The 70,433-nt window shown below is 41.5% G+C and overlaps 5 non-coding genes and 1 pseudogene across 5 annotated transcripts; 5 read left to right on the top strand and 1 right to left on the bottom strand.

The window, feature by feature from the left end:
- The first annotated feature begins 12,422 nt into the window (after positions 1-12,422).
- Positions 12,423-14,417, top strand: LOC117148990. Its single transcript, XR_004459990.1, has one exon. It is a non-coding gene; the product is annotated as a small subunit ribosomal RNA (ribosomal RNA).
- Positions 14,418-15,103: 686 nt separating this feature from the next.
- On the top strand, positions 15,104-15,282 carry LOC117148969. The gene has a single exon (XR_004459970.1). It is a non-coding gene; the product is annotated as a 5.8S ribosomal RNA (ribosomal RNA).
- Positions 15,283-15,677: 395 nt separating this feature from the next.
- LOC117148999 lies at positions 15,678-19,639 on the top strand. The gene has a single exon (XR_004459998.1). It is a non-coding gene; the product is annotated as a large subunit ribosomal RNA (ribosomal RNA).
- Positions 19,640-43,443: 23,804 nt separating this feature from the next.
- LOC117148968 lies at positions 43,444-43,622 on the top strand. Its single transcript, XR_004459969.1, has one exon. It is a non-coding gene; the product is annotated as a 5.8S ribosomal RNA (ribosomal RNA).
- A 2,659-nt stretch (positions 43,623-46,281) lies between these two features.
- LOC117148958 lies at positions 46,282-55,442 on the top strand (annotated as a pseudogene).
- An 8,308-nt stretch (positions 55,443-63,750) lies between these two features.
- Positions 63,751-63,929, bottom strand: LOC117148972. The gene has a single exon (XR_004459973.1). It is a non-coding gene; the product is annotated as a 5.8S ribosomal RNA (ribosomal RNA).
- Positions 63,930-70,433: the final 6,504 nt, after the last annotated feature.

Here is a 70,433-nt window from a genome sequence, read left to right as displayed (position 1 = left end):
CGCTAAGGAGTGTGTAACAACTCACCTGCCGAAGCAACTAGCCCTTAAAATGGATGGCGCTTAAGTTGTATACCTATACATTACCGCTAAAGTAGATGATTTATATTACTTGTGATATAAAATTTTGAAACTTTAGTGAGTAGGAAGGTACAATGGTATGCGTAGAAGTGTTTGGCGTAAGCCTGCATGGAGCTGCCATTGGTACAGATCTTGGTGGTAGTAGCAAATAATCGAATGAGACCTTGGAGGACTGAAGTGGAGAAGGGTTTCGTGTGAACAGTGGTTGATCACGAGTTAGTCGGTCCTAAGTTCAAGGCGAAAGCCGAAAATTTTCAAAAAACAAAAATGCCTAACTATATAAACAAAGCGAATATAATACACTTGAATAATTTTGAACGAAAGGGAATACGGTTCCAATTCCGTAACCTGTTGAGTATCCGTTGTTATTAAATATGGGCCTCGTGCTCATCCTGGCAACAGGAACGACCATAAAGAAGCCGTCGAGAGATATCGGAAGAGTTTTCTTTTCTGTTTTATAGCCGTACTACCATGGAAGTCTTTCGCAGAGAGATATGGTAGATGGGCTAGAAGAGCATGACATATACTGTTGTGTCGATATTTTCTCCTCGGACCTTGAAAATTATGGTGGGGACACGCAAACTCTCAACAGCCGTACCAATATCCGCAGCTGGTCTCCAAGGTGAAGAGTCTCTAGTCGATAGAATAATGTAGGTAAGGGAAGTCGGCAAATTAGATCCGTAACTTCGGGATAAGGATTGGCTCTGAAGATTGAGATAGTCGGGCTGATTGGGAAACAATAAATGGTTTATGTGCTCGTTTGGGTAAATAGAGTTTCTAGCATTTATGTTAGTTACTTGTTCCCCGGATAGTTTAGTTACGTAGCCAATTGTGGAACTTTCTTGCTAAAATTTTTAAGAATACTATTTGGGTTAAACCAATTAGTTCTTATCAATTATAACGATTATCAATTAACATCAATTCAGAACTGGCACGGACTTGGGGAATCCGACTGTCTAATTAAAACAAAGCATTGTGATGGCCCTAGCGGGTGTTGACACAATGTGATTTCTGCCCAGTGCTCTGAATGTCAAAGTGAAGAAATTCAAGTAAGCGCGGGTCAACGGCGGGAGTAACTATGACTCTCTTAAGGTAGCCAAATGCCTCGTCATCTAATTAGTGACGCGCATGAATGGATTAACGACGGACGTGTTTTCGTTGCGCTCGTGTACAGATTGCGAATAACTAAGTTTTCCTTGTTGGAAAGTAATTAAATCGGTGATTTAGTGCTCCGCGGAAGTCGAGTGAAAATTGTCGAGTGTTAAAAACAAGCGTTTGGAAATTATTAACAATAAACTATTGGAAATTTTCCACTCCGCACGTGCTGCGAGGCGAGCTTACGAGTAAGTTTTTCGAGTAAGCTTTTTGAGCAGCTGTCAAAAAGCTTATTGGTGGCAGTCACTGCTAGGGTTTGTGTATAGGGACAGTTTAGTGCTACCAGACGCTACCGATAGGTGGAGCTCTAGAGCATCTACCTTTGTCACTGAGCAAACGAGCATACGGTTGCTGGCGTCGACGGTAGGAGGAGCCACCATCGGAGTTATGCCGATCGAGAGCGACAGCAGCGTGAGTGCCTTGAGCGGAAGTAGTGCTTCGAGGAAGTCCAAACGACGCAGGCGCAGAAGCCATCTGGCCTCTAAGAGCTCGGCGCCGACGCAGGCGAAATTGGTTGCCCTGGCATCGAATGGAGTGCCAGAACCCGTTGGTGTACTTGGAGGAGGCGTTTTCGTCGCTGGAGGACGCCCGGGCGGCTACCCCCCCCCACGCTGCTGCCACCGCTGTTGATCCTACTGCTGCCCCTGCTGCCGACCACACTGCTGCCTCCGCCGTTTCCACTGCTGCTAAAATTGTTGCCACCACTGCCACTGCCGCTACCGCTGCCGCCCGTGCTGGGCAAGCAGCCATGATGGCAGAGCTGTCGGCCACCCAGCGCATGGTGAGAAGCAGCTTCCGCAGCCTAGGAGAAGTGGACACGGAAGAGCTCTCGTATGCTATCAGCCGCTACGATGAGCTGGTGCTGGCGTTAATGCTCCGGTGTGGAGAACTGGAGACGCGGCTCGCTATGCCGCCACCGCCGCCGCCGTCGTCGAATCCGTTAAAGAATACGGCCGCCAATGCTCCCCAGATGCCACAGGTTGCACCCATCGCTGCCCCGCGGACCACCAAGGTTCGCGAGACGTGGTCAGCGGTGGTGAAGTGCGACGACCCTGCGCTATCGGGGAAAGCTATAGCGGAAAAGGTGCGAACGATGGTTGCACCCTCCCTCGGAGTCAGAGTACATGAGGTACGTGAGCTCCGTCGAGGTGGTGGTGCGATCATTCGTACTCCTTCAGTTGGAGAGCTGCAGAAGGTGGTAGCATCAAAGAGGTTCGCTGAAGTTGGGCTAAATGTGGCACGGAATGCGGCCGAGAAGCCGAAGGTCGTCGTCTATGACGTCGACACAGCTATCGGCCCTGAGGAATTCATGCAGGAGCTGCATGGAAATAACTTCGACAGCGATATGACTATGTCCCAATTTAAGAAGTCCGTGCACCTGGTGACCAAGGCGTGGTCGGTAACCGACGGCGCCACAGTAAATGTAACGCTAGAGGTAGACGACCGCGCGATGGCGAAGCTTGATGTAGGTCGTGTCTACATCAAGTGGTTCTCATTCCGATGCCGAGCACAGGTCCGCACATACGCCTGCCACAGATGCGTGGGTTTCGACCACAAGGTCAGCGAATGCCGGCAGAAGGACAATGTCTGCCGCCAGTGCGGGCAACAAGGCCACACCGCGGCAAAGTGCCAAAACCCGGTGGACTGCCGGAACTGCCGTCACAGAGGGCAACCCTCGGGGCATTACATGCTCTCGAACGTGTGCCCGATATACGGGGCGTTGCTGGCGAGGGTGCAAGCTAGACATTAATGTTTAGCTTCATCCAAGCGAACTGTGGCCGAGGCAGAGCTGCGACCATCGAGCTCGGAGTCCGACTCAGGAGATCGGAGTCTATGTTCGCGCTGGTGCAGGAGCCGTATCTCGGCGGGGACGGAATGGATGTGCTGCCTGAAGGAATGAGAATTTTCACCGATCGGCGAGGGAAGGCAGCCATCCTAGTAGATCAACAGGAAGCCATCTGTATGCCAGTGGAGACCCTCACCACGGATTATGGCGTATGTCTGGTCGTTAAAGGGAGCTTTGGCTCAATCTTCCTTTGCGCCGCATACTGCCAGTTCGATGCACCTCTGGAACCGTACCTCCGGTACATGGATGCGGTCCTGCTGCAGGCCAGCAGAACCCCCGCAATCCTGGGCCTCGACGCGAATGCAGTGTCCCCCATGTGGCTTAGCAAACTCTCTCGTCATGCCGAGGGGCAAGCTAACTACAGACGGGGTGAGCTGCTGTCAGAGTGGATGCTGGAGGCAAGAGTCGCCGCCCTAAACCAGTCAACAGAGGTGTACACGTTCGACAATCACAGAGCTACTAGCGATATCGACGTGACAATCGTCAATGAGGCAGCATCTATGTGGGCCACATATGAGTGGAGAGTGGACGAGTGGGAATTGAGTGACCACAACATCATTACTGTTGTGGCCGAACCAACTACCGCGCGCGCAGTTGAGAGCATAGCTCCTGTGCCGTCCTGGAACTTCTCCAATGCACGTTGGCGATTGTTCAAGGAGGAAATGGTGAGTAGAGCAGCCGAACTTCCGGAAAACTTCTCAGAGTCGCCGTTGGACCAGCAAGTTTCGACCCTGCGCAGTATAGTACATAATGTATGTGATATTGCGCTGGGAAGAAAGTCAATTCGATCGCCCAACAGGAGAGCACGTTGGTGGACTGCCGACCTCTGCGCTGCAAGGCGCGAAGTCCGGAGACTTCGTCGCCTACTCCAAGATGGAAGGCGTCGTGATGACGGTGCCGCTATAGAGCGTGTAGTGGTCGAGCTGAGGCGGGCCTCAGCAAACTACAAGAAGCTCATTGGGAGGGCGAAAATGGATGACTGGAAACGCTTCGTGGGAGATCATGCCGACGACCCATGGGGGCGCGTCTACAAGATTTGCCGAGGCCGCAGAAAGTGCACGGAGATTGGGTGCCTCCGCGTGAATGGCGAGCTCATCACTGATTGGGGTGACTGTGCACGAGTGCTCCTCCGCAATTTCTTCCCAGTTGCGGAGTCCGAAGCACCGACTGCCATCGCGGAGGAAGTCCCACCGGCCCTCGAAGAATTCGAGGTTGATGCATGTGTTGCCCGGTTGAAGAGCAGGCGCTCTCCCGGCTTGGACGGCATCAATGGCACTATCTGCAAGGCAGTCTGGCGCGCCATACCCGAGCACCTAGCATCGTTGTTTTCCCGATGCATCCGATTAGGATACTTTCCCGCTGAGTGGAAGTGCCCACGAGTTGTCTCGCTGCTCAAAGGGCCAGATAAGGACAAGTGTGAGCCCTCCTCATATAGAGGAATATGCTTGCTGCCAGTCTTTGGTAAGGTGCTCGAGGCCATCATGGTGAATCGTGTGAGAGAAGTTCTTCCGGAAGGCTGCAGATGGCAGTTTGGATTTCGCCAAGGACGATGTGTGGAGGATGCTTGGAGACACGTGAAGAGCAGTGTTTGTGCCAGCCCGGCGCAATACGTGCTCGGCACATTCGTGGACTTCAAAGGAGCATTCGACAACGTCGAATGGAGTGCTGCACTCCGCCGACTAGCAGACTTGGGATGCCGGGAGATGGGCTTGTGGCAGAGCTTTTTCTCCGGCCGAAGAGCAGTGATCCGAAGCAGTTCCGGTACTGTGGAAGTACCGGTAACTAGAGGCTGCCCGCAGGGGTCAATCAGTGGCCCATTTATCTGGGACATTCTGATGGATGTACTGCTTCAGCGTCTCCAGCCGTATTGCCAGCTGAGTGCATACGCTGATGACTTGCTGCTTCTCGTCGAGGGAAATTCCCGAGCTATGCTAGAGGAAAAAGGAGCACAGCTGATGTCCATCGTAGAAGCGTGGGGAGCGGAAGTTGGCGTTGCCGTCTCGACCAGCAAGACGGTAATAATGCTGCTAAAAGGTGCCTTGAGACGTGCGCCTACGGTGAGGTTTGCTGGAGCGAACCTTCCGTATGTGCGTAGCTGTCGGTACCTTGGCATCACGGTCAGTGAAGGAATGAAATTCCTCACGCACATAGCTTCGCTTCGCCAGCGGATGACCGGAGTCGTTGGAGCATTGGCGCGTGTGCTTCGAGCCGACTGGGGCTTCAGTCCTCGAGCCAGGCGGACCATATATGACGGACTCATGGCACCTTGTGTGCTGTTTGGTGCCCCGGTATGGTATGACACCGCCGAGCAAGTAGCCGCCCGGAGACGACTAGCCTCCTGCCAGAGGCTAATCCTGCTTGGATGCCTTTCGGTATGCCGAACAGTGTCCACAGTGGCACTGCAGGTACTTGGTGGAGCTCCCCCGCTTGACTTGGCTGCTAAGTTTTTAGCGGTCAAATACAAGCTGAAGCGTGGATACCCGCTGGAGGAGAACGACTGGCTATATGACGAGGACACTACGTGTCTAAGCTGGAAGCAGAGGAAGACTCGCCTAGAAGAGTGCTTACTGCAGAGTTGGCAGAACAGATGGGATGATGACAGCGAACCAGGACGGGTGACGCATAAATTCATCCCATATGTCACTCTCGCCTATCGGGATCCAAGATTTGGATTCTCGATGAGGACGTCTTACCTGCTGACAGGTCACGGGTCGTTTAACGCATTTTTGCAAGGGAGAGCCCTCAGCGATACCACTGCTTGCGCTTGTGGAGATCCATATGAGGACTGGATGCACATATTGTGCGCTTGCCCCCTATATGCAGATTTGCGGAACCTCGATGGACTTGGAGTGCAGCGCCTTGGCGAAAACTGGACCTTCGATAGAATCCTGGAAGATCAACAGAGGACTCAACGGCTGGCAGTGTTTGCGGACGAAGTGTTCCGTAGGAGGAGGGGTGTTTAGCCCAACAACTTCGCCGTGTGGTTAGCGGGCGAGAATACTTCCACAGTCCGCTATTGCTTGTCGTAAGAGGCGACTAATATAGCCATAGGTCCCTCTAACCCTGCTTGTCGGAGCAAAAGGAGGAGGCCCACCGAGCCTCTCTTTCGGTACCACGGGTTGTGCAGCTATCCAAGACTGCACATTGAGGTAGGCCCCCTGGTGGGAGTATCGTGGTGGCTGTGGTTGGTACCCATATCGCGGGTAGAGCCTTCGTGTTCGACGTTTGAGTTACGGTGCTAGTTGCGCAAAACTCGGGTGCTGTGACCCAGAGATCAGTAGAGATTTTAGGTAGATCTCGCTCCTCAGCAAGGGGGAGTGCTTGCCCGGCAAGCAAGTACTCGAATTGCTACCGGGGTGGTCGCTATGTACATAGCTATAGCTTCTAGTCCGGGACGCTTGTCTGGCGTATCCAGACACATACACCATGTTGATACATGCACCACTTGTGGGTGTTCAGGGTGTCGTGGTTGTAATCCCTTCAGTGTGGAACACGCCACGTAAAACAAGTTCGGAGAGATCTGAAAAGTCGTCGTTGTCCCTATCTACTATCTAGCGAAACCACAGCCAAGGGAACGGGCTTGGAATAATTAGCGGGGAAAGAAGACCCTTTTGAGCTTGACTCTAATCTGGCAGTGTAAGGAGACATAAGAGGTGTAGAATAAGTGGGAGATATTAGACCTCGGTTTGGTATCGTCAATGAAATACCACTACTCTTATTGTTTCCTTACTTACTTGATTAAATGGAACGTGTATCATTTCCTAGCCATTATACGGATATATTTATTATATCTTATGGTATTGGGTTTTGATGCAAGCTTCTTGATCAAAGTATCACGAGTTTGTTATATAATCGCAAACAAATTCTTTAATAAAACGATGCATTTATGTATTTTTGATTTGAAAATTTGGTATAACTCCAATTACTCAGGTATGATCCAATTCAAGGACATTGCCAGGTAGGGAGTTTGACTGGGGCGGTACATCTCTCAAATAATAACGGAGGTGTCCCAAGGCCAGCTCAGTGCGGACAGAAACCACACATAGAGCAAAAGGGCAAATGCTGACTTGATCTCGGTGTTCAGTACACACAGGGACAGCAAAAGCTCGGCCTATCGATCCTTTTGGTTTAAAGAGTTTTTAACAAGAGGTGTCAGAAAAGTTACCATAGGGATAACTGGCTTGTGGCGGCCAAGCGTTCATAGCGACGTCGCTTTTTGATCCTTCGATGTCGGCTCTTCCTATCATTGTGAAGCAAAATTCACCAAGCGTTGGATTGTTCACCCATGCAAGGGAACGTGAGCTGGGTTTAGACCGTCGTGAGACAGGTTAGTTTTACCCTACTAATGACAAAACGTTGTTGCGACAGCATTCCTGCGTAGTACGAGAGGAACCGCAGGTACGGACCAATGGCACAATACTTGTTCGAGCGAACAGTGGTATGACGCTACGTCCGTTGGATTATGCCTGAACGCCTCTAAGGTCGTATCCGTGCTGGACTGCAATGATAAATAAGGGGCAATTTGCATTGTATGGCTTCTAAACCATTTAAAGTTTATAATTTATTTTATAAACGACAATGGATGTGATGCCAATGTAATTTGTAACATAGTAAATTAGGAGGATCTTCGATCACCTGATGCCGCGCTAGTTACATATAAAAGCATTATTTAATACAATGACAAAGCCTAGAATCAATTGTAAACGACTTTTGTAACAGGCAAGGTGTTGTAAGTGGTTGAGCAGCTGCCATACTGCGATCCACTGAAGCTTATCCTTTGCTTGATGATTCGATAAATAAATGATTTTTCCTGTAGCCAAACAAACACCTCGTCATCAATTTAGTGACGCATATGATATTGTCCCTATCATATAATTTTTGATATAAAGACTTTAAAGAATTATATCAAGTTGCCAAATACCTCGTCATCAATTTAGTGACGCATATGATATTGTCCCTATCGTATAATTTTTGATATAAAGACTTTAAAGAATTCTATCACGTTGCCAAATACCTCGTCATCAATTTAGTGACGCATATGATATTGTCCCTATCATATAATTAATATAAAGACTTTAATGAATTGTGTCAAGTTGCCAAACACCTCGTCATCAATTTAGTGACGCATATGATATTGTCCCTATCATATAATTTTTGATATAAAGACTTTAAAGAATTATATCAAGTTGCCAAATACCTCGTCATCAATTTAGTGACGCATATGATATTGTCCCTATCATATAATTAATATAAAGACTTTAATGAATTGTGTCAAGTTGCCAAACACCTCGTCATCAATTTAGTGACGCATATGATATTGTCCCTATCATATAATTTTTGATATAAAAACTTTAAAGAATTGTATCAAGTTGCCAAATACCTCGTCATCAATTTAGTGACGCATATGATATTGTCCCTATCATATAATTAATATAAAGACTTTAATGAATTGTGTCAAGTTGCCAAACACCTCGTCATCAATTTAGTGACGCATATGATATTGTCCCTATCATATAATTTTTGATATAAAGACTTTAAAGAATTATATCAAGTTGCCAAATACCTCGTCATCAATTTAGTGACGCATATGATATTGTCTCTATCATATAATTAATATAAAGACTTTAATGAATTGTGTCAAGTTGCCAAACACCTCGTCATCAATTTAGTGACGCATATGATATTGTCCCTATCATATAATTTTTGATATAAAAACTTTAAAGAATTGTATCAAGTTGCCAAATACCTCGTCATCAATTTAGTGACGCATATGATATTGTCCCTATCATATAATTAATATAAAGACTTTAATGAATTGTGTCAAGTTGCCAAACACCTCGTCATCAATTTAGTGACGCATATGATATTGTCCCTATCATATAATTTTTGATATAAAAACTTTAAAGAATTGTATCAAGTTGCCAAATACCTCGTCATCAATTTAGTGACGCATATGATATTGTCCCTATCATATAATTAATATAAAGACTTTAATGAATTGTGTCAAGTTGCCAAACACCTCGTCATCAATTTAGTGACGCATATGATATTGTCCCTATCATATAATATTTGATATAAAGACTTTAAAGAATTATATCAAGTTGCCAAATACCTCGTCATCAATTTAGTGACGCATATGATATTGTCTCTATCATATAATTAATATAAAGACTTTAATGAATTGTGTCAAGTTGCCAAACACCTCGTCATCAATTTAGTGACGCATATGATATTGTCCCTATCATATAATTTTTGATATAAAGACTTTAAAGAATTCTATCAAGTTGCCAAATACCTCGTCATCAATTTAGTGACGCATATGATATTGTCTCTATCATATAATTAATATAAAGACTTTAATGATTTGTGTCACGTTGCCAAACACCTCGTCATCAATTTAGTGACGCATATGATATTGTCCCTATCATATAATTAATATAAAGACTTTTTAAAGAATTGTATCAAGTTGCCAAACACCTCGTCATCAACTACTATATTATGGTTGCGCCGACCTCTCATATTGTATTCTCTTATGTCTTCATAGGATTTTGGCAATTATACGAGTAAATTAAATAATATACATATGAAAATGATTAATTATTATATGTATAAGGGAAAAAATGCTGAAATATTCCCATATTATCTTAGTATTATAGAGGAAAGACCGTTGCCGACCTCTGATATTGTTCAAAACTTATGTATTTATATGATTTTGGCAATTATATGAGTAAATTAAATAATATACATATAAAATGATTAAATATTATATGTATAAATGTATAAAGGAAAAAATGATGAAATATTCCCACATTATCTTAGTATTATAGAGGAAAGACCGTTGCTGACCTCTGATATTGTTCAAAACTTATGTATTTATATGATTTTGGCAATAATATGAGTAAATTAAATAATATACATATGAAAATGATTAATTATTATATGTATAAATGTATAAGGGAAAAAATGCTGAAAATATTCCCATATTATCTTAGTATTATAGAGGAAAGACCGTTGCTGACCTCTGATATTGTTCAAAACTTATGTATTTATATGATTTTGGCAATTATATGAGTAAATTAAATAATATACATATGAAAATTATTAATTATTATATGTATAGGGGAAAAAATGCTGAAATATTCCCACATTCTCTTAGTATTATAGAGAAAAGCCATTATAGTGAGAGGGTATAGTAGTGTAAACGACCGGAATTACGACAGAGGGTTCAAAAACTACTATAGGTAGGCAGTGGTTGCCGACCTCTCATATTGTTCAAAACTTATGTATTCATATGATTTTGGCAATTATATGAGTAAATTAAATAATATACATATGAAAATTATTAATTATTATATGTATAGGGGAAAAAATGCTGAAATATTCCCACATTCTCTTAGTATTATAGAGAAAAGCCATTATAGTGAGAGGGTATAGTAGTGTAAACGACCGGAATTACGACAGAGGGTTCAAAAACTACTATAGGTAGGCAGTGGTTGCCGACCTCTCATATTGTTCAAAACTTATGTATTCATATGATTTTGGCAATTATATGAGTAAATTAAATAATATACATATGAAAATTATTAATTATTATATGTATAAGGGAAAAAATGCTGAAAATATCCCACATTCTCTTAGTATAATAGAGAAAAGCCATTATAGTGAGAGGGTATAGTAGTGTAAACGACCGGAATTACGACAGAGGGTTCAAAAACTACTATAGGTAGGCAGTGGTTGCCGACCTCTCATATTGTTCAAAACTTATGTATTCATATGATTTTGGCAATAATATGAGTAAATTAAATAATATACATATGAAAATGATTAATTATTATATGTATAAGGGAAAAAATTCTGAAAATATCCCACATTCTCTTAGTATTATAGAGAAAAGCCATTATAGTGAGAGGGTATAGTAGTGTAAACGACCGGAATTACGACAGAGGGTTCAAAAACTACTATAGGTAGGCAGTGGTTGCCGACCTCTCATATTGTTCAAAACTTATGTATTCATATGATTTTGGCAATAATATGAGTAAATTAAATAATATACATATGAAAATGATTAATTATTATATGTATAAGGGAAAAAATGCTGAAAATATCCCACATTCTCTTAGTATTATAGAGAAAAGCCATTATAGTGAGAGGGTATAGTAGTGTAAACGACCGGAATTACGACAGAGGGTTCAAAAACTACTATAGGTAGGCAGTGGTTGCCGACCTCTCATATTGTTCAAAACTTATGTATTCATATGATTTTGGCAATAATATGAGTAAATTAAATAATATACATATGAAAATGATTAATTATTATATGTATAAGGGAAAAAATAATCATATTATATATGAATAATGGAAAAAAAATGAAATGTTCCTATAATCTCTTAATATATAAGAGAATAGCCCGTATGTTGGGTGGCAAACGGAATTGAAAATACCCGCTTTGAGGACAGCGGGTTCAAAAACTACTATAGGTAGGCAGTGGTTGCCGACCTCCCGCATTATTCGAAATATTTATTTCGGATTATGTTTATATTGGTTACATACAATAAAGTATATTATTATCCGTACAAATTTGTTTCTCAGTTCTATAGAACACGGGACTTGGCTCCGCGGATAATAGGAATATACGCTTTATAGATAATATCGTTGAAACAAAAGTCAAGTTTCTATTATATATAGAATAACAAATCGTTTCCATATATTATCGTTAATTTTTGGAGGCAGGCAAATATTAATTTATTACCTGCCGTATAGTTGGATTATTATATCGTTACGGTATAATACAAATATGGATTCTTATGAAAGAAATATAAAATTATATATTAAATGTGGAAATATTATCATATGCGCTTGGTTTTATGTTATATATTACCAGAGATATATATGAAAAGAGATAAATTTTAAATTTATCTTCAAAATGCAAATGATTTAACTTAATATTTATATTGGTTAAACAAAAATTGTACATGTGTGGATACAATAATTATGTATGTTGGAAATAAAATGATATTTTATAATGAAATATGTATGTATAAAAAGATAAAATTATAGAAATATATATATTACAATAATTAGATGAAATTCTTGTTATATTGGTAAAACAAGTATAAATTAAAAATGAAAATATGGATTACGAATGCTATATAAAAATGGCCGTAATCGAATGGATTTTTTTACTTATATATTTAAAATTTTACCCAAAGGCGAAATATTGAATTTTATTCAATATAATAAAAATCATGGAATTATATAAAGTGAAAAATCTATATATCTATATATCTATTATATTGCTTATTTCGATTCAAAATATATGAATGGAATATGAAGGAAAAACATTATTCTGGTTGATCCTGCCAGTAGTTATATGCTTGTCTCAAAGATTAAGCCATGCATGTCTAAGTACACACGAATTAAAAGTGAAACCGCAAAAGGCTCATTATATCAGTTATGGTTCCTTAGATCGTTAACAGTTACTTGGATAACTGTGGTAATTCTAGAGCTAATACATGCAATTAAAACATGAACCTTATGGGACATGTGCTTTTATTAGGCTAAAACCAAGCGATCGCAAGATCGTTATATTGGTTGAACTCTAGATAACATGCAGATCGTATGGTCTTGTACCGACGACAGATCTTTCAAATGTCTGCCCTATCAACTTTTGATGGTAGTATCTAGGACTACCATGGTTGCAACGGGTAACGGGGAATCAGGGTTCGATTCCGGAGAGGGAGCCTGAGAAACGGCTACCACATCTAAGGAAGGCAGCAGGCGCGTAAATTACCCACTCCCAGCTCGGGGAGGTAGTGACGAAAAATAACAATACAGGACTCATATCCGAGGCCCTGTAATTGGAATGAGTACACTTTAAATCCTTTAACAAGGACCAATTGGAGGGCAAGTCTGGTGCCAGCAGCCGCGGTAATTCCAGCTCCAATAGCGTATATTAAAGTTGTTGCGGTTAAAACGTTCGTAGTTGAACTTGTGCTTCATACGGGTAGTACAACTTACAATTGTGGTTAGTACTATACCTTTATGTATGTAAGCGTATTACCGGTGGAGTTCTTATATGTGATTAAATACTTGTATTTTTTCATATGTTCCTCCTATTTAAAAACCTGCACTAGTGCTCTTAAACGAGTGTTATTGTGGGCCGGTACTATTACTTTGAACAAATTAGAGTGCTTAAAGCAGGCTTCAAATGCCTGAATATTCTGTGCATGGGATAATGAAATAAGACCTCTGTTCTGCTTTCATTGGTTTTCAGATCAAGAGGTAATGATTAATAGAAGCAGTTTGGGGGCATTAGTATTACGACGCGAGAGGTGAAATTCTTGGACCGTCGTAAGACTAACTTAAGCGAAAGCATTTGCCAAAGATGTTTTCATTAATCAAGAACGAAAGTTAGAGGTTCGAAGGCGATCAGATACCGCCCTAGTTCTAACCATAAACGATGCCAGCTAGCAATTGGGTGTAGCTACTTTTATGGCTCTCTCAGTCGCTTCCCGGGAAACCAAAGCTTTTGGGCTCCGGGGGAAGTATGGTTGCAAAGCTGAAACTTAAAGGAATTGACGGAAGGGCACCACCAGGAGTGGAGCCTGCGGCTTAATTTGACTCAACACGGGAAAACTTACCAGGTCCGAACATAAGTGTGTAAGACAGATTGATAGCTCTTTCTCGAATCTATGGGTGGTGGTGCATGGCCGTTCTTAGTTCGTGGAGTGATTTGTCTGGTTAATTCCGATAACGAACGAGACTCAAATATATTAAATAGATATCTTCAGGATTATGGTGCTGAAGCTTATGTAGCCTTCATTCATGGTGGCAGTAAAATGTTTATTGTGTTTGAATGTGTTTATGTAAGTGGAGCCGTACCTGTTGGTTTGTCCCATTATAAGGACACTAGCTTCTTAAATGGACAAATTGCGTCTAGCAATAATGAGATTGAGCAATAACAGGTCTGTGATGCCCTTAGATGTCCTGGGCTGCACGCGCGCTACAATGAAAGTATCAACGTGTATTTCCTAGACCGAGAGGTCCGGGTAAACCGCTGAACCACTTTCATGCTTGGGATTGTGAACTGAAACTGTTCACATGAACTTGGAATTCCCAGTAAGTGTGAGTCATTAACTCGCATTGATTACGTCCCTGCCCTTTGTACACACCGCCCGTCGCTACTACCGATTGAATTATTTAGTGAGGTCTCCGGACGTGATCACTGTGACGCCTTGCGTGTTACGGTTGTTTCGCAAAAGTTGACCGAACTTGATTATTTAGAGGAAGTAAAAGTCGTAACAAGGTTTCCGTAGGTGAACCTGCGGAAGGATCATTATTGTATAATATCCTTATCGTTAATAAACATTTGTTATAATACAAATAAATACAATTTACCAAAATAAAAATATTACAAAATGATTCCACGGAATCAAAAGTTAAAGTCAAAATAAAATGAAGATGGCTTTTATTTTATATGTGGGGCTTGGCAACCTCATAAAAAGACTTTAACATTATTAATGTTGTTGTGCGTATTTGTGGCAGTACCTACTACAACAATGGCGTTTCCTATAAAAACAAATTCTCGAAAATGGAAATCGAAGAAACTGAACAAAATTTGAAAGTAGAAGTCGAATTAAAATTAAAATAATTTTGAATGTGGTATTCAAAATAAGTGTGTGTGTATATGGACCATAATATACACGCGTTGCGAATATGTATTGTTCATCTATGTTATGAGCATACGTTGGCTAATGCAACAACCTAAAATATACAATGTTTGTACCTGTCATCCATCAGGTTAATGTTTTATATAAATTTTGCAGTATGTGTCACCCAAAATAGCAAACCATAACCAGATTTTTATGATACATAATGCTTATATGAAACTAAGACATATCGCAACATTTATTTTTAGGTATAAAAATAAATTTATTGAAGGAATTGATATATGCCAGTAAAATGGTGTATTTTTAATTTCTTTCAATAAAAACAATATTGATATTATATAAAAATGAATTATAAAACTCTAAGCGGTGGATCACTCGGCTCATGGGTCGATGAAGAACGCAGCAAACTGTGCGTCATCGTGTGAACTGCAGGACACATGAACATCGACATTTTGAACGCATATCGCAGTCCATGCTGTTATGTACTTTAATTAATTTTATAGTGCTGCTTGGACTACATATGGTTGAGGGTTGTAAGACTATGCTAATTAAGTTGTTTATAAATTTTTTATAAGCATATGGTATATTATTGGATTAAATAATGATTTTATTCATAATATTAAAAAAGAAATGAAAAACATTATCTCACATTTGAATGTGAAAAACGAAGAGAAATATTTTCTTTTTCAATCAAATAATACTGAGAAATGTCTAGCATAAAAAATTGAAATATTTTTCATCTAGAATTGTCTCTTATTAATGATTCGGAAAAAGAAAAATCTTGGTTTTGTTATTATTCTTCGTTGGTTCGTTAAATGGATAAAAAATAACTTTGCTTACAAGAACTATTGGAACTATTTATAACGAATTTAATTGATTGTTTTATCATTTATATATAAAGAATTTATGGCAAAAAATAGTTATATATACAACCTCAACTCATATGGGACTACCCCCTGAATTTAAGCATATTAATTAGGGGAGGAAAAGAAACTAACAAGGATTTTCTTAGTAGCGGCGAGCGAAAAGAAAACAGTTCAGCACTAAGTCACTTTGTCTATATGGCAAATGTGAGATGCAGTGTATGGAGCGTCAATATTCTAGTATGAGAAATTAATGATTTAAGTCCTTCTTAAATGAGGCCATTTACCCATAGAGGGTGCCAGGCCCGTATAACGTTAATGATTACTAGATGATGTTTCCAAAGAGTCGTGTTGCTTGATAGTGCAGCACTAAGTGGGTGGTAAACTCCATCTAAAACTAAATATAACCATGAGACCGATAGTAAACAAGTACCGTGAGGGAAAGTTGAAAAGAACTCTGAATAGAGAGTTAAACAGTACGTGAAACTGCTTAGAGGTTAAGCCCGATGAACCTGAATATCCGTTATGGAAAATTCATCATTAAAATTGTAATATTTAAATAATATTATTAAGAATAATGTGCATTTTTTCCATATAAGGACATTGTAATCTATTAGCATATCCCAAATTTATCATAAAATATAACTTATAGTTTATTCCAATTAAATTGCTTGCATTTTAACACAGAATAAATGTTATTAATTTGATAAAGTGCTGATAGATTTATATTATTACAGAGCGTTAATTTTTCGGAATTATATAATGGCATAATTATCATTGATTTTTGTGTTTATTATATGCTCTTGTATGATTAACAATGCGAAAGATTCAGGATACCTTCGGGACCCGTCTTGAAACACGGACCAAGGAGTCTAACATATGTGCAAGTTATTGGGATGTAAACCTAATAGCGTAATTAACTTGACTAATAATGGGATTAGTTTTTTAGCTATTTATAGCTAATTAACACAATCCCGGGGCGTTCTATATAGTTATGTATAATGTATATTTATATTATTTATGCCTCTAACTGGAACGTACCTTGAGCATATATGCTGTGACCCGAAAGATGGTGAACTATACTTGATCAGGTTGAAGTCAGGGGAAACCCTGATGGAAGACCGAAACAGTTCTGACGTGCAAATCGATTGTCAGAATTGAGTATAGGGGCGAAAGACCAATCGAACCATCTAGTAGCTGGTTCCTTCCGAAGTTTCCCTCAGGATAGCTGGTGCATTTTAATATTATATAAAATAATCTTATCTGGTAAAGCGAATGATTAGAGGCCTTAGGGTCGAAACGATCTTAACCTATTCTCAAACTTTAAATGGGTAAGAACCTTAACTTTCTTGATATGAAGTTCAAGGTTATGATATAATGTGCCCAGTGGGCCACTTTTGGTAAGCAGAACTGGCGCTGTGGGATGAACCAAACGTAATGTTACGGTGCCCAAATTAACAACTCATGCAGATACCATGAAAGGCGTTGGTTGCTTAAAACAGCAGGACGGTGATCATGGAAGTCGAAATCCGCTAAGGAGTGTGTAACAACTCACCTGCCGAAGCAACTAGCCCTTAAAATGGATGGCGCTTAAGTTGTATACCTATACATTACCGCTAAAGTAGATGATTTATATTACTTGTGATATAAATTTTGAAACTTTAGTGAGTAGGAAGGTACAATGGTATGCGTAGAAGTGTTTGGCGTAAGCCTGCATGGAGCTGCCATTGGTACAGATCTTGGTGGTAGTAGCAAATAATCGAATGAGACCTTGGAGGACTGAAGTGGAGAAGGGTTTCGTGTGAACAGTGGTTGATCACGAGTTAGTCGGTCCTAAGTTCAAGGCGAAAGCCGAAAATTTTCAAGTAAAACAAAAATGCCTAACTATATAAACAAAGCGAATATAATACACTTGAATAATTTTGAACGAAAGGGAATACGGTTCCAATTCCGTAACCTGTTGAGTATCCGTTTGTTATTAAATATGGGCCTCGTGCTCATCCTGGCAACAGGAACGACCATAAAGAAGCCGTCGAGAGATATCGGAAGAGTTTTCTTTTCTGTTTTATAGCCGTACTACCATGGAAGTCTTTCGCAGAGAGATATGGTAGATGGGCTAGAAGAGCATGACATATACTGTTGTGTCGATATTTTCTCCTCGGACCTTGAAAATTTATGGTGGGGACACGCAAACTTCTCAACAGGCCGTACCAATATCCGCAGCTGGTCTCCAAGGTGAAGAGTCTCTAGTCGATAGAATAATGTAGGTAAGGGAAGTCGGCAAATTAGATCCGTAACTTCGGGATAAGGATTGGCTCTGAAGATTGAGATAGTCGGGCTTGATTGGGAAACAATAACATGGTTTATGTGCTCGTTCTGGGTAAATAGAGTTTCTAGCATTTATGTTAGTTACTTGTTCCCCGGATAGTTTAGTTACGTAGCCAATTGTGGAACTTTCTTGCTAAAATTTTTAAGAATACTATTTGGGTTAAACCAATTAGTTCTTATCAATTATAACGATTATCAATTAACAATCAATTCAGAACTGGCACGGACTTGGGGAATCCGACTGTCTAATTAAAACAAAGCATTGTGATGGCCCTAGCGGGTGTTGACACAATGTGATTTCTGCCCAGTGCTCTGAATGTCAAAGTGAAGAAATTCAAGTAAGCGCGGGTCAACGGCGGGAGTAACTATGACTCTCTTAAGGTAGCCAAATGCCTCGTCATCTAATTAGTGACGCGCATGAATGGATTAACGAGATTCCTACTGTCCCTATCTACTATCTAGCGAAACCACAGCCAAGGGAACGGGCTTGGAATAATTAGCGGGGAAAGAAGACCCTTTTGAGCTTGACTCTAATCTGGCAGTGTAAGGAGACATAAGAGGTGTAGAATAAGTGGGAGATATTAGACCTCGGTTTGGTATCGTCAATGAAATACCACTACTCTTATTGTTTCCTTACTTACTTGATTAAATGGAACGTGTATCATTTCCTAGCCATTATACGGATATATTTATTATATCTTATGGTATTGGGTTTTGATGCAAGCTTCTTGATCAAAGTATCACGAGTTTGTTATATAATCGCAAACAAATTCTTTAATAAAACGATGCATTTATGTATTTTTGATTTGAAAATTTGGTATAACTCCAATTACTCAGGTATGATCCAATTCAAGGACATTGCCAGGTAGGGAGTTTGACTGGGGCGGTACATCTCTCAAATAATAACGGAGGTGTCCCAAGGCCAGCTCAGTGCGGACAGAAACCACACATAGAGCAAAAGGGCAAATGCTGACTTGATCTCGGTGTTCAGTACACACAGGGACAGCAAAAGCTCGGCCTATCGATCCTTTTGGTTTAAAGAGTTTTTAACAAGAGGTGTCAGAAAAGTTACCATAGGGATAACTGGCTTGTGGCGGCCAAGCGTTCATAGCGACGTCGCTTTTTGATCCTTCGATGTCGGCTCTTCCTATCATTGTGAAGCAAAATTCACCAAGCGTTGGATTGTTCACCCATGCAAGGGAACGTGAGCTGGGTTTAGACCGTCGTGAGACAGGTTAGTTTTACCCTACTAATGACAAAACGTTGTTGCGACAGCATTCCTGCGTAGTACGAGAGGAACCGCAGGTACGGACCAATGGCACAATACTTGTTCGAGCGAACAGTGGTATGACGCTACGTCCGTTGGATTATGCCTGAACGCCTCTAAGGTCGTATCCGTGCTGGACTGCAATGATAAATAAGGGGCAATTTGCATTGTATGGCTTCTAAACCATTTAAAGTTTATAATTTATTTTATAAACGACAATGGATGTGATGCCAATGTAATTTGTAACATAGTAAATTAGGAGGATCTTCGATCACCTGATGCCGCGCTAGTTACATATAAAAGCATTATTTAATACAATGACAAAGCCTAGAATCAATTGTAAACGACTTTTGTAACAGGCAAGGTGTTGTAAGTGGTTGAGCAGCTGCCATACTGCGATCCACTGAAGCTTATCCTTTGCTTGATGATTCGATAAATAAATGATTTTTCCTGTAGCCAAACAAACACCTCGTCATCAATTTAGTGACGCATATGATATTGTCCCTATCATATAATTTTTGATATAAAGACTTTAAAGAATTATATCAAGTTGCCAAATACCTCGTCATCAATTTAGTGACGCATATGATATTGTCCCTATCGTATAATTTTTGATATAAAGACTTTAAAGAATTCTATCACGTTGCCAAATACCTCGTCATCAATTTAGTGACGCATATGATATTGTCCCTATCATATAATTTTTGATATAAAGACTTTAAAGAATTATATCAAGTTGCCAAATACCTCGTCATCAATTTAGTGACGCATATGATATTGTCTCTATCATATAATTAATATAAAGACTTTAATGAATTGTGTCAAGTTGCCAAACACCTCGTCATCAATTTAGTGACGCATATGATATTGTCCCTATCATATAATTTTTGATATAAAAACTTTAAAGAATTGTATCAAGTTGCCAAATACCTCGTCATCAATTTAGTGACGCATATGATATTGTCCCTATCATATAATTAATATAAAGACTTTAATGAATTGTGTCAAGTTGCCAAACACCTCGTCATCAATTTAGTGACGCATATGATATTGTCCCTATCATATAATTTTTGATATAAAAACTTTAAAGAATTGTATCAAGTTGCCAAATACCTCGTCATCAATTTAGTGACGCATATGATATTGTCCCTATCATATAATTAATATAAAGACTTTAATGAATTGTGTCAAGTTGCCAAACACCTCGTCATCAATTTAGTGACGCATATGATATTGTCCCTATCATATAATTTTTGATATAAAAACTTTAAAGAATTGTATCAAGTTGCCAAATACCTCGTCATCAATTTAGTGACGCATATGATATTGTCTCTATCATATAATTAATATAAAGACTTTAATGAATTGTGTCAAGTTGCCAAACACCTCGTCATCAATTTAGTGACGCATATGATATTGTCTCTATCATATAATTAATATAAAGACTTTAATGAATTGTGTCAAGTTGCCAAACACCTCGTCATCAATTTAGTGACGCATATGATATTGTCCCTATCATATAATTTTTGATATAAAGACTTTAAAGAATTCTATCAAGTTGCCAAATACCTCGTCATCAATTTAGTGACGCATATGATATTGTCCTATCATATAATTAATATAAAGACTTTAATGATTTGTGTCACGTTGCCAAACACCTCGTCATCAATTTAGTGACGCATATGATATTGTCCCTATCATATAATTTTTGATATAAAAACTTTAAAGAATTGTATCAAGTTGCCAAATACCTCGTCATCAATTTAGTGACGCATATGATATTGTCCCTATCATATAATTAATATAAAGACTTTAATGAATTGTGTCAAGTTGCCAAACACCTCGTCATCAATTTAGTGACGCATATGATATTGTCCCTATCATATAATTTTTGATATAAAGACTTTAAAGAATTATATCAAGTTGCCAAATACCTCGTCATCAATTTAGTGACGCATATGATATTGTCCCTATCATATAATTAATATAAAGACTTTAATGAATTGTGTCAAGTTGCCAAACACCTCGTCATCAATTTAGTGACGCATATGATATTGTCCCTATCATATAATTTTTGATATAAAGACTTTAAAGAATTTATCAAGTTGCCAAATACCTCGTCATCAATTTAGTGACGCATATGATATTGTCCTATCATATAATTAATATAAAGACTTTAATGAATTGTGTCAAGTTGCCAAACACCTCGTCATCAATTTAGTGACGCATATGATATTGTCCCTATCATATAATTTTTGATATAAAAACTTTAAAGAATTGTATCAAGTTGCCAAATACCTCGTCATCAATTTAGTGACGCATATGATATTGTCCCTATCATATAATTAATATAAAGACTTTAATGAATTGTGTCAAGTTGCCAAACACCTCGTCATCAATTTAGTGACGCATATGATATTGTCCCTATCATATAATTTTTGATATAAAGACTTTAAAGAATTGTATCAAGTTGCCAAATACCTCGTCATCAATTTAGTGACGCATATGATATTGTCCCTATCATATAATTAATATAAAGACTTTAATGAATTGTGTCAAGTTGCCAAACACCTCGTCATCAATTTAGTGACGCATATGATATTGTCCCTATCATATAATTTTATATAAAGACTTTAAAGAATTTTCAAGTTGCCAAAACCTCGTCATCAATTTAGTGACGTATATGATATTGTCCTATCATATAATTTTGATATAAAGACTTTAAAGAATTGTATCAAGTTGCCAAACACCTCGTATCAATTTAGTGACGCATATGTATTGTCCCTATCATATAATTTTGATATAAAGACTTTAAAGAATTGTATCAAGTTGCCAAACACCTCGTCATCCATTTAGTGACGCATATGATATTGTCCTATCATATAATTTTTGATATAAAGACTTTAAAGAATTGTATCAAGTTGCCAAATACCTCGTCATCAATTTAGTGACGCATATGATATTGTCCCTATCATATAATTAATATAAAGACTTTAATGAATTGTGTCAAGTTGCCAAACACCTCGTCATCAATTTAGTGACGCATATGATATTGTCCCTATCATATAATTTTGATATAAAGACTTTAAAGAATTCTATCAAGTTGCCAAATACCTCGTCATCAATTTAGTGACGCATATGATATTGTCCCTATCATATAATTAATATAAAGACTTTAATGAATTGTGTCAAGTTGCCAAACACCTCGTCATCAATTTAGTGACGCATATGATAGGGACAACCCTATCATATAATTAATATAAAGACTTTAATGAATTCTATCAAGTTGCCAAATACCTCGTCATCAATTTAGTGACGCATATGATATTGTCCCTATCATATAATTAATATAAAGACTTTAATGAATTGTGTCACGTTCCCAAACACCTTGTCATCAATTTAGTGACGCATATGATATTGTCCCTATCATTAATTAATATAAAGACTTTAATGAATTGTGTCACGTTGCCAAACACCTCGTCATCAATTTAGTGACGCATATGATATTGTCCCTATCATATAATTTTTGATATAAAGACTTTAAAGAATTCTATCAAGTTGCCAAATACCTCGTCATCAATTTAGTGACGCATATGATATTGTCCCTATCATATAATTAATATAAAGACTTTAATGAATTGTGTCAAGTTGCCAATCACCTCGTCATCAATTTAGTGACGCATATGATATTGTCCCTATCATATAATTTTGATATAAAGACTTTAAAGAATTGTGTCAAGTTGCCAAACACCTCGTCATCAATTTAGTGACGCATATGATATTGTTCCTATCATATAATTTTTGATATAAAGACTTTAAAGAATTGTATCAAGTTGCCAAACACCTCGTTATCAATTTAGTGACGCATATGCTATTGTCCCTATCATATAATTTTTGATATAAAGACTTTAAAGAATTGTATCAAGTTTCCAAACACCTTGTCATCAATTTAGTGACGCATATGATGTTGTCCCTATCATATAATTAATATAAAGACTTTAATGAATTCTATCAAGTTGCCAAATACCTCGTCATCAATTTAGTGACGCATATGATATTGTCCCTATCATATAATTAATATAAAGACTTTAATGAATTGTGTCACGTTCCCAATCACCTTGTCATCAATTTAGTGACGCATATGATATTGTCCCTATCATATAATTAATATAAAGACTTTAATGAATTGTGTCACGTTGCCAAACACCTCGTCATCAATTTAGTGACGCATATGATATTGTCCCTATCATATAATTTTTGATATAAAGACTTTAAAGAATTCTATCAAGTTGCCAAATACCTCGTCATCAATTTAGTGACGCATATGCTATTGTCCCTATCATATAGTTTTTGATATAAAGACTTTAAAGAATTGTATCAAGTTGCCAAACACCTCGTCATCAATTTAGTGACGCATATGATATTGTCACTATCATATAATTTTGATATAAAGACTTTAAAGAATTGTATCAAGTTGCCAAATACCTCGTCATCAATTTAGTGACGCATATGATATTGTCCCTATCATATAATTAATATAAAGACTTTAATGAATTGCGTCAAGTTGCCAAACACCTCGTCATCAATTTAGTGACGCATATGATATTGTCCCTATCATATAATTTTTGATATAAAGACTTTAAAGAATTCTATCAAGTTGCCAAATTCCTCGTCATCAATTTAGTGACGCATATGATATTGTCCCTATCATATAATTAATATAAAGACTTTAATGAATTGTGTCAAGTTGCCAAACACCTCGTCATCAATTTAATGACGCATATGATATTGTCCCTATCATATAATTAATATAAAGACTTTAATGAATTGTGTCACGTTCCCAAACACCTTGTCATCAATTTAGTGACGCATATGATATTGTCCCTATCATATAATTAATATAAAGACTTTAATGAATTGTGTCACGTTGCCAAACACCTCGTCATCAATTTAGTGACGCATATGATATTGTCCCTATCATATAATTTTTGATATAAAGACTTTAAAGAATTCTATCAAGTTGCCAAATACCTCGTATCAATTTAGTGACGCATATGATATTGTCCCTATCATATAATTAATATAAAGACTTTAATGAATTGTGTCAAGTTGCCAATCTCCTCGTCATCAATTTAGTGACGCATATGATATTGTCCCTATCATATAATTTTTGATATAAAGACTTTAAAGAATTGTGTCAAGTTGCCAAACACCTCGTCATCAATTTAGTGACGCATATGATATTGTTCCTATCATATAATTTTTGATATAAAGACTTTAAAGAATTGTATCAAGTTGCCAAACACCTCGTTATCAATTTAGTGACGCATATGCTATTGTCCCTATCATATAATTTTTGATATAAAGACTTTAAAGAATTGTATCAAGTTGCCAAACACCTTGTCATCAATTTAGTGACGCATATGATATTGTCCCTATCATATAATTAATATAAAGACTTTAATGAATTCTATCAAGTTGCCAAATACCTCGTCATCAATTTAGTGACGCATAGGATATTGTCCCTATCATATAATTAATATAAAGACTTTAATGAATTGTGTCACGTTCCCAAACACCTTGTCATCAATTTAGTGACGCATATGATATTGTCCCTATCATATAATTAATATAAACACTTTAATGAATTGTGTCACGTTGCCAAACACCTCGTCATCAATTTAGTGACGCATATGATATTGTCCCTATCATATAATTTTTGATATAAAGACTTTAAAGAATTCTATCAAGTTGCCAAATAACTCGTCATCAATTTAGTGACGCATATGCTATTGTCCCTATCATATAGTTTTTGATATAAAGACTTTAAAGAATTGTATCAAGTTGCCAAACACCTCGTCATCAATTTAGTGACGCATATGATATTGTCACTATCATATAATTTTTGATATAAAGACTTTAAAGAATTCTATCAAGTTGCCAAATACCTCGTCATCAATTTAGTGACGCATATGCTATTGTCCCTATCATATAGTTTTTGATATAAAGACTTTAAAGAATTGTATCAAGTTGCCAAACACCTCGTCATCAATTTAGTGACGCATATGATATTGTCACTATCATATAATTTTTGATATAAAGACTTTAAAGAATTGTATCAAGTTGCCAAATACCTCGTCATCAATTTAGTGACGCATATGATATTGTCCCTATCATATAATTAATATAAAGACTTTAATGAATTGCGTCAAGTTGCTAAACACCTCGTCATCAATTTAGTGACGCATATGATATTGTCCCTATCATATAATTTTTGATATAAAGACTTTAAAGAATTCTATCAAGTTGCCAAATTCCTCGTCATCAATTTAGTGACGCATATGATATTGTCCCTATCATATAATTAATATAAAGACTTTAATGAATTGTGTCAAGTTATATTGATATTGTCCGTATCATATAATTTTTAATTTAAAAACTTTAAAGAATTGTATCAAGTTGCCAAATACCTCGTCATCAATTTAGTGACGCATATGATATTGTCCCTATCATATAATTTTTGATATAAAGACTTTAAAGAATTGTATCAAGTTGCCAAATACCTCGTCATCAATTTAGTTTTTTTTTTTTTTTTTTTGTGTATCTGTTTTATTTATTTAAAATCTGTCCTAATGGACAATAATTAAATTTTATATGGGGGAACATTGACATACGGGGAGTACTTAGAATGTACTTGGGTAGGGGTTACAAATTTACATTAATGTTGCGTGAGGTCAAGCGGGTGCGTTCTCTGCAGACGTCTTGTGGATTGGCTGTTGTCTAGCAGATTGATGGCCAGGTGGTTGGGGTGATTCTCCAGTCTTCTGGCGTATCTCTCACTGAGTAGGTAGATCTCATCTTCCACCCACGGAATTCCGAGCTCCTCGTGGATGGCAGTATTCTCGTGATAGGGATGGGCGTTGGAGACTATTCTCAAGCATCGGTTCTGGAATTGCTGGATCTTTCTTCTGTGTGAAGCACTTGTAGTGCCCCACAGCTGGATTCCATAAGTCCATATTGGCTTGAGAATAGTCTTGTAGACAAGCAGCTTCGTTTTGTCCCTCAGCTTGGAACTTTTCCCAACAAGCCAGTGGAGTTGCTTAAGGCGTATGTTGGCCTGGGTACGCTTCCTATCAATGTGAGGGCCCCATGTCAGCCTTCTATCCAGTGTAAGCCCTAGGTATTTGGAGGTGCTGGTAGTGGGGATCGTGTCGCCGTCAAGAGTGACCGGAGGGCATTCTCCTCTGCGCAGGGAAAATGTTGTATGGGAGGATTTTTCGGCGTTGACCGCAATATTCCATCGTTTTAGCCATGGATTCAGAGCATCCAGTTGCCTCTGGATGATGGCTGAAGCTCTATCTGGATTAGTAGCGGTGGCGAGGAACGCGGTGTCGTCGGCATAGGTGGCTATTGTGAGGTGACGGGAGGGTATTATAGGAAGGTCTGCTGTGAAGAGGGTGTAGAGGATGGGACCAAGGACGCTGCCTTGAGGTACTCCGGCTCTTATGGGCCTTGGCGTGCTGGATGAGGATCCGCAACGCACTTGGAATTCTCTTCCTTCGGTGTAAGATTTGAGTAGAGCGTAGTGGGAACTGGGAAGGTGGGACTTGAGTTTGTGGAGGAGACCGGAATGCCACACTCTGTCAAACGCCTGCTTGACATCGAGGAAGACGGCCGAACAGTATCTTTTCTTCTCGAATGCATCGAGGATTCTTGATACGAGCCGGTGGCATTGTTCGGGTGTTCCATGAGATCGCCTTAATCCAAACTGGTGATCCGGGATCAAACCAGCCTCGTCCAGTACTGGCAACACTCTGCGCAGAAATACTCTTTCGAGTATTTTGGAGAGTATTGCCAGCAAACTAATCGGTCTATATGAGGCAAGATGGGCTCCAGGTTTTCCGGGTTTAAGGATGAGGATGACTTCTGCACGTTTCCATGATCTCGGGAAGTACCCTAGTGAGAAGCAGCTGTTGAAGATGTTAGCCAACATCTGGGAGCAAGGAGGAGGCATAATTTTGAGGAAAGTGGCGTCGATACGATCCAGTCCGGGGGATTTGCTGGCCTTTAGGGAGGCGATCTCCTGCGCAACCTCTTCAGGGGTGACGGGCTCTATCGGCAAGCTGGGTGGAGATGGACTCTCAAGGCACCTGGTGGTGGCAGCACGCTCTTAACCAGTGCATCTGTTGAATGGGGTGAATGCGTTCTGGAGGTGATCTGCGAATGCTTCTGCTCTTTCGTCATCGGAACGGCACCAAGAGCCATGTGGCGCGTGACATGCCACAGATTGTGTTGCGGGTCACCAGGTTCCAGCTCTTCAAGGAATCGATTGAATGAGTCCTGCCGTAGTGTGCAAAGCTTGACCTTAAGCTCCTTGCTGGCTCTGTTAAGTGCCGCTTTATCCCTTGGCTTGCGCGAGGAGAACCAAATACGTCTGAGGCGCCTCTTCTCCGCCACGAATGCCGCAATCTCTGGAGACCAAAGGTGGAGATCTCGCTCAGGTGTTCTCGGGGTAGTTGGAGGAGGAGGGTTGGCGAACTTAGCCTCATTGTGCATCTCCTCAGTGTGTGTATTAATCACCGCATCAATTACTCTTGGGGAGGAAAGAGGAGGATCCAGGTCCAGGGAGGATAGCATCCAGAAGGTAAATTTGGAGGAGTCGGTATGCTTCCCGGTGAGTCTTCTGGGCAGGTCTTTTTTTAGGACGGGGATATTGAGGAGCATTCTTATTGCACTGTGGTCGGATAGCAGCTTGTTGTATGTGGTGCATGAGAGTCTGGCTTGTCCTATGCCTTTGGAGATGGCAAAATCCAAGAGGTCGGGAGACAAGGCAGGGTTAGTAGGCCAACCTTCTGCAATTCAGTCTTCTGCTCTGCACGAACTTGTGGAGCGTTCTGCCTTTGGGGTTGATGGAGCGGGACCCCCACCAAGAGTGTTTGGCGTTAAAGTCACCGGCTGCTATGAAGCGAGGACCAAAGGACTCGAAAAGCTCTTGTAAGCGAGTCTCGGTGACTGAGTGTCTGGGGGGGAAGTAGACCGCTCCAATGGTGATGCCCCCTGAAGGCTGGAGATTCGAGCCAGGGCACACTGGGCCCATTCCTCCTGGAACGCAGGTAGCTCCGTGTACTGGATACCACTCCTGATGAGCATGGCTGCTCCTCCGCGCGCTCTGCCAGATGGATGGTTGGCGAGTAAGACATCATAGCCGCTGATGTTGTAGTGGGATCGTGGACAAAAATGGGTTTCGGATACAAGGAGTATGTCAATCGCTTCCGTTTTTATAAGGTGTTCTACCTCGGCTCTGCTCCTCTGCAGGCCGTTAGCATTCCAAATGACTATGTTCAGGCTTATTTCCATGATTTGGCATTGAGGATGGAAGCAATAAGCTGCGTCATTTGGGTGAACATTTTTTCCATCATACTTTCAACCATTCCTTGAAAACGGGCAAAGATTTGTTCCAAGTTATTGGATTGCGGAGCTTCAGGTGGGGTTTGGCGGTTTTGGTTGGGATCGGATTGCTGTGGTGCATGAGTAGCCTTGAGCGCGTCTTTATAGCTCATTTTGGAGATGTTTGGGATCTGGATGGTGCTGGGCTTGCTGGTGGGTGTGGCCGGTCTGGGTTTAGGGGCTTGCTGTGCCTTGGCCTTCTTGTAGGCAGGGCATCCTCTGTATGAAGCGGGGTGGTCAGCTTGGCAGTGAAGGCAGCATGCCTTCTCATCCTCCTTCTTAGTGCAAGTCCTGGAGTCGTGTTGGCCACCACATTTCACGCATCGGTGCTCGAGGAAGCAGTAGCGCTGGGTATGTCCAAACCCTTGGCATCTAAAGCACTGAGGCACGTCGTTGAATTTACGGGGAGGCTCGATGGTGACGACCGACCTGCACAGTCTCCTGATTTGGTAGACCTCCTTGTTGTTACTGGCGGGTTCAATGTTGGCGAAAAATATCCCGAGTGGCTCCTTGGTTTTCCTACCAATAGGATTATGCAGGTCTCTGACCTTATGCCCTAGTCTTTCAAGTTCCCCTTGAATCTCGTCACGATCGGCGGTGTGGTGTAATCCCTTGATTACGACTCTGTAGGCCCTCTCATCTTTGGGCTGGAACGTGCGATGCCTTTTGTTCTGGGAAACCAGGTGCCTACGAAGCTCGGAGTAAGACTCCTTGTCAGGCATCATTAAACGCACGTTGTTGCGTTCCGATTTGTATGTGAAGTCTTTGCTGGGACCCACGAGAGTCGTAATCATCTTGATCAGAGCAGAAATGTTGGTCACGTCCGGGATGAAGATCGGGGGTGGCTTGAAAGTCCTCGGGGTAGGCCTGGGTTTGTCCGGGGTTTTGTTGGCAGCGGGTACAGGTTCTTCGTCTGAGGCGGCTTGGTCGTCGTCGTCATTGTCTTCCTCATCGCTCGAGAGGATGGCAAACTGGTTGTTTGCTAACCTACGACGCGAGGCTGCGCTGGTGCTGGGCGTGACGTCAAGTTCCTCCATTTGGGGCTTGCGCGCGGGCTTGCGCTTGACCTCACCGGGCTCAGAATGCGAGGTGCTGGAGTCGCTGCTAGTGCTGGGCTCCCTTGCTCTGAGGGCCTTCTTGCAGGGCGTAGATTTGCTTGGCTTGATGACACGCGGGGGGGCCTGCCAATCCATGGTGTAGGGTGATTGGTAGAAGGGGGGGGAGCTGGGTACAGTTGGTCGGTGAACCAACCACTGCACGTGGCTGCTGCTGTGTTAAAGTTGCTTAACTAAGCGCTTGATGTAAACAACCAGATAACACGCACGCTCGAGTGTGCGTTAGTGTTGGTGTGTGTCCGTTAGGCACGCGAGCTGAAACAATCAGAGCGCGCGGCGAAATCTCGCGACGCGGTGACCGGTATGCGAATAACGGAGGTAAAGAAACACGAAAAAAGCGAAACAATTTCTTGCTTGCGGTCCGCAGGCACGTCTGCACTCGTTGAGTGTTCGATCGCGACTGATCAATTTAGTGACGCATATGATATTGTCCCTATCATATAATTAATATAAAGACTTTATTGAATTTTGTCAAGTTGCCAAACTCCTCGTCATCAATTTAGTGACGCATATGATATTGTTCCTATCATATAATTTTTGATATAAAGACTTTAAAGAATTCTATCAAGTTGCCAAATACCTCGTCATCAATTTAGTGACGCATATGATATTGTCCCTATCATATAATTAATATAAAAACTTTAATGAATTGTGTCACGTTGCCAAACACCTTGTCATCAATTTAGTGACGCATATGATATTGCCCCTATCATATAATTAATATAAAGACTTTTCAAAGAATTGTGTTAAGTTGCCAAACACCTCGTCATCAACTACTATATTATGGTTGCGCCGACCTCTCATATTGTATTCCCTTATGTGTTCATAGGATTTTGGCAATTATACGAGTAAATTAAATAATATACATATGAAAATGATTAATTATTATATGTATAAGGGAAAAAATGCTGAAGTATTCCCATATTATCTTAGTATTATAGAGGAAAGACCGTTGCCGACCTCTGATATTGTTCAAAACTTATGTATTTATATGATTTTGGCAATTATATGAGTAAATTAAATAATATACATACGAAAATGATTAATTATTATATGTATAAGGGAAAAAATGCTGAAATATTCCCATATTATCTTAGTATTATATGACCTCTGATATTGTTCAAAACTTATGTATTTATATGATTTTGGCAATTATATGAGTAAATTAAATAATATACATATGAAAATGATTAATTATTATATGTATAGGGGAAAAAATGCTGAAATATTCCCACATTCTCTTAGTATTATAGAGAAAAGCCATTATAGTGAGAGGGTATAGTAGTGTAAACGAGCGGAATTACGACAGAGGGTTCAAAAACTACTATAGGTAGGCAGTGGTTGCCGACCTCTCATATTGTTCAAAACTAATGTAATCATATGATTTTGGCAATTATATGAGTAAATTAAATAATATACATATAAAAATGATTAATTATTATATGTATAGGGGAAAAAATGCTGAAATATTCCCACATTCTCTTAGTATTATAGAGAAAAGCCATTATAGTGAGAGGGTATAGTAGTGTAAACGACCGGAATTACGACAGAGGGTTCAAAAACTACTATAGGTAGGCAGTGGTTGCCGACCTCTCATATTGTTCAAAACTTATGTATTCATATGATTTTGGCAATTATATGAGTAAATTAAATAATATACTTATGAAAATGATTAATTATTATATGTATAAGGGAAAAAATGCTGAAATATCCCACATTCCTTAGTATTATAGAGAAAAGCCATTATAATGAGAGGGTATAGTAGTGTAAACGACCGGAATTACGACAGAGGGTTCAAAAACTACTATAGGTAGGCAGTGGTTGCCGACCTCTCATATTGTTCAAAACTTATGTATTCATATGATATTTTGGCAATATAATATGAGTTAAATTAAATAAAATAATACATATGGAAAAATGATTAATTTAATTATTATAGTATATTAAGGGAAAAAATGCTGAAAATATCCCACATTCCTTAGTATTATAGAGAAAAGCCATTATAGTGTACAAATTTGTTTTCTCAGTTCTATAGAACACGGGACTTGGCTCCGCGGATAATAGGAATATATACGCTTTTTAGATAATATCGTTGAAACAAAAGTCAAGTTTCTATTATATATAGTGTAAGGGTGATGGGGTTGCTGGTCCTGGAAATTTCCTAGTTTGCTGAAAATCGAACACTCGGAGAAAAGCGAACACTTGACTTTGTAAATGCGCGGGCGCGACCGGGCGTACGTTTATTGATCGTGGTAGTTATTTCATACTAAAGCTTATTCGAATGCGTTGGGTTCTCCCAAGCGCAGCGGAGACTCCTCGGAGACTCTGTGGTGAAGAGCGGGAGAGCGTAAAAGGGAGTGGAGAACGTAAGAGGGAGCGGAGAGCGGGTGACAGTCCAAACCCCGTAACTCGAACATTCCGCCCCCCTTGCAATCACTGGGGTTGCAACATAGCCATCCTACGGCAAGCTGCAGGCACCGGACACGATCCACCCAAACACGGTCTTTTGAGCGACCGGCATTCCCTCGTCGAAGGTCAGGAATCCGGATTGGATAACCTTAGGATAAATGTCTGCTCCTAAGACCATGGATACGGTAGCAGGCCGATGGAACCCGTCATCCGCCAGCATGATGTCCCTGTACTTGGACACTACGGTGTCGCTCAATGCCCGGACAGGTGTACGGATCCGCACCCTGGGCTCGATCTTGAGCACGACCTCGAGCTTCGTGTTCGCGTCGATCCTGGAGCGAATCGTCGTCATGCAGACCTTCTCGTCGCCAACATTGGTCATCGAAAGCTTAAAGGCTGACGCCAACGAAGCGTCGATGCAGCTCATGGGGCTGCACGGATCGATAAGTGCTGCGGTCTCGAAGGTCTTCGTCCCGGTCTCCAACTTGACCAGCGCTGTGGGAAGGATGTTCACGCTGTGGCGTTGCAGCAGCGACGAGAGCGATGGGCCTGGCGTCGTCGATTCCGGTCGTCGTGGCGGTGAACTCCTACGCTGAGTTGGCGGATTGTGCCGGCGGGAACGTTGGGACGAGGCCGAAGCTGCTTGCCGGGTTGGCACCGGTTGGCGACGCGAGCGCGCTCGCGACCGCGACAACGAGCTAACCTGCTCGTGCATGTGGAGCAGCGTGTGGTGGGATCGGTCGCACTTCTTGCAACGATCACCGCTTCGGCAGTCTCCCGTGGAATGCTCGTGAGCGAGGCAATTGGCGCAGTATTGGTTAATGAGGACTGCTCGCAAACGCTTTTCAGCGCTGAGCTTTAGGAACCTCGCGCACTTCCGAAGAGGATGGATACCGCGGCAGACTCGGCATCGGTAGGATTGAATACCTCGGGTACGTCTGCTCTCCACGGCACGAGCACTGCGTGCGTTTTGTTGACGAGGAGCCATGCTGCGCGTAGTCGAATGTCGAAAGGAGATCGAAAACGAAATGAAAAATAACGGATGATTAGTGATAGTGAACTACAACTAAGGACGAGAGGAGCGCCTATTATTGTGGAGATTCGGAAGACTCCGTCGGCAAAAGCACCACTTTTGCCACTGGACGTTTAATAACTCCACGTGCAGTACGGATGTTTACTACACGGACGTTGCCGTCAGCTCCTGGGAAAACAGACTCAATTCTGCCGAGCCGCCACTCATTTGAGGGCAAGTTGTCGTCCTTGATGACGACCATGTCATCGATGCGTAGATTTTTGGACGGGGCCTGCCATTTAGAACGCTTGTGGAGTTCTTTGAGGTACTCTTCTTTCCATCGCACACGGAACTGCTGATGGAGAGCCTTCAAATGCTGCCACCGATTAAGAAGGGATTTCGTTTCCCCCTTTACTTCGGGTTCCACCGTGGACATAAGGGGTCCCCCGACAAGGAAATGCCCTGGCGTCAGAGCCAGCAAGTCTGTCGGATCTTCAGACATAGGAGAGAGCGGCCTGGAGTTAAGGCACGCTTCTATTTTTGCCAAGAGCGTGGAGAGCTCTTCGAACGTGTATTTTCGTGTGGCCGTGCATTTGTAAAATAGCGTCTTGAAGCTTTTTACGCCTGCTTCCCAAAGGCCTCCCATATGGGGTGCTCCCGGAGGAATAAATTGCCATTGCATCTCTTGATGAATATAGGCATTCGTCACCGACTCTTTTACGGCTTGAAGGAAATCGCGGGAAAGCAGGGTGGCAGCCCCAACAAAGGTTTTGCCATTGTCTGACTGGACTTGACGTGGACACCCTCTTCTGGATACAAAGCGAGAGAAAGCGGCAAGAAACTTCTCGGTCGTTAAGTCAGATGTAGGCTCTAAGTGGATGGCCTTGGTGGAGAAACAAACAAAAACTAACACATACCCCTTTGTAATAAGACATGCTCTTCCCGTATAGTTCTTTATATCGAACGGACCGGCGTAATCCATGCCAGTATACGTGAATGGTCGGGAGAACGATGCTCTTTCTTTGGGCAGGACACCCATCAGTTGGCTTTGCAAGCGCTTTTTGTGGATCACACATACTTTGCACGAATTTACCACTGCTTTCATCAGGTTCTTGATTCTCGGAATCCAGTATTTCGACCGGATAAGGCGCACCATTAACTGGTTACCACCATGGAGAGTTATGCGATGCGTGAAATTCGCAAGGAGGCGAGAAAGCAGGCAGTTATACGGAAGAATCACTGGATGGCGTTCATTGTATTGAAGGCTTTCGGAAGCCGCCACACGGCCGCATGCCCTGATCAGTCCTTGCGGATCTAGAAACGGGTTCATGCTTAGGATGGCACTTGAACTTGGCACTGGACGCTTTTCACTTAGGCAGTGATATTCCACAGGGAATTCTTTGCGCTGAGTGTTCGAAATTAGGAACCGCTCGGCGGCGGCGATTTCAGTGGCCAGTAGATGCACATCAGATGGAGATGTCTGCTTCCTGCACCGCTGAATGAAGCGATAAACATAAGCAAGGACTCGTAGAGCTTTCTCTAGCTTGGAGAAACGTGCCAACAACTCTTCAGAAGGAGCTTTCGCGAGATGGACTTTTAGAGCACGCTTCTCCAGGTCGGTCACCGGAGCGTTGACCTGAGTTGGCCATTGGTTGCGTGGATTTTGCAACCAAGTCGGTCCGTGCCACCATAACTGGCTATCGGCTAGATCTTGGAGGGAAACTCCTCTACTTGCCAGGTCTGCTGGATTATGCTCAGATTGAACATGAGACCAATTCTCTGTTTTTGTGGCCTGGGCGATCTTCGTCACCCTATTGGCTACAAATGTGGTCCACTGGCATGCTGGCTTGCTTAACCATGCAAGCACTATCGTGGAGTCCGTCCAACAGTAAAGTTCGGAGTTAGTCGTAGGCATCTGCGGAATGATGGCTGCAGCCATTTCGGAAAGCAATAACGCTCCGCACAGCTCCAATCTTGGGAGCGAAACCGTTTTGACTGGTGCTACCCGGGTTTTCGCGGTCAAGAGTTGCACCATAATGGTGCTGCCCACTTCTACGCGGACATATATGGCCGCCCCGTAAGCCTTTTGCGACGCATCGCAAAAGCCATGATGCTCGACCTTGAAATCTGGACGAAACGATAGCCAGCGTGGAATGCGTATCTGCTCTAACACTGAATAACTTTGAAGAAAATTCAGCCATCGCTGACAAAGCTCATTTGGAATGTTTTCGTCCCACCCAAGTTCCTGCAGCCAAATCTCCTGCATGAAAATTTTGGCTCGAACGATAAACGGCGCTAACCAGCCGGCAGGGTCGAACAATTTGGCAATTTGGGACAGGACTTGGCGTTTTGTAAAGGACGTTTCGATAGCCAACTCTGGCGGGACGAAGAAGAATTCGTCGGAGGTTGCTTTCCAGCGAATACCGAGGGTTTTGGCAGTACTTTCTGCATCGATCTCGAGAAAATCAGTATTTAAAAGATGGTTGCTCTGAATGGCCGCTAAAACTTCCTTTTGGTTGGAGGTCCATTTCCTCAATGGAAATCCGGCAGAATTCAGAGCGTCTCGGAGCTCTTGCACCATGAGCTGAGCTTCTTCCGTGGAGTCCGCTCCGGCTAAAACATCATCCACATACATGAAATTTCGAATGACATTGCTAGCTTTTGGATGGCTGAGTTCTACGTCAGCTGCTAGCTGCTGCAGTACTCGGATCGCCAGGAAAGGCGCGCAATTGACTCCAAAGGTTACTGTTTTCAGTTCGAAATCTCTGATTTCCCCTCTATTGTTACGGAAAAGTATTCGCTGGAATGGAGTGTGTCTCGGATCTACCCAGATCTGCCGATACATTTTCTCGATATCGGCGTTGAACACGTATCGGAAATAGCGCCACTTCAGAATTTGAATGGTCAAGTCGGACTGTAAGACAGGGCCAGCATGAAGGATATCATTTAAACTGGTACCATTCGATGTTGGGCTGGAGGCATTGAATACTACACGGAGTTTAGTAGTTACGCTCTCCGGTTTTAAGACGGCGTGATGTGGCATATAATAGGCGTTGCAATCATGCGTAGGAAGAACTTGTCGCATGTGCTTTAAGTCGAGATATTCCTGGATCACCGAATCGTATCTCGCTTTCAAGGCCTCATCTCTTTTTAGACGCTGCTCATTTCTTAAGAACTGAGCCAACGCGAAAGACCTAGAATGCCCTAGCCCGGAACCGATATGTTCTGGGTCGCGAAAAGGCAGAGTAACGACATATTTGCCGCACTCGTTTCTCGTGGTCGTTTGAAGGAAATTCTTCTCGCACATGGAATCGGATTCTTTTACCAACTTTGTTGGTATATCCTCCACCTCCCAAAATTTTGTGAGGAGTTTGTCCAGTGAATTATCGTACGCGTGGGAGATCTGTGTCGAAAAAGAGGAAATTCTGCTTTGGGCTGAGGCTGAGACTGGCCCAGTTAGTACCCAGCCGAAAATGGTCTCTTGCCCCAAGAGAGAGCCACAGATGTTGGTTTTTGCTCCACTCAGAAGCACCGAAGGCAGGATGTCGGCTCCGATAAGTACATCTATTTGTGCGCTCTCATAGAACTTTGGATCCGCCAATGGAAAATCGGGAAGATCCCGAAGGAAATTTTGCGGAATTGGGTAGGAAGGCAGATTTCCGGCTAGTTGAGGGAGGACATAGGCCGTCGTCTCCAACTGCAACGCGGGCCTAGTCGGAGATCGGATGGTGAAACTGCAGAGCTTCTTGGACTGAGCAGCTACTGTTTGGTTTAAGCCCGAGACTTGGGCTTGAACCACCTGGAATGGTAATCTAATTAGATTGAACAGTCGCTCGGTTATGAATGTCGCTTCTGATCCGGAGTCGATCAGGGCGCGTGCCTTAAAGTTAGTGCCAAGATGGGAGATATTGATTATGGCAGTGCCAAGAAGGATAGCTCTTGAGCCCGTGGCGAAATAATTTTGAACACCGGCTTGCTCATTTGGAACGAAATTGGCCTGATTAGCGGAAATTGGCCTTGCAGGATTTGAAGGGCTTGAATTGCTGGAACAGAGGTTGTTTCGGTGCAACAACGTGTGATGCCGGCCACGGCAAGTAAAACAATTGTGAGTGCTTTTGCACTCACGAAGCTGATGTCCCGTTGCGAAGCAGTTTAAGCATAACTGCTTCCGTTTAATGTAGGCTGACCGGTCGTCAACCGACATTTGGAGAAACCGCGGACATACACGGACAGGATGGTTCTCCTTGTTGCACAAGTCGCAACTTTTCAATTTTGGAGCCACTTTCGCCTCGTAGGAATTTAATTTTCTAGAGGGCCCACTTGAGTTTATCGCTTTGGAATGCGACTGACTCGGTACGGACGGTCTCACATCATCGATTGCTTCTAGGGTTCGATGACGTTCTGTGAGGAAGGTGTTCAGCTCTCCCCATGTCGGGATGTCGGCTTTCTTATGTAGCGACTGCTCCCATAAGGAGAGAGTTATCTTCGGGAGCTTGGATGAGCACAGATATACCAGCAGGCAGTCCCAGTTCTCAGTGTTGATGCCTGACAGTTCTAAGGAAGTCAAGCAACCTTGAACAGTACTTTGCAGTACCTTCAAGGCCGCCCCAGATTCCTGTGGTATCGACTGCACATTAAACAGTATTTTCAATTGACTGTTTACCAACAATCGTTTATTTTCGAAACGCTCTATCAGGTTTTCCCACGCAGAGCGGAAACCCTCGTTGGTGAGAGGCGAAATCGAAACTATGGCATGCGCGTCGCCACTTGTTTTGGCATTTAAATGGAATAACTTTTCAACCTTGTCCCATAGGGTTCGGACTTGGTCGCGACGGACGTCAAGCATCGTGACAGTTGGAGCTGCGGATTCCGGAGTGTTGATCTGAGCCTCAAATTCGCTTAAGCGGTCAGAAACCGAAATGAATTTGGCTAGCGCTAGATCTGAAGCAGCCATATTTTTAGCTATGCGCTGTACTGTGGCTTTGGATGGAGTAGCACAGTCGTCGGAAATCTGCGCAGGCGTTCTCACCGAAATGCTTGGGATTCTTGGACTCTTGGGCCCTTGTGGTGAAAAAATAGACCTGGGCTTGTCAGCGGACAATTTCTTCTTATCGTCCCCGATGGGCATAATCGAAGAAATACGAAACGGAAGGGAAGCGGTTTTGGAGCCCGGTCAAACTTTTGAAAAAGTAGACAGATTCCTCAGACTGCACTTAATAATTTAAGTGGTGTAAAATTTACGAAGTGGAAACGTCGTAGTTTAGACTGATCGGACAGGTGACTCGGAGTGAACAGCGAATTGTATAAACGACCTGTGATTTACGGTAATTGGGTCCACCTTATTTATGGTTGGAACCCTTGGAAATTGGAACACAGTGATATAAAATGTTTATTAGAAGGAAGAAAATTTTATTCTTTTATTTACAACTGGAAACGGAGAAAATGGAATGACTGGAATTGAAGTCTTTTCTCCGCGCTGTAAATACTTCTAAAACAACCACAAACTAATATCCCAGCAATACGAAAAGGAAATATTTGTCGGGTGAACGACTTGTATTTGGCCGTATTATTTGTTTATGGATGATTATTTTTTTTGAAAATTTTCAAATAAAATAAAATTAATAGAATAGAAGGAAGAAAATTTTATTCTTTTATTTACAACTGGAAACGGAGAAAATGGAATGACTGGAATTGAAGTCTTTTCTCCGCGCTGTAAATACTTCTAAAACCACCACAAACTAATATCCCAGCAATACGAAAAGGAAATATTTGTCGGGTGAACGACTTGTATTTGGCCGTATTATTTATTTATGGATGATTATTTTTTTTGAAAATTTTCAAAAAAAATTTAATAAATATTAAAAATGTTTAATTTAATTTAAAATGTATTTATTGTTCGGAAATTCATTTGGAAATATACGGAAAAACATTGATGGAAAATAAAACGCCTTTTCCGCGTCGGCACTTGGAATAAATTTTATTTGTGGTATGGACTTGCCGACGGGAAACAATCAAAACTTAGGTAAACTTTGGTTATACGCAATGTAAACTTTGGTACACTTTGGTTAAAGGGAATGCAGATAATCTGCGCAATGTATGTCGCTAATATGTGTGATGTACATGGAGATGTGTGCGTATATGTAGGTATATGGAGATGTATGCGTATATGTATTTATATGGAGATGTAATGCATGCAATGTATATGGGTAAATGGCGGGTAAATATTTAATTAATATTTTACTTTGAATGGCCAGAGGGTATGTGTTGTTTATTGTTTTATTTGAATGTATAGCGAATTGTGTTAAGCGGACTGCGGAGTTGAAGCAAAAAATGTGCGAAATTTGCGAAAAGAATTTGGCTTGCGTTGGACACAGTGAAAACGAGAATAGAATTTTTGCCACTTTTGGCAGAGTGTTGGACTTTAGGAATTTTCACTGAACTTGGCACAAATTAATTTCACTTTCTTCACATTTGGAATTTTTCATTTTTTGGACTGAATGAATATTTAAATATATTCGGAAAATTGGGACTTAGAAATTTAGAACGGTGTAATATGGCGGCGCCCGTGAGAATGGATAAGTACTTTTCTTTAATTGCCTTTTGTCGGATAAATCCGTTTGATTTGACAATAAATCTCAGCAAATTGAACGAAATTGGATTTTCGAACCTTTTGCTGCAGACCGGCAATTAAAGGGGATGGAAGTTTCGTACTTATCTTATAAGTTGGTCGCTGGTGGACAAACTTGAAAAATCCAGGATATCCGTCTTCGAAGGACCAAAATGTAAGGGTGTTGGGGTTGCTGGTCCTGGAAATTTCCTAGTTTGCTGAAAAATCGAACACTCGGAGAAAAGCGAACACTTGACTTTGTAAATGCGCGGGCGCGACCGGGCGTACGTTTATTGATCGTGGTAGTTATTTCATACTAAAGCTTATTCGAATGCGTTGGGTTCTCCCAAGCGCAGCGGAGACTCCTCGGAGACTCTGTGGTGAAGAGCGGGAGAGCGTAAAAGGGAGTGGAGAACGTAAGAGGGAGCGGAGAGCGGGTGACAGTCCAAACCCCGTAACTCGAACATATAGAATAACAAATCGTTTCCATATATTATCTTTAATTTTTGGAGGCAGGCAAATATTATAGTTGTAGTATAGTTGGATTATTATATCGTTACGGTATAATACAAATATGGATTCTTATGAAAGAAATATAAAATTATATTTTAAATGTGGAAATATTATCATATGCGCTTGGTTTTATTTTATATATTACCAGAGAGATATATGAAAAGAGATAAATTTTAAATTTATCTTCAAAATGCAAATGATTTAACTTAATATTTATATTGGTTAAACAAAAATTGTTCATGTGTGGATACAATAATTATGTATGTTGGAAATAACATGATATTTTATAACGAAATATGTATGTATAAAAAGATAAAATTATAGAAACATATATATTACAATAATTATATGAAATTCTTGTTATATTGGTAAAACAAGTATAAATTAAAAATGAAAATATGGATTACGAATGCTATATAAAAATAACCGTAATCGAATGGATTTTTTACTTATAAATATATATTTAAAATTTTACCCAAAGGCGAAATATTGAATTTTATTCAATATAATAAAAATCATGGAATTATATAAAGTGAAAAATCTATATATCTATATATCTATTATATTGCTTATTTCGATTCAAAATATATAAATGGAATATGAAGGAAAAACATTATTCTGGTTGATCCTGCCAGTAGTTATATGCTTGTCTCAAAGATTAAGCCATGCATGTCTAAGTACACACGAATTAAAAGTGAAACCGCAAAAGGCTCATTATTTCAGTTATGGTTCCTTAGATCGTTAACAGTTACTTGGATAACTGTGGTAATTCTAGAGCTAATACATGCAATTAAAACATGAACCTTTATGGGACATGTGCTTTTATTAGGCTAAAACCAAGCGATCGCAAGATCGTTATATTGGTTGAACTCTAGATAACATGCAGATCGTATGGTCTTGTACCGACGACAGATCTTTCAAATGTCTGCCCTATCAACTTTTGATGGTAGTATCTAGGACTACCATGGTTGCAACGGGTAACGGGGAATCAGGGTTCGATTCCGGAGAGAGAGCCTGAGAAACGGCTACCACATCTAAGGAAGGCAGCAGGCGCGTAAATTACCCACTCCCAGCTCGGGGAGGTAGTGACGAAAAATAACAATACAGGACTCATATCCGAGGCCCTGTAATTGGAATGAGTACACTTTAAATCCTTTAACAAGGACCAATTGGAGGGCAAGTCTGGTGCCAGCAGCTGCGGTAATTCCAGCTCCAATAGCGTATATTAAAGTTGTTGCGGTTAAAACGTTCGTAGTTGAACTTGTGCTTCATACGGGTAGTACAACTTACAATTGTGGTTAGTACTATACCTTTATGTATGTAAGCGTATTACCGGTGGAGTTCTTATATGTGATTAAATACTTGTATTTTTTCATATGTTCCTCCTATTTAAAAACCTGCACTAGTGCTCTTAAACGAGTGTTATTGTGGGCCGGTACTATTACTTTGAACAAATTAGAGTGCTTAAAGCAGGCTTCAAATGCCCGAATATTCTGTGCATGGGATAATGAAATAAGACCTCTGTTCTGCTTTCATTGGTTTTCAGATCAAGAGGTAATGATTAATAGAAATAGAAGCAGTTTGGGGGCATTAGTATTACGACGCGAGAGGTGAAATTCTTGGACCGTCATAAGACTAACTTAAGCGAAAGCATTTGCCGGGAAACCAAAGCTTTTGGGCTCCGGGGGAAGTATGGTTGCAAAGCTGAAACTTAAAGGAATTGACGGAAGGGCCCACCAGGAGTGGAGCCTGCGGCTTAATTTGACTCAACACGGGAAAACTTACCAGGTCCGAACATAAGTGTGTAAGACAGATTGATAGCTCTTTCTCGAATCTATGGGTGGTCGTTCTTAGTTCGTGGAGTGATTTGTCTGGTTAATTCCGATAACGAACGAGACTCAAATATATTAAATAGATATCTTCAGGATTATGGTGCTGAAGCTTATGTAGCCTTCATTCATGGTGGCAGTAAAATGTTTATTGTGTTTGTTGGTTTGTCCCATTATAAGGACACTAGCTTCTTAAATGGACAAATTGCGTCTAGCAATAATGAGATTGAGCAATAACAGGTCTGTGATGCCCTTAGATGTCCTGGGCTGCACGCGCGCTACAATGAAAGTATCAACGTGTATTTCCTAGACCGAGAGGTCCGGGTAAACCGCTGAACCACTTTCATGCTTGGGATTGTGAACTGAAACTGTTCACATGAACTTGGAATTCCCAGTAAGTGTGAGTCATTAACTCGCATTGATTACGTCCCTGCCCTTTGCACACACCGCCCGTCGCTACTACCGATTGAATTATTTAGTGAGGTCTCCGGACGTGATCACTGTGACGCCTTGCGTATTACGGCTGTTTCGCAAAAGTTGACCGAACTTGATTATTTAGAGGAAGTAAAAGTCGTAACAAGGTTTCCGTAGGTGAACCTGCGGAAGGATCATTATTGTATAATATCCTTATCGTTAATAAACATTTGTTATAATACAAATAAATACAATTTACCAAAATAAAAATATTACAAAATGATTCCAAGGAATCAAAAGTTAAAGTCAAAATAAAATGAAGATGGCTTTTATTTTATATGTGGGGCTTGGCAACCTCATAAAAAGACTTTAACATTATTAATGTTGTTGTGCCTATTTGTGGCAGTACTTACTACAACAATGGCGTTTCCTATAAAAACAAATTCTCGAAAATGGAAATCGAAGAAACTAAACAAAATTTGAAAGTAGAAGTCGAATTAAAATTAAAATAATTTTGAATGTGGTAATCGAAATAAGTGTGTGTGTATATGGACCATAATATACACGCGTTGCGAATATGTACCATATTGTTTATCTATGTTATGAGCATACGTTGGCTAATGCAACAACCTAAAATATACAATGTTTGTACCTGTCATCCATCAGGTTAATGTTTTATACAAATTTTGCAGTATGTGTCACCCAAAATAGCAAACCATAACCAGATTATTATGATACATAATGCTTATATGAAACTAAGACATATCGCAACATTTATTTTTAGGTATAAAAATAAATTTATTGAAGGAATTGATATATGCCAGTAAAATGGTGTATTTTTAATTTCTTTCAATAAAAACAATATTGATATTATATAAAAATGAATTATAAAACTCTAAGCGGTGGATCACTCGGCTCATGGGTCGATGAAGAACGCAGCAAACTGTGCGTCATCGTGTGAACTGCAGGACACATGAACATCGACATTTTGAACGCATATCGCAGTCCATGCTGTTATGTACTTTAATTAATTTTATAGTGCTGCTTGGACTACATATGGTTGAGGGTTGTAAGACTATGCTAATTAAGTTGTTTATAAATTTTTTATAAGCATATGGTATATTATTGGATTAAATAATGATTTTATTCATAATATTAAAAAAGAAATGAAAAACATTATCTCACATTTGAATGTGAAAAACAATCTATACAATCAATCAATCTATAATTGTCTCTTATTAATGATTCGGAAAAAGAAAAATCTTGGTTTTGTTATTATTCTTCGTTGGTTCGTTAAATGGATAAAAAATAACTTTGCTTACAAGAACTATTGGAACTATTTATAACGAATTTAATTGATTGTTTTATCATTTATATATAAAGAATTTATGGCAAAATATAGTTATATATGTCGGCGCATACTTTTGTAAGCTGGTGGATGTGCTAGAATATTTCATAAGAATAATAATTCCATCAGCTCGGGGAAATCATTGGTATGTCAGCATATTGTATTATGTGTTAGAATATTCCAGAAGTACAGTAATTTCATCATTTCGGGAAATCATTGGTATTTCATCATATTACAATATTGCATACTGCGTTGCTATTGGTCGGCTGTATTTTTGTAGCTTTGGCATCTCCCGTTACAGCGCGGCGGCAGCGTGTGGTCGCTGTCGCCGAGTGTGGTTCGAAGGTTAGCACGGAGAAGAAGTGAGTGACACAAATTAATTGTGTGTAGAACTTCGGTGCATTCGAAACTCGCTGCGCGAAATGGAGAATAATAATTGTGCTCCGACATCAGAAGTGGGATCACCACACCTACAAAACAATTCGGAACAAAGTTTACGCGCGATAGTCGAAAGGCAAAATAAAGTGATAGCTGAATTATTAAAAGCGTCGGTGACTGGCGCACGTGCTGCAGTGTTGCTGAACATGCTGAATGGACGCCCAAATCAAGATGAATGCCTTTCGGTGTACTCCAGCCGTTTGGTTACAACTTTACTGACCAAGTGGAAGGAAATGACGCACGAAGAGATTGTGGTATCATTGGCCCTGGCACATACATCGCATATCGACCCCAGACTTCAGCATTTGGTTTTCAAAACGAACGTAAAGACACGAGCGGAGCTACAACAACAACTCAGAGCCCACTCGTTCGTCAGAAATGCCTAATTCGCTGGAATAGAGCAAGGTCCCGAAAAGAAGAGGCACAAAATGCAAACACCGATTAGATGCCATAGTTGTGGTAAACTCGGACACAAGGCAATGGAGTGCCGAAACAGAAGAGCAGAAGAAAAGAACGAGAGAAACGAGACGAGACCAGGCGATAGCAGTGGCAGATCTAAAGTTAGGTGTTTCAAATGTGGCAACGTTGGACATATTGCATCGGCGTGCAGGAACAGCAACAGCGAATATAACCATAGAGAGGAGAGTCGACACGTGTGCGGTAATTAAGCAGAACGGGACAGCAATATAGTTTGGTGAGCGGTTTCCATTTTTCTTTGATTCTTGTTCCGAATGCTCGTTAATAAAAGAGACAATTAGCGAGAAGAGACGCCATAACCTTGTAGTTTTGAGAGGCATAGGCGACAATGTTGTCAAGAGTAATTTGCAAATTCTGTCCACAAAATTTCTGAATTCAATCTTGAATTGTTATTTCACGTAGTTTATAAGAAATGCCTTAAATACGATATGATGATTGAAGCTGTTGAAAGAGACAGTAGCGAAATGATTAAAGCTGTTGAAAGAGACAGCAGCGAAATGATTGAAGCTGTTGAAAGAGACAGTAGCGAAATGATTGAAGCTGTTGAAAGAGACAGTAGCGAAATTATTGAAGCTGTTGAAAGAGACAGTAGCGAAATTGTTGAAGCTGTTGAAAGAGACAGTAGCGAAATTGTTGAAGCTGTTGAAAGAGACAGTAGCGAAATTGTTGAAGCTGTTGAAAGAGACAGTAGCGAATTTGTTGAAGCTGTTGAAAGAGACAGTAGCGAAATTGTTGAAGCTGTTGAAAGAGACAGTAGTGAAATTATTGAAGCTGTTGAAAGAGACAGTATGGATGCCTGAAGGGCTAATAATGAAATTTTTAAGTATAATGTAAGCACAAGTGCAAGGCAAATGTCTTGATCATGGCGTGTTGCGCATTACATATGAATAAGAAGAAAATGAATTATGTTAAAGAAAAGAAATTTTTATCGGAAATTTAAATTTGGATATTTGATTTTTCAATTGGCTAATATTTATTTTAAAATGATGTAAAAATAGTTTTGCAATAAAATTGTAGAGAACGAATCATTTTGGTAATATTTCACGAGGACGTGTAAAGGTCAGGATGGCCGTGTCGGCGCATACTTTTGTAAGCTGGTGGATGTGCTAGAATATTTCATAAGAATAATAATTCCATCAGCTCGGGGAAATCATTGGTATGTCAGCATATTGTATTATGTGTTAGAATATTCCAGAAGTACAGTAATTTCATCATTTCGGGAAATCATTGGTATTTCATCATATTACAATATTGCATACTGCGTTGCTATTGGTCGGCTGTATTTTTGTAGCTTTGGCATCTCCCGTTACAGCGCGGCGGCAGCGTGTGGTCGCTGTCGCCGAGTGTGGTTCGAAGGTTAGCACGGAGAAGAAGTGAGTGACACAAATTAATTGTGTGTAGAACTTCGGTGCATTCGAAACTCGCTGCGCGAAATGGAGAATAATAATTGTGCTCCGACATATATATAACCTCAACTCATATGGGACTACCCCCTGAATTTAAGCATATTAATTAGGGGAGGAAAAGAAACTAACAAGGATTTTCTTAGTAGCGGCGAGCGAAAAGAAAACAGTTCAGCACTAAGTCACTTTGTCTATATGGCAAATGTGAGATGCAGTGTATGGAGCGTCAATATTCTAGTATGAGAAATTAATGATTTAAGTCCTTCTTAAATGAGGCCATTTACCCATAGAGGGTGCCAGGCCCGTATAACGTTAATGATTACTAGATGATGTTTCCAAAGAGTCGTGTTGCTTGATAGTGCAGCACTAAGTGGGTGGTAAACTCCATCTAAAACTAAATATAACCATGAGACCGATAGTAAACAAGTACCGTGAGGGAAAGTTGAAAAGAACTCTGAATAGAGAGTTAAACAGTACGTGAAACTGCTTAGAGGTTAAGCCCGATGAACCTGAATATCCGTTATGGAAAATTCATCATTAAAATTGTAATATTTAAATAATATTATTAAGAATAATGTGCATTTTTTCCATATAAGGACATTGTAATCTATTAGCATATCCCAAATTTATCATAAAATATAACTTATAGTTTATTCCAATTAAATTGCTTGCATTTTAACACAGAATAAATGTTATTAATTTGATAAAGTGCTGATAGATTTATATTATTACAGAGCGTTAATTTTTCGGAATTATATAATGGCATAATTATCATTGATTTTTGTGTTTATTATATGCTCTTGTATGATTAACAATGCGAAAGATTCAGGATACCTTCGGGACCCGTCTTGAAACACGGACCAAGGAGTCTAACATATGTGCAAGTTATTGGGATGTAAACCTAATAGCGTAATTAACTTGACTAATAATGGGATTAGTTTTTTAGCTATTTATAGCTAATTAAAACAATCCCGGGGCGTTCTATATAGTAATGTATAATGTATATTTATATTATTTATGCCTTTAACTGGAACGTACCTTGAGCATATATGCTGTGACCCGAAAGATGGTGAACTATACTTGATCAGGTTGAAGTCAGGGGAAACCCTGATGGAAGACCGAAACAGTTCTGACGTGCAAATCGATTGTCAGAATTGAGTATAGGGGCGAAAGACCAATCGAACCATCTAGTAGCTGGTTCCTTCCGAAGTTTCCCTCAGGATAGCTGGTGCATTTTAATATTATATAAAATAATCTTATCTGGTAAAGCGAATGATTAGAGGCCTTAGGGTCGAAACGATCTTAACCTATTCTCAAACTTTAAATGGGTAAGAACCTTAACTTTCTTGATATGAAGTTCAAGGTTATGATATAATGTGCCCAGTGGGCCACTTTTGGTAAGCAGAAATGGCGCTGTGGGATGAACCAAACGTAATGTTACGGTGCCCAAATTAACAACTCATGCAGATACCATGAAAGGCGTTGGTTGCTTAAAACAGCAGGACGGTGATCATGGAAGTCGAAATCCGCTAAGGAGTGTGTAACAACTCACCTGCCGAAGCAACTAGCCCTTAAAATGGATGGCGCTTAAGTTGTATACCTATACATTACCGCTAAAGTAGATGATTTATATTACTTGTGATATAAATTTTGAAACTTTAGTGAGTAGGAAGGTACAATGGTATGCGTAGAAGTGTTTGGCGTAAGCCTGCATGGAGCTGCCATTGGTACAGATCTTGGTGGTAGTAGCAAATAATCGAATGAGACCTTGGAGGACTGAAGTGGAGAAGGGTTTCGTGTGAACAGTGGTTGATCACGAGTTAGTCGGTCCTAAGTTCAAGGCGAAAGCCGAAAATTTTCAAGTAAAACAAAAATGCCTAACCATATAAACAAAGCGAATATAATACACTTGAATAATTTTGAACGAAAGGGAATACGGTTCCAATTCCGTAACCTGTTGAGTATCCGTTTGTTATTAAATATGGGCCTCGTGCTCATCCTGGCAACAGGAACGACCATAAAGAAGCCGTCGAGAGATATCGGAAGAGTTTTCTTTTCTGTTTTATAGCCGTACTACCATGGAAGTCTTTCGCAGAGAGATATGGTGATGGGCTAGAAGAGCATGACATATACTGTTGTGTCGATATTTTCTCCTCGGACCTTGAAAATTTATGGTGGGGACACGCAAACTTCTCAACAGGCCGTACCAATATCCGCAGCTGGTCTCCAAGGTGAAGAGTCTCTAGTCGATAGAATAATGTAGGTAAGGGAAGTCGGCAAATTAGATCCGTAACTTCGGGATAAGGATTGGCTCTGAAGATTGAGATAGTCGGGCTTGATTGGGAAACAATAACATGGTTTATGTGCTCGTTCTGGGTAAATAGAGTTTCTAGCATTTATGTTAGTTACTTGTTCCCCGGATAGTTTAGTTACGTAGCCAATTGTGGAACTTTCTTGCTAAAATTTTTAAGAATACTATTTGGGTTAAACCAATTAGTTCTTATCAATTATAACGATTATCAATTAACAATCAATTCAGAACTGGCACGGACTTGGGGAATCCGACTGTCTAATTAAAACAAAGCATTGTGATGGCCCTAGCGGGTGTTGACACAATGTGATTTCTGCCCAGTGCTCTGAATGTCAAAGTGAAGAAATTCAAGTAAGCGCGGGTCAACGGCGGGAGTCAAATGCCTCGTCATCTAATTAGTGACGCGCATGAATGGATTAACGACGGACGTGTTTTCGTTGCGCTCGTGTACAGATTGCGAATAACTAAGTTTTCCTTTTTTGGAAAGTAATTAAATCGGTGATTTAGTGCTCCGCGGAAGTCGAGTGAAAATTGTCGAGTGTTAAAAACAAGCGGTTTGGAAATTATTAACAATAAACTATTGAAAATTTTCCACTCCGCACGTGCTGCGAGGCGAGCTTACGAGTAAGTTTTTTCGAGTAAGCTTTTTTAGCAGCTGTCAAAAAGCTTATTGGTGGCAGTCACTGCTAGGGTTTGTGTCTAGGGACAGTTTTAGTGCTACCAGACTCTACCGATAGGTGGAGCTCTAGAGCATCTACCTTTTGTCACTGAGCAAACGAGCATACGGTTGCTGGCGTCGACGGTAGGAGGAGCCACCATCGGAGTTATGCCGATGGAGAGCGACAGCAGCCCGAGTGCCTTGAGCGGAAGTAGTGCCTCGAGGAAGTCCAGACGAGGCAGGCGCAGAAGCTATCTGGCCTCTAAGAGCTCGGCGCCGACGCAGGCGAAATTGGTTGCCCAGGCATCGAATGGAGTGCCAGAACCCGTTGGTGTACTGGAGGAGGCGTTTTCGTCGCTGGAAGACGCCCGGGCGGCTACGGCAAACGCTGCCATCGATGCTGCCCCCCCCCACGCTGCTGCCACCGCTGCTGATCCTACTGCTGCCCCTGCTGCTGCCCCTGCTGCCGACCACACTGCTGCCTCCGCCGTTTCCACTGCTGCTAAAATTGTTGCCACCACTGCCACTGCCGCTACCGCTGCCGCCCGTGCTGGGCAAGCAGCCATGATGGCAGAGCTGTCGGCCACCCAGCCCACGGTGAGAAGCAGCTTCCGCAGCCTAGGAGAAGTGGACACGGAAGAGCTCTCGTATGCTATCAGCCGCTACGATGAGATGGTGCTGGCGTTAATGCTCCGGTGTGGAGAACTGGAGACGCGGCTCGCTATGCCGCCACCGCCGCCGCCGTCGTCGAATCCGTTGAAGAATACGGCCGCCAATGCTCCCCAGATGCCACAGGTTGCACCCATCGCTGCCCCGCGGACCACCAAGGTTCGCGAGACGTGGTCAGCGGTGGTGAAGTGCGACGACCCTGCGCTATCGGGGAAACTAAAGCGGAAAAGGTGCGAACGATGGTTGCACCCTCCCTCGGAGTCAGAGTACATGAGGTACGTGAGCTCCGTCGAGGTGGTGGTGCGATCATTCGTACTCCTTCAGTTGGAGAGCTGCAGAAGGTGGTAGCATCAAAGAGGTTCGCTGAAGTTGGGCTAAATGTGGCACGAAATGCGGCCGAGAAGCCGAAGGTCGTCGTCTATGACGTCGACACAGCTATCGGCCCTGAGGAATTCATGCAGGAGCTCCATGGAAATAACTTCGACAGCGAAATGACTATGTCCCAGTTTAAGAAGTCCGTGCTGACCAAGGCGTGGTCGGTAACTGACGGCGCCACAGTAAATGTGACGCTAGAGGTAGACGACCGGGCGATGGCGAAGCTTGATGTAGGTCGTGTCTACATCAAGTGGTTCTCATTCCGATGCCGAGCACAGGTCCGCACATACGCCTGCCACAGATGCGTGGGTTTCGACCACAAGGTCAGCGAATGCCGGCAGAAGGACAATGTTTGCCGCCAGTGCGGGCAACAAGGCCACACCGCGGCAAAGTGCCAAAACCCGGTGGACTGCCGGAACTGCCGTCACAGAGGGCAACCCTCGGGGCATTACATGCTCTCGAACGTTTGCCCGATATACGGGGCGTTGCTGGCGAGGGTGCAAGCTAGACATTAATGTTTAGCTTCATCCAAGCGAACTGTGGCCGAGGCAGAGCTGCGACCATCGAGCTCGGAGTCCGACTCAGGAGATCGGAGTCTATGTTCGCGCTGGTGCAGGAGCCGTATCTCGGCGGGGACGGAATGGATGTGCTGCCTGAAGGAATGAGAATTTTCACCGATCGGCGAGGGAAGGCAGCCATCCTAGTAGATCAACAGGAAGCCATCTGTATGCCAGTGGAGACCCTCACCACGGATTATGGCGTATGTCTGGTCGTTAAAGGGAGATTTGACTCAATCTTCCTTTGCGCCGCATACTGCCAGTTCGATGCACCTCTGGAACCGTACCTCCGGTACATGGATGCGGTCCTGCTGCAGGCCATCAGAACCCCCGCAATCCTGGGCCTCTACGCGAATGCAGTGTCCCCCATGTGGCTTAGCAAACTCTCTCGTCATGCCGAGGGGCAAGCTAACTACAGACGGGGTGAGCTGCTGTCAGAGTGGATGCTGGAGGCAAGAGTCGCCGCCCTAAACCAGTCAACAGAGGTGTACACGTTCGATAATCACAGAGCTACTAGCGATATCGACGTGACAATCGTCAATGAGGCAGCATCTATGTGGGCCACATATGAGTGGAGAGTGGACGAGTGGGAATTGAGTGACCACAACATCATTACTGTTGTGGCCGAACCAACTACCGCGCGCGCAGTTGAGAGCATAGCTCCTGTGCCGTCCTGGAACTTCTCCAATGCACGTTGGCGATTGTTCAAGGAGGAAATGGTGAGTAGAGCAGCCGAACTTCCGGAGAACTTCTCAGAGTCGCCGTTGGACCAGCAAGTTTCGACCCTGCGCAGTATAGTACATAATGTATGCGATATTGCGCTGGGAAGAAAGTCGATTCGATCGCCCAACAGGAGAGCACGTTGGTGGACTGCCGACCTCTGCGCTGCAATGCGCGAAGTCCGGAGACTTCGTCGCCTACTCCAAGATGGAAGGCGTCGTGATGACGGTGCCGCTATAGAGCGTGTAGTGGTCGAGCTGAGGCGGGCCTCAGCCAACTACAAGAAGCTCATTGGGAGGTCAAAAATGGATGACTGGAAACGCTTCGTGGGAGATCATGCCGACGACCCATGGGGGCGCGTCTACAAGATTTGCCGAGGCCGCAGAAAGTGCACGGAGATTGGGTGCCTCCGCGTGAATGGCGAGCTCATCACTGATTGGAGTGACTGTGCACGAGTGCTCCTCCGCAATTTCTTCCCAGTTGCGGAGTCCGAAGCACCGACTGCCATCGCGGAGGAAGTCCCACCGGCCCTCGAAGAATTCGAGGTTGATGCATGTGTTGCCCGGTTGAAGAGCAGGCGCTCTCCCGGCTTGGACGGCATCAATGGCACTATCTGCAAGGCAGTCTGGCGCGCCATACCCGAGCACCTAGCATCGTTGTTTTCCCGATGCATCCGGTTAGGATACTTTCCCGCCGAGTGGAAGTGCCCACGAGTTGTCTCGCTGCTCAAAGGGCCAGATAAGGACAAGTGTGAGCCCTCCTCATATAGAGGAATATGCTTGCTGCCAGTCTTTGGTAAGGTGCTCGAGGCCATCATGGTGAATCGTGTGAGAGAAGTTCTTCCGGAAGGCTGCAGATGGCAGTTTGGATTTCGCCGAGGACGATGTGTGGAGGATGCTTGGAGACACGTGAAGAGCGGTGTTTGTGCCAGCCCGGCGCAATACGTGCTCGGCACATTCGTGGACTTCAAAGGAGCATTCGACAACGTCGAATGGAGTGCTGCACTCCGACGACTAGCCGACTTGGGATGCCGGGAGATGGGCTTGTGGCAGAGCTTTTTCTCCGGCCGAAGAGCAGTGATCCGAAGCAGTTCCGGTACTGTGGAAGTACCGGTAACTAGAGGCTGCCCGCAGGGGTCAATCAGTGGCCCATTTATCTGGGACATACTGATGGATGTACTGCTTCAGCGTCTCCAGCCGTATTGCCAGCTGAGTGCATACGCGGATGACTTGCTGCTTCTCGTCGAGGGAAATTCCCGAGCTATGCTAGAGGAAAAAGGAGCACAGCTGATGTCCATCGTAGAAGAGTGGGGAGCGGAAGTTGGCGTTGCCGTCTCGGCAAGACGGTAATAATGCTGCTGAAAGGTGCCTTGAGACGTGCGCCTACGGTGAGGTTTGCTGGAGCGAACCTTCCGTATGTGCGTAGCTGTCGGTACCTTGGCATCACGGTCAGTGAAGGAATGAAATTCCTCACGCACATAGCTTCGCTTCGCCAGCGGATGACCGGAGTCGTTGGAGCATTGGCGCGTGTGCTTCGAGCCGACTGGGGCTTCAGTCCTCGAGCCAGGCGGACCATATATGACGGACTCATGGCACCTTGTGTGCTGTTTGGTGCCCCGGTATGGTATGACACCGCCGAACAAGTAGCCGCCCGGAGACGACTAGCCTCCTGCCAGAGGCTAATCCTGCTTGGATGCCTTTCGGTATGCCGAACAGCGTCCACAGTGGCACTGCAGGTACTTGAGAGCTCCCCCGCTTGACTTGGCTGCTAAGTTTTTAGCGGTCCAATACAAGCTGAAGCGTGGATACCCGCTGGAGGAGAGCGACTGGCTATACGACGAGGACACTACGTGTCTAAGCTGGAAGCAGAGGAAGACTCGCCTAGAAGAGTGCTTACTGCAGAGTTGGCAGAACAGATGGGATGATGACAGCGAACCAGGACGGGTGACGCATAAATTCATCCCATATGTCACTCTCGCCTATCGGGATCCAAGATTTGGATTCTCGATGAGGACGTCTTACCTGCTGACAGGTCAAGGGTCGTTTAACGCATTTTTTCAAGAATCCTGGAAGATCAACAGAGGACTCAACGGCTGGCAGTGTTTGCGGACGAAGTGTTCCGTAGGAGGAGGGGTGTTTAGCCCAACAACTTCGCCGTGTGGTTAGCGGGCGAGAATACTTCCACCATAGGTCCCTCTAACCCTGCTTGTCGGAGCAAAAAGGAGGAGGCCCACCGAGCCTCTCTTTCGGTACCACGGGTTGTGCAGCTATCCAAGAATGCACATTGAGGTAGGCCCCCTGGTGGGAGTATCGTGGTGGCTGTGGTTGGTACCCATATCGCGGGTAGAGCCTTCGTCTTCGACGTTTGAGTTACGGTGCTGGTTGGGCAAAACTCGGGTGCTGTGACCCAGAGATCAGTAGAGATTTTAGGTAGATCTCGCTCCTCAGCAAGGGGGAGTGCTTGCCCGGCAAGCAAGTACTCGAATTGCTACCGGGGTGGTCGCTATGTACATAGCTATAGCTTCTAGTCCGGGACGCTTGTCTGGCGTATCCAAACACATACACCATGTTGATACATGCACCACTTGTGGGTGTTCAGGGTGTCGTGGTTGTAATCCCTTCAGTGTGGAACACGCCACGTAAAACAAGTTCGGAGAGATCTGAAAAGTCGTCGTCGTGTCCCTATCTACTATATAGCGAAACCACAGCCAAGGGAACGGGCTTGGAATAATTAGCGGGGAAAGAAGACCCTTTTGAGCTTGACTCTAATCTGGCAGTGTAAGGAGACATAAGAGGTGTAGAATAAGTGGGAGATATTAGACCTCGGTTTGGTATCGTCAATGAAATACCACTACTCTTATTGTTTCCTTACTTACTTGATTAAATGGAACGTGTATCATTTCCTAGCCATTATACGGATATATTTATTATATCTTATGGTATTGGGTTTTGATGCAAGCTTCTTGATCAAAGTATCACGAGTTTGTTATATAATCGCAAAAAAATTCTTTAATAAAACGATGCATTTATGTATTTTTGATTTGAAAATTTGGTATAACTCCAATTACTCAGGTATGATCCAATTCAAGGACATTGCCAGGTAGGGAGTTTGACTGGGGCGGTACATCTCTCAAATAATAACGGAGGTGTCCCAAGGCCAGCTCAGTGCGGACAGAAACCACACATAGAGCAAAAGGGCAAATGCTGACTTGATCTCGGTGTTCAGTACACACAGGGACAGCAAAAGCTCGGCCTATCGATCCTTTTGGTTTAAAGAGTTTTTAACAAGAGGTGTCAGAAAAGTTACCATAGGGATAACTGGCTTGTGGCGGCCAAGCGTTCATAGCGACGTCGCTTTTTGATCCTTCGATGTCGGCTCTTCCTATCATTGTGAAGCAAAATTCACCAAGCGTTGGATTGTTCACCCATGCAAGGGAACGTGAGCTGGGTTTAGACCGTCGTGAGACAGTTTAGTTGTACCCTACTAATGACAAAACGTTGTTGCGACAGCATTCCTGCGTAGTACGAGAGGAACCGCAGGTACGGACCAATGGCACAATACTTGTTCGAGCGAACAGTGGTATGACGCTAAGTCCGTTGGATTATGCCTGAACGCCTCTAAGGTCGTATCCGTGCTGGACTGCAATGATAAATAAGGGGCAATTTGCATTGTATGGCTTCTAAACCATTTAAAGTTTATAATTTATTTTATAAACGACAATGGATGTGATGCCAATGTAATTTGTAACATAGTAAATTAGGAGGATCTTCGATCACCTGATGCCGCGCTAGTTACATATAAAAGCATTATTTAATACAATGACAAAGCCTAGAATCAATTGTAAACGACTTTTGTAACAGGCAAGGTGTTGTAAGTGGTTGAGCAGCTGCCATACTGCGATCCACTGAAGCTTATCCTTTGCTTGATGATTCGATAAATAAATGATTTTTCCTGTAGCCAAACAAACACCTCGTCATCAATTTAGTGACGCATATGATATTGTCCCTATCATATAATTTTTGATATAAAAACTTTAAAGAATTGTATCAAGTTGCCAAATACCTCGTCATCAATTTAGTGACGCATATGATATTGTCCCTATCATATAATTAATATAAAGACTTAAATGAATTGTGTCAAGTTGCCAAACACCTCGTCATCAAATTAGTGACGCATATGATATTGTCCCTATCATATAATTAATATAAAGACTTTTTAAAGAATTGTGTTAAGTTGCCAAACACCTCGTCATCAACTACTATATTATGGTTGCGCCGACCTCTCATATTGTATTCTCTTATGTGTTCATAGGATTTTGGCAATTATACGAGTAAATTAAATAATATACATATGAAAATGATTAATTATTATATGTATAAGGGAAAAAATGCTGAAATATTCCCATATTATCTTAGTATTATAGAGGAAAGACCGTTGCCGACCTCTGATATTGTTCAAAACTTATGTATTTATATGATTTTGGCAATTATATGAGTAAATTAAATAATATACATATGAAAATGATTAATTATTATATGTATAAGGGAAAAAATGCTGAAATATTCCCATATTATCTTAGTATTATAGAGGAAAGACCGTTGCTGACCTCTGATATTGTTCAAAACTTATGTATTTATATGATTTTGGCAATTATATGAGTAAATTAAATAATATACATATGAAAATGATTAATTATTATATGTATAGGGGAAAAAATTCTGAAATATTCCCACATTCTCTTAGTATTATAGAGGAAAGACCGTTGCTGACCTCTGATATTGTTCAAAACTTATGTATTTATATGATTTTGGCAATTATATGAATAAATTAAATAATATACATATGAAAATGATTATTTATTATATGTATAGGGGAAAAAATGCTGAAATATTCCCACATTCTCTTAGTATTATAGAGAAAAGCCATTATAGTGAGAGGGTATAGTAGTGTAAACGACCGGAATTACGACAGAGGGTTCAAAAACTACTATAGGTAGGCAGTGGTTGCCGACCTCTCATATTGTTCAAAACTTATGTATTTATATGATTTTGGCAATTATATGAGTAAATTAAATAATATACATATGAAAATGATTAATTATTATATGTATAGGGGAAAAAATGCTGAAATATTCCCACATTCTCTTAGTATTATAGAGAAAAGCCATTATAGTGAGAGGGTATAGTAGTGTAAACGACCGGAATTACGACAGAGGGTTCAAAAACTACTATAGGTAGGCAGTGGTTGCCGACCTCTCATATTGTTCAAAACTTATGTAATCATATGATTTTGGCAATTATATGAGTAAATTAAATAATATACATATGAAAATGATTAATTATTATATGTATAGGGGAAAAAATGCTGAAATATTCCCACATTCTCTTAGTATTATAGAGAAAAGCCATTATAGTGAGAGGGTATAGTAGTGTAAACGACCGGAATTACGACAGAGGGTTCAAAAACTACTATAGGTAGGCAGTGGTTGCCGACCTCTCATATTGTTCAAAACTTATGTATTCATATGATTTTGGCAATAATATGAGTATATTAAATAATATACATATGAAAATGATTAATTATTATATGTATAAGGGAAAAAATAATCATATTATATATGAATTGTAATGACCCGCTTAATCACAGTAATACACGTTAGGGTTTATGGCTTGTAATGAGTTAGTTTATTTGGTTAAATAATATTCGCGCACCCACTCCGCTTCACAGTTCGCACCCGAATAATCCCTTCTCTCACTCCTACGCTGGGCGATCGTTCGCGCCTGTCCCGTCGCTGCTCTCTCGATGCTTGGTTGTTGGCAATGCCTGTTGCCACATCCCTCCTTTATTGACGAGTTTTAGCTTTAATGGCGGCAGGGGTGGCTGGATCCCGAGGCCTCCTTCTGTGGGCTGAAGTACTGCGACCTCCGAAGTTGGTGTTGATTCCGGTAGGCTGGCATCTGATTGCGGCGTTGGGCACGAGGCTGGATACGTCTGGCTAGCCGGGACTTTCTTAAGATGTGAGGCATTTCTTGTTAGTTTTCTACCACCCCCTTCGATCACCACAATGTTATTGTGTCGTTCTAACACCGTAAATTCCGTCTTGTCGAAGTTTGATGTAAGTTTGTTTGGGAACACTACGTTTTTCAAAAGTACCTTGTCGCCCACTTCTATATCGACTTCCTTTGCCCCTCTTCTTTTGTCGGCTGCCTGCTTTCCCTTATATTTTCCAATAATGTCTTTATCTCTTTCCTCAGAGTCTAAGGTTTTCTCGTAGATATCCCCAACGCCTGGTATTTTGTCACGGATGACTCTGCTGAACATTAGCTTTGTGGGCGCTGACCCTGTTGTTCCATGTGGGGTTACATTGTACATCAAAATAAACTTTTGGATTTCCTCTTTGTAGTTTTTCCCATTTGCGTATGCTATTTTTAGGCGTTTCACAAGGGCTCTGTTCATGTTCTCAACTTCCCCGTTTGCTTGCGGCCAATACGGTGGGGTCCTAACCTGTTCAATGCCGCACGCTTTGCAGTAGTTAGAAAACTCCTCGCTAACATACTGGCGTCCGTTATCAGTTCGTAGGTACTCAGGATATCCCAGTCTACAAAAGATTTCTTTCATTGCCTCTATCAGGGTCGTTGAAGATATGGTTTTAAGAAACTTATGCTCCATATATCGTGAGAAATAGTCAATAAAGACTAGAACATATTCATTGTTAGGTAACGGACCTAGCAGATCCGACGCTACCCAAATCCACGGGCCAGTGGGAAAAGGATTTCTATCCATAGGCGGTGGTCGGATGTCTTGAGATACCAGGCAACAATCTCTGCAAGCTTTGACAAACTTTTCTGCCTCTCGGTCTATTTGTGGCCACCATACTTTGGACCGCAGGCGGCGTTTCATTGCTGTCTCGCCGGGATGACCTTCGTGGGCTAACTCCAGTATTTTCATTCTTAGAGATCTCGGCACGACTACTCGGTTTCCCCTCAACAGGAGCGAGCCAACCGCTGACAGCTCGTTACGAAACGGATAGAAGCTCACTGAACTATCAGGCTTCCAGGAGTCGTTTTCCAGGCAACCGATTGCGTCCATAATCTCTTCATCCCTCTTGGAAGATTCTGCTATTTCCGAGATTGTCATAGATTTTGGGATGGAGCTCTGTACGACGCGTAGGATGCTGTATTCCGTCCTGAGATCGATTGGTTCTACCGTAGATAGTTGGCAGAGACGAGACAACGCATCTGATATGTTGTCTTTTCCGGATTTATAGATAACGGTGAACGTATATGCCTGGAGTCGCAGCAGCCACCTTTCAATGCGGGCCGGGGGCTTGGATGTTGGTTTGAAAATGGCTTCCAAGGGTTTGTGATCGGTTACGAGTTCGAAGTGCAGGCCTGCCAGAAAGTAATAAAATTTCTCCACTGCCCAAACCAGTGCTAGGCTCTCCTTTTCCGTTTGGGAGTAGCGCTTCTCCACCTCCGACAGGGCCTTGCTAGCAAAGGTAATTATTAATGGTTCGTTGTCGACTTTGAATTGCAATAAGACAGCCCCAAGGGCAACCGGGCTAGCGTCCGCAATCACCCGAGTTCGATGTTTAGGATCGAAATATGATAGTTTGGTTACCTTGGATAGGAGATTCTTAAGGTTGTTGAAAGCATTTTTCTCGGCTTCGCCCCAGGTGAATTTGTTTTCAGTTTTCAGCAGTTTTCTTAGAGGATCTGTGTGACTTGCAAGGTCCGGAATGAACTTTCCGACGTAGGTTACCAAACCGAGGAAGCTCCGTGTTTCCTCTTTGTTCTTCGGGTCTCTGAAAGATCGGATGACGTCAATTTTCTCTGGGTCGACTTCTATTCCCTTGTCGGATAAAATATGTCCGAGGAATTTTAGTTTCCTTGTCTTCCAGATGCATTTCTCTTTATTCAGTAGGACATTATTTTCCTGGAATATCTCGCATACTTCTTTTACGGCGCTGTCGATTTCGAGGTCAGTTGCGCCAAAAATGATTATGTCATCGATGAAGTTCATGGCGTTAGGTACCGTAGATAACATCTGCTCCAGAAGGCGTTGAAAAATTTCGGGAGCAGAATTAACTCCAAACATCAAACGCTTATAGCGGAAAAGTCCCCTTGGGGTTATGAACGTTGTTATCTCCCGGCTCGATTCATCAAGGGCCACTTGGTGATAGGCGTCCTTGAGGTCTAGGCGTGCGAAGAATTTCGCCTCTTTGAGTCTGGTCATAAAGCAATCGAAAGTTGGTAATGGATAGTTTTCCCGTAGGATAGCTTTGTTTGCCAGTCGCATGTCGACACATAAGCGGATGTCCCCGTTCTCCTTAAACGCAAGCACGATGGGAGATATCCAAGCACTCGGGCCCTTGACTGGTTCAATTATATCTCGACTCAGGGCTTCCCCCAGTTTTTCCATGACTTTGTCCTCGAGCGCTGCCGGGATTCGTCTCACCGGTTGTTGAACGGGTTTTACGTCATAATCGATAGAGAGCCTTACTTCAATGTTTTTCCAACTCGGAAAAGGCTCTATTTCTTCAATCCGGTTAATGTTTCTTCCCAGTCGGAGGACTTTTAACTCGATAGCTGTGTCTCGGCCCAACAGAGATTGTTCTCCATTTTCAATCACGTAAAATGAAGCAATCCCTTCGGCACCCGGCTCGACGGAAATTGGGGCCTCGAAAATACACATTACTCGAAGTAATTTATTAGAGGCATAGGCTCGGAATTGCTTTTCTGTATGGGTTCTTACGTTAAAGACTGTGGCTTTTCTCTTCACTAGCAGAGACCAGTCCGCGTGGCTGATAAGGTTAAACTTGCACCCCGAGTCAATGATTAAAGGAATTTCGCGGCCTCCCACTCGGCATCGTATGAACTCCTCTTCATCTTCGCTTGACACTCGAAAGCAATGTGCCTCGCCCTTTTTCAGTTTGGAGCTGGTGGCCTCCTCTTCGACAGATCGTATGTACGTGCGAGGCCTTTTTAGGTTATTCCTTTGGGACTTAGGGAATCGGATGTTCAGGTTAGTTCGGCACTTCCTGGCATAGTGTCCAGGCTTCGAGCATTTATTGCAAGTCACATTTCTTGCCGGACATGATGGGTCATTGTGTGTGTGTCCGAATTTTCCACATCTGGGGCATTCCCCACTCTGCTTGAAACCACGATGTGCAATTTTACAGATGGGTTCCGCACTTGGTCTTGATGTCATTTCTTTTGATTCCTTGTTGATCTGCTCCTCAACCTGACATACTTCGATCACTTCCTCTAGTGAATTTTCCTTCCCCAGGAGTCTTTTCTTGAGGTCTAGAGGTGCCCACACATCTATAATTTTATCCTTAAGACATATATCCTCAATCTCCGCTTTTGAGGATCCGAATGCACATCGTTGCATTTGTTGACGGAGTCGCAGCAAGAAATCCCCAAAGCTTTCTGTGTCCAACGGTGTCAGACTTCTGAATAGATGTCTCTCAAACGTTGAGTTCTGCTTCGGTGAGAAGTGTTTATTTAGATGGTCGATGAGGATTTTGTAGATGTCTTCTTTATTTCCGTCGCAGGGCTCAACTAGCGCACCAGGTAGGGAGAATACTACTGACTGTAGCTGGACTCCTCCCAAAAGCAGTAGCTTACTCCTCTTCTGCTTCTCGGTAACAATGCCCTCGGCCTCGAGGTATATTGTAAATGCCCTCAACCACTTCTCCCATTCATTTCGGAGGATTGCCTTGTCGATCACCTCGCACAGAAACGGTTTAATGACACTGTCGGTCATTTTAAATACGGGACCTAGACTTGGGGTTTAAAACAAAATACATTATTAGATTTATGACTTGACTTGTAATTAATACCCGGCCCTCTTAGGAGCTTGTAATTATTACCCAGTCTCAGTTCAATAATACCTCCAATTTACATTTGGGGTTTAGTTGTTTAAATTTTTCCTTTTTAATTTTATTAATTCTTTTGGCTTGTGGAGAGAATACTGCTCCACCCGACCTTTAACCTTCTGTTTACCACTCAAACCGATTACTCAGCTCTTTTCTTACAAGCTTGTAATATTATCTTTTTTTTTCTTTTTTTTTATTAAATTCTTTTATACAAATTTTTTTATTTATATATTTTCGTGTTCCGTTTCTTTTATTTTTTTCTAAATATGCTTTGGCTTGTACCACTACTCAGCTCCTCTATTTAGAGCTTATAATGCGTACTCGGCCCTTGCAACTCTTTGGTTGCTAGAGAAATTTCTCAATCAATCACCTTTCAGGCTTGTAAAGAGTATTACTCTTTACCCGGCCTTATTAGTTATTTTTTTTTTTTTAATCTCCTGGTTGCTAGAGAGTGTCTCTCTAACTCACCTTCTCTTATGCTTGCGAAGAGTAATCTCTTCACTCAGCCTATCTGTCGGAGTGCATGTGTGTTGGATGAGAGTGAGTGAAAAATTGTGCATACAGAATCACTGATTCTGCTTTGTGCTTAAAGTCAGTTTATGTTGGCAACGTGCAATCTGCACTCCCGCAGCTTATTCTTTCTCTCCTCTTTCTTAACACTTTCACATATGTATATGCCGGTAAGCCCATTCAATCACACACACACTCACGTCCAGCCTATATCACGCCAGTCGTTTACCGTAATTTCGCGCCCTTTTCCCTAATTCATCAAATTTTCCAAGGTTTTAGTTATTATTATTATCATTTACCGATTTTTCCACTCGTCGCCAATGTAATGACCCGCTTAATCACAGTAATACACGTTAGGGTTTATGGCTTGTAATGAGTTAGTTTATTTGGTTAAATAATATTCGCGCACCCACTCCGCTTCACAGTTCGCACCCGAATAATCCCTTCTCTCACTCCTACGCTGGGCGATCGTTCGCGCCTGTCCCGTCGCTGCTCTCTCGATGCTTGGTTGTTGGCAATGCCGGTTGCCACATGAATAATGGAAAAAAAATTAAAAGTTCCTATAATCTCTTAATATCATATATAAGAGAATAGCCCGTATGTTGGGTGGCAAACGGAATTGAAAATACCCGCTTTGAGGACAGCGGGTTCAAAAACTACTATAGGTAGGCAGTGGTTGCCGACCTCCCGCATTATTCGAAATATTTATTTCGGATTATGTTTATATTGGTTACATACAATAAAGTATATTATTATCCGTACAAATTTGTTTCTCAGTTCTATAGAACACGGGACTTGGCTCCGCGGATAATAGGAATATACGCTTTTTAGATAATATCGTTAAAACAAAAGTCAAGTTTCTATTATATATAGAATAACAAATCGTTTCCATATATTATCGTTAATTTTTGGAGGCAGGCAAATATTAATTTATTACCTGCCGTATAGTTGGATTATTATATCGTTACGGTATAATACAAATATGGATTCTTATGAAAGAAATATAAAATTATATATTAAATGTGGAAATATTATATGCGCTTGGTTTTATGTTATATATTACCAGAGATATATATGAAAAGAGATAAATTTTAAATTTATCTTCAAAATGCAAATGATTTAACTTAATATTTATATTGGTTAAACAAAAATTGTACATGTGAATAGTTGTGATGCGACTCTTTGGAAACATCATCTAGTAATCATTAACGTTATACGGGCCTGGCACTCTCTATGGGTAAATGGCCTCATTTAAGAAGGACTTAAATCATTAATTTCTCATACTAGAATATTGACGCTCCATACACTGCATCTCACATTTGCCATATAGACAAAGTGACTTAGTGCTGAACTGTTTTCTTTTCGCTCGCCGCTACTAAGAAAATCCTTGTTAGTTTCTTTTCCTCCCCTAATTAATATGCTTAAATTCAGGGGGTAGTCCCATATGAGTTGAGGTTGTATATATAACTATATTTTGCCATAAATTCTTTATATATAAATGATAAAACAATCAATTAAATTCGTTATAAATAGTTCCAATAGTTCTTGTAAGCAAAGTTATTTTTTATCCATTTAACGAACCAACGAAGAATAATAACAAAACCAAATTTTTCTTTTTCCGAATCATTAATAAGAGACAATTCTAGATAAAAAATATTTCAATTTTTTATGCTAGACATTTCTCAGTATTATTTGATTGAAAAAGAAAATATTTCTCTTCGTTTTTCACATTCAAATGTGAGATAATGTTTTTCATTTCTTTTTTAATATTATGAATAAAATCATTATTTAATCCAATAATATACCATATGCTTATAAAAAATTTATAAACAAATTAATTTGCATAGTCTTACAACCCTCAACCATGTGTAGTCCAAGCAGCACTATAAAATTAATTAAAGTACATAACAGCATGGACTGCGATATGCGTTCAAAATGTCGATGTTCATGTGTCCTGCAGTTCACACGATGACGCACAGTTTGCTGCGTTCTTCATCGACCCATGAGCCGAGTGATCCACCGCTTAGAGTTTTATAATTCATTTTTATATAATATCAATATTGTTTTTATTGAAAGAAATTAAAAATACACCATTTTACTGGCATATATCAATTCCTTCAATAAATTTATTTTTATACCTAAAAATAAATGTTGCGATATGTCTTAGTTTCATATAAGCATTATGTATCATAATAATCTGGTTATGGTTTGCTATTTTGGGTGACACATACTGCAAAATTTATATAAAACATTAACCTGATGGATGACAGGTACAAACATTGTATATTTTAGGTTGTTGCATTAGCCAACGTATGCTCATAACATAGATGAACAATACATATTCGCAACGCGTGTATTTTATGGTCCATATACACACACACTTATTTCGATTACCACATTCAAAATTATTTTAATTTTAATTCGACTTCTACTTTCAAATTTTGTTTAGTTTCTTCGATTTCCATTTTCGATAATTTGTTTTTATAGGAAACGCCATTGTTGTAGTAAGTACTGCCACAAATACGCACAACAACATTAATAATGTTAAAGTCTTTTTATGAGGTTGCCAAGCCCCACATATAAAATAAAAGCCATCTTCATTTTATTTTGACTTTAACTTTTGATTCCGTGGAATCATTTTGTAATATTTTTATTTTGGTAAATTGTATTTATTTGTATTATAACAAATGTTTATTAACGATAAGGATATTATACAATAATGATCCTTCCGCAGGTTCACCTACGGAAACCTTGTTACGACTTTTACTTCCTCTAAATAATCAAGTTCGGTCAACTTTTGCGAAACAACCGTACCTCTCGTCCGTACCCGGACCTCTCGGTCTAGGAAATACACGTTGATACTTTCATTGTAGCGCGCGTGCAGCCCAGGACATCTAAGGGCATCACAGACCTGTTATTGCTCAATCTCATTATTGCTAGACGCAATTTGTCAATTTAAGAAGCTAGTGTCCTTATAATGGGACAAACCAACAGGTACGGCTCCACTTACATAAACACATTCAAACACAATAAACATTTTACTGCCACCATGAATGAAGGCTACATAAGCTTCACACCATAATCCTGAAGATATCTATTTAATATATTTGAGTCTCAAATTAAGCCGCAGGCTCCACTCCTGGTGGTGCCCTTCCATCAATTCCTTTAAGTTTCAGCTTTGCAACCATACTTCCCCCGGAGCCCAAAAGCTTTGGTTTCCCGGGAAGCGACTGAGAGAGCCATAAAAGTAGCTACACCCAATTGCTAGCTGGCATCGTTTATGGTTAGAACTAGGGCGGTATCTGATCGCCTTCGAACCTCTAACTTTCGTTCTTGATTAATGAAAACATCTTTGGCAAATGCTTTCGCTTAAGTTAGTCTTACGACGGTCCAAGAATTTCACCTCTCGCGTCGTAATACTAATGCCCCCAAACTGCTTCTATTAATCATTACCTCTTGATCCTAAAACCAATGAAAGCAGAACAGAGGTCTTATTTCATTATCCCATGCACAGAATATTCAGGCATTTGAAGCCTGCTCTAAGCACTCTAATTTGTTCAAAGTAATAGTACCGGCCAACAATAACACTCGTTTAAGAGCACTAGTGCAGGTTTTTAAATAGGAGGAACATATGAAAAAATACAAGTATTTAATCACATATAAGAACTCCACCGGTAATACGCTTACATACATAAAGGTATAGTACTAACCACAATTGTAAGTTGTACTACCCGTATGAAGCACAAGTTCAACTACGAACGTTTTAACCGCAACAACTTTAATATACGCTATTGGAGCTGGAATTACCGCGGCTGCTGGTACCAGACTTGCCCTCCAATTGGTCCTTGTTAAAGGATTTAAAGTGTACTCATTCCAATTACAGGGCCTCGGATATGAGTCCTGTATTGTTATTTTTCGTCACTACCTCTCCGAGCTGGGAGTGGGTAATTTACGCGCCTGCTGCCTTCCTTAGATGTGGTAGCCGTTTCTCAACCATGGTAGTCCTAGATACTACCATCAAAAGTTGATAGGGCAGACATTTGAAAGATCTGTCGTCGGTACAAGACCATACGATCTGCATGTTATCTAGAGTTCAACCAATATAACGATCTTGCGATCGCTTGGTTTTAGCCTAATAAAAGCACATGTCCCATAAAGGTTCATGTTTTAATTGCATGTATTAGCTCTAGAATTACCACAGTTATCCAAGTAACTGTAAACGATCTAAGGAACCATAACTGATATAAAACCATTTTATTTCCAACATACATAATTATTGTATCCACACATGTTGTACGGATTATGAGCGGATTCACCCGGTGCTACAGCTGTCATAACAGCGGATTAACATTCTATGTGTCGATGCTAATTGAACTCAGCTGTATTCTTTCTTTCGCTCTCTTGTAATTTTGCGGTCATAGCGATAGGACGTGATTTTTTTGTGTATGCAAAGAAAAATGAATTTAAATGAAAAATAAACTGAAGTTAAATAGTGTATATGATTCTTATTTGCGAACCCCATTACTATGATGCCAAAGCAGTGAGGCATCACAACTATTCATTGGTGGCCCGTGAGGGGATCCTTGCTCATAAGAATCATAATTAGGAATTGCTAAAGGCTGTTTGGCAATTTTTTATCTTCGTTGTCGGCTTCATCCAGATAAATCAACGTGCCTACGTTTGCTATCGCGCTCGCTCTCATCACGACAGAGCTAAGTCCCGTTGCCCTTCGATTCCGTTAGATTTGCCGAAATCTCGTCCAACTTAAAAACAAGACGTCAAAGAAGAACATAGATAACATACGAGCATTTGTGCACATTCCATACAGTGGAGCAAAGTCAGTATAAACAATGTCGAAGTTTGATCAATTGGTGCGAGTTCAAACTGACCGCATTGAGTCTTTGAAGCGTTTGTTCAGTAATGTGAAAAAGGACTCGAGTGCGCGGAAAACGGAAATATATTTCGAAAAACGTTTGAATCAAATCGACGAGTTTAACAAAGAATTTCATCAGGCGCATCACACACTTATATGCATGGCAGACTACGAAGAAAGTGTGTATAAGCAACAAAATACAATCAGCCAATTCGAAGACCTGGGCATGGAAGTTTACTGTTTTGTTGCAGAAGAAAAGAAACGAATTTATCCAGTTACAGTGACGCACAACGAATCAACTCTACAATAACAACACATGTAGAGGAAGTACGGATACCATTGCCAAAATTACCAGTTCCGAAATTCTCTGGCAACTGCGCGGACTGGCCAAGTTTTCATGATGCATTTTTACGCTTAATTCACAATAATGAACGTCTGGATAAGATTCAAAGGTTCCATTTTTTAAAGGAGCATTACCAGTAGGCCTGGACAACGACATTCGCCAAATCGCTTTAACTGAAGCAAACTATGAAGTCGCTTGGACCACACTTCTACAACGGTATAACAACCTACGCATTGTGTTCGCCAGCCACATGAACATGCTCTACAACTTACCGAGTCTTTCTAAAGAAAAATCTGCTGACATACGGTCTATGGTTAGTACAGTCAACGTCTGCATTGCCGCTTGCAATACCGTCAAGGCGCCACTACAGGGAGGAGATTTTTGGCTGACTCATTATCTAACAACCAAACTACCTAAAGACACTCACACAGCGTGGGAGCATCATCTGGGCAGCAAGATTGACGTTCCTTCATACAAAGATCTGCAACAGTTCCTCAATGATCGACTTGTTACGTTAGACGCTATTGAAAGCCGTAACGCGTGCAGCGGCATGAAACAGTCAAATGAAACTTCAGAAGGTACTAAACGCGTGCGTGTGCACAGCGCCCACACCAGGTCGGGTGCTTCCGCGTCCGCTTGCTATCATTGTGGCAGTTTACACATCCTTCGAAGATGTCCGCAATTTCTTTCAATGGATTGCTACCAACGGAAAGAAGTGGCCAGCAAGGCAAAATTATGTCTAAATTGCCTGGGAAAATCGCACACACAAGCAAGCTGCCCCAGCAATAAAAATTGTCTTCATTGTGGTCAACGTCATCACACGATGTTACATTTTCCAGTAACACAGCCAACGCTGATACCCTCCTCGACATCATGCCAAAGCTCGGCAGCCAGTTCAGATGCCAAGCCGACTCTACAGTGCATGTCAACTACAACTTCATCTATGACTCATCGAAAGGTACTACTAGCAACAGCTCGGGTTGTACTCAGTAACACACAGACAGGATGCCAGGCCACGGTAAACGCGCTTCTTGACCAAGGATCAGAAGCAACTATCATTTCGGAGCATGCTGTACAGTCTCTCCAGCTCTCCCGAAGCACAACTCGCACTTCAATCACCGGAGTCGGTCAAGATTCAGGCCGACGCTTCAAATTCATCGTAAGTTGTTCGGTGCAAACAGCAACTAACCCAAATTTCTCGTTAAAGGTCGACGATGCTTATGTTTTGAACACGTTGACATCACACATGCCAAGTCAAAGTTTTCCAGCAGGAAACTGGAGTCATATCCATGGTCTCATGCTCGCAGACCCCTATTACTATAGATCCAAGCGAATCGACATAATTTTTGGAGCCGACCTTATGGCACAACTCTTGTTACCTGGAACTAAGATTGGCTTGCCAAACGAACCCATAGCGCAGAATACTCAACTCGGATGGGTTCTGTTAGGCAATGTTGGCAACACGCATATTACACGCCACATTCGTTGTAATCATGCCATAATAAACTCCGAAGAGCTGCTTAAAGTATTCTGCGAGGTAGAATCAGTTCCAGAACGCCCAAAGCTCTCCAAAGAAGATCAATGGTGCGAGTCTTTCTTTAAACAGACCCATCAACGTCAACCAGACGGCAGTTATCAAGTCCGTTTGCCATTCAAGAGGAACTTTGATCCCAGTATGACGCTCGGAAAATCTCATCAGATCGCCCTGAACAGATATCTTCAACTCGAAAGGCGCCTTCAAAGGGACCCAGACAAATGGAGAAGATACTGCAAAGGAATTGAAGAATATTTTCAACTAGGTCAAATCACGTTGGCAGAGACGAGCGAAAACTCAACCATAACCACGGATTCCTACGGTCAGCATGTTGCATCATGCGTGCTACCACATCATGCAGTTTTCAAAGAAGAAAGCCTCACCACAAAACAACGTATCGTTTTTGACGCATCGGCCCGGACCTCAAATGGCAGATCGTTAAACGATGTACTATGTGTAGGTCCCACGCTGCAAAATGATCTGCCAGCCGTTCTCTTAAATTGGAGACAATATCAGTTTGTTTTCACTGCCGATATACAACGAATGTATCGCTGTATCAATGTCCACCCTGATGACACGCAGTACCAGAGGATTTTATGGCGGGCGGCGGATGGAGTCATCAAACAGCATTGCTTAACTACCGTCACGTTTGGAACAGCGTCTGCACCTTATACAGCTGTAAGAGTCATCCATCAAATAGCTGAAGACACACAGACAAAATATCCTATGGCATCCAACGTTCTCAAAAATGAGATATATGTCGACGACATTCTCTCAGGCGATCATTCACAAGAGGCAGCAATACGGAAAAGTTTGCAAACTATGCTAGCTTTAAAATCCTCTGGCATGGAGCTACGAAAATGGGCTAGTAATGACCAGGAGCTGATGGCAACGATACCTCTCGAGCATCGATGCAAGCAGACATCCCTCAGTTGGGACAATGCGCACACCATCAAAACACTGGGTATGTACTGGTTGCCCATGCAAGATTGCTTCACTTATAAATTACAAGCAAATACTCCAGCCGGTATAACAAAACGGGAAATCCTATCGACCATAGCACGTTTATTTGATCCTCTTGGATTAATCGCTCCAGTTGTAATTTCAGCAAAGATTATATTGAAAGAAATTACACTAGCGAAGCAATATCACGAGGACGGATCGAGTACATCACTGGATTGGGATGAGCCAGTTCCCAACACCATTGCCGTCAAATGGCAACAATTTCGACAGCAACTAATGAATGTTAACACGATCAAAATACCACGCAGCGTCAAATTTATACCACAATTTAGTAGTGAGATACAACTGCACACCTTTTGCGATGGATCCTCCAGTGCTTACGCAGCAGCAGTGTATGCACGCACCCAACAGTCTGATGCGACTTTCTATACAACTCTCATCGTTGCAAAATCAAAAATTTCGCCAACCAAGCCGTTAACAATACCGCGCACTGAGCTATGCGGTGCAGTATTAGCCACCAAACTCACTAAATGGGTGCTGGAGAATAACCGATGGACCAATGCACACATATCTACCTTTTACTGGACCGATGCTACCATTGTTCTGCACTGGATTAAAGGAGACATTACTAGATGGAACACGTTTGTAGCCAACCGGGTGTCTTACATTCTCGACTACACCTCAGCGGCTCAGTGGCACCACATAGACACGTCGGAAAACCCAGCAGATTGCGCAACCAGAGGCTTACCACCGAGCCAAATACCTGATATTTGGTGGCATGGCCCATCCTGGCTATGCAAACCCCACAATATTAGGCCAAAC

The sequence above is a fragment of the Drosophila mauritiana genome, chromosome X (genome assembly GCF_004382145.1).
Source record: "Drosophila mauritiana strain mau12 chromosome X, ASM438214v1, whole genome shotgun sequence".
NCBI classification, from domain to species: Eukaryota; Metazoa; Arthropoda; class Insecta; order Diptera; family Drosophilidae; genus Drosophila; species Drosophila mauritiana.
Note: the sequence above shows the minus strand (reverse complement) of the source record. Positions and strands in the feature narration are given on the sequence as shown.